General features: G+C 36.9%; 7 protein-coding genes across 16 annotated transcripts in view; 5 read left to right on the top strand and 2 right to left on the bottom strand.

Moving 5' to 3' along the window:
- The window catches only part of sptan1 (spectrin alpha, non-erythrocytic 1), a 27,973-nt gene extending 25,319 nt beyond the window's left edge, over positions 1 to 2,654 (bottom strand). For 5 of the 9 annotated variants that reach the window (XM_043221462.1, XM_043221468.1, XM_043221463.1 and 2 more), the window contains exon 1: positions 2,578 to 2,654. The gene's annotated coding sequence lies outside the window, so the exon portion shown is untranslated. The remainder of the gene's footprint in view (positions 1 to 2,577) is intronic. The other 4 variants (XM_043221466.1, XM_043221467.1, XM_043221470.1 and 1 more) reach the window with 1 other exon arrangement.
- Positions 2,655 to 3,765: 1,111 nt separating this feature from the next.
- si:dkey-228b2.6 lies at positions 3,766 to 4,648 on the top strand. Its single transcript, XM_043220974.1, has 3 exons — positions 3,766 to 3,928; positions 4,007 to 4,190; positions 4,331 to 4,648. Exons 1-3 carry the CDS (start codon positions 3,864 to 3,866, stop codon positions 4,646 to 4,648), a joined length of 567 nt encoding a protein of 188 aa, XP_043076909.1. The 5' UTR covers positions 3,766 to 3,863.
- A 65-nt stretch (positions 4,649 to 4,713) lies between these two features.
- odf2a (outer dense fiber of sperm tails 2a) lies at positions 4,714 to 13,534 on the bottom strand. Of its 2 annotated transcripts, XM_043220799.1 has the most exons (19): positions 13,097 to 13,534; positions 12,155 to 12,274; positions 11,872 to 11,976; positions 11,572 to 11,745; positions 10,808 to 10,995; positions 10,574 to 10,718; positions 10,334 to 10,465; positions 10,166 to 10,240; positions 9,895 to 9,966; positions 9,696 to 9,812; positions 9,335 to 9,520; positions 8,599 to 8,708; positions 8,356 to 8,491; positions 8,140 to 8,250; positions 7,712 to 7,975; positions 6,675 to 6,775; positions 6,151 to 6,313; positions 5,933 to 6,058; positions 4,714 to 5,847 (listed from the first exon to the last, which is right to left on the bottom strand). In XM_043220799.1, exons 1-19 carry the CDS (start codon positions 13,097 to 13,099, stop codon positions 5,674 to 5,676), a joined length of 2,502 nt encoding a protein of 833 aa, XP_043076734.1. In that variant the 5' UTR covers positions 13,100 to 13,534; the 3' UTR covers positions 4,714 to 5,673. The 2 variants fall into 2 exon arrangements, with proteins under 2 accessions (XP_043076734.1, XP_043076735.1); XM_043220800.1 differs by lacking the exons at positions 4,714 to 5,847; positions 5,933 to 6,058 and having other exon boundaries at positions 6,184 to 6,309.
- A 911-nt stretch (positions 13,535 to 14,445) lies between these two features.
- On the top strand, positions 14,446 to 27,482 carry fam219aa (family with sequence similarity 219 member Aa). The gene is made up of 6 exons (XM_043220711.1): positions 14,446 to 14,670; positions 20,231 to 20,330; positions 21,882 to 21,984; positions 22,714 to 22,794; positions 24,829 to 24,883; positions 25,288 to 27,482. The coding sequence occupies exons 1-6, from the start codon at positions 14,608 to 14,610 to the stop codon at positions 25,444 to 25,446; spliced, it is 561 nt and encodes a 186-aa protein (XP_043076646.1). The 5' UTR covers positions 14,446 to 14,607; the 3' UTR covers positions 25,447 to 27,482.
- Positions 27,483 to 29,363: 1,881 nt separating this feature from the next.
- Positions 29,364 to 37,882, top strand: zgc:109965 (Nicalin-1-like). Its single transcript, XM_043222175.1, is given in 17 exon segments — positions 29,364 to 29,400; positions 29,403 to 29,472; positions 30,411 to 30,574; positions 31,686 to 31,876; positions 32,061 to 32,205; positions 32,819 to 32,916; positions 33,029 to 33,106; positions 34,242 to 34,345; positions 34,490 to 34,578; positions 35,084 to 35,223; positions 35,322 to 35,500; positions 35,982 to 36,069; positions 36,187 to 36,225; positions 36,374 to 36,546; positions 36,812 to 36,865; positions 37,249 to 37,327; positions 37,500 to 37,882. Coding segments are annotated over 17 exon segments (1,785 nt in total). The 3' UTR covers positions 37,557 to 37,882.
- A 2,155-nt stretch (positions 37,883 to 40,037) lies between these two features.
- On the top strand, positions 40,038 to 43,264 carry LOC122326999. Its single transcript, XM_043222215.1, has 5 exons — positions 40,038 to 40,300; positions 41,460 to 41,577; positions 41,770 to 41,929; positions 42,113 to 42,244; positions 42,963 to 43,264. The coding sequence occupies exons 1-5, from the start codon at positions 40,178 to 40,180 to the stop codon at positions 43,054 to 43,056; spliced, it is 627 nt and encodes a 208-aa protein (XP_043078150.1). The 5' UTR covers positions 40,038 to 40,177; the 3' UTR covers positions 43,057 to 43,264.
- A 568-nt stretch (positions 43,265 to 43,832) lies between these two features.
- On the top strand, positions 43,833 to 50,938 carry myorg (myogenesis regulating glycosidase (putative)). The gene is made up of 3 exons (XM_043221351.1): positions 43,833 to 43,941; positions 45,732 to 46,196; positions 47,201 to 50,938. The coding sequence occupies exons 2-3, from the start codon at positions 45,934 to 45,936 to the stop codon at positions 48,993 to 48,995; spliced, it is 2,058 nt and encodes a 685-aa protein (XP_043077286.1). The 5' UTR covers positions 43,833 to 43,941; positions 45,732 to 45,933; the 3' UTR covers positions 48,996 to 50,938.
- The last annotated feature ends 20,291 nt before the right edge of the window (positions 50,939 to 71,229 follow it).

Below are 71,229 nucleotides of genomic sequence, written 5' to 3'. Positions count from 1 at the left end.
ATTAACTCAACCCTTATCGTGCAGCCCCAACATAAACCATTTAATACAGTCCAGGCCTGGTTAAATTCAGGCCTTCTGAGCCAAGGTACAGCATGCAGTATTATATAAGCTCATGCAATAACACAACACAGACACAGAGGAAAGATACCAACTTATACATGTCAAAGTGAAAGAATAGACATGAACGCAAAATAAGGTATCCCTTAGAGCCTGGTAAATAAAGTAGACCACTTCAGGTTTGTGTTACACCAGGATGCAATGTGAAACCAGAACAGACAATGGCACAAACACACAACCTTTGGCCTGTTTTTGAGCAGCCTTAAAAGGGACTTGTCTTTTAATAATATCTGCTTCTTTACGGAAACAGATGAATTCAATAATCAAGTGTTTGTTCATTTTTTTCAGTGGCACCATAATCAACAGCACCAACCAATTTCAACGTCAGGATCGGTGAAAAACTTGAACCAAAAGGATTTGTAAGCAACTATTAACCGTATTTATGTGCAAAAACTGACTGGAAAACAAAAAGTATTGGACTCTGACACTTGGGAGGGGTCAACTAAAATAGTTACACAGCTGCACAAAGGCAACATGTCCCGAGGGAAACCCCCACCCACCCCAACGAAGACCCTGCATGTTATGAGTTACGTTATGAGACAGAAGACCACACCCTTTGAAAGATTCTGAGCAATTTCAGAATGCATGCAGTCAGCCTTTGAGGAAACAGGACGAGGAGAACAATGAACATCGATGTATTTGTTTCCTAAATGCGCTAGACCGTCTACTCTGTTGTTCAGAGACCGACAAAAGTGTAACATTCCAGACGCTGATGTGACGAGCAGTGCAAGGTTATTTCATAATGCGCAATTGCACTGAAGAACCAGATCTGAAAATAGGCCTCGGCTGATTAAGGGCAACTAAAAATGTAACTGGAAAAGATTTATTATTATATATAACTTTTATGTCTTATAAAGTTAAGTTTCTGAGTGTGATTTTAATAACATAACATTTTATGTAATATTCAGAACATTGTAGCCACTGGTTTATTGCTTTTTAGCATTTAAAAATGTTTAAAAAAACCATTTAAAAATATATATATATATATATATATATATATATATATATATATATCTGAATGTGTCATATATGACTAGTGGTGTTATTTATGCCATTAAAGTTGTGCAAAAACATTTTAAGGTCTAAATGGATGAAAATTTATTTTAATCTCTGGTGCCAATTACCAATAATTATCCAAAACTCTTTGTTTATGTATTGTATTTTATACTGTATTTTCCTATTTTTACATGTATTTATTATTTTTGCAAGCATTGTTTTTCACTAATCAGCAGGTCTAGTTTTAATATCAAACCAATTGTCTGTCTATATTTGCAAATTCTAATAAAAAAGGGGCCCAGTATGAATATTGCAGTTTATCAGCAATGCATGCTAATGTCAGCACACAAAAACCCCCACATCTTTTTGACTTCAGTAGCTTTTTTATTTGCGCAGCAGGGCTGTTGGCATGTCAGCAGTTGGCGTGCATATTAAGTCCCTGATCCACTATAAAAGTCTCTGGCTTCAGAAAGCAACAGTGCAAAGCATATATATATATGGTGTGGATATAACATAATATAACACAATATGCATTATTCCACAAAAACTATTTAGTTAGGCTATTACTAAAATTATTTTGGAGTGCCTTTAAAAATGTATACAGCATAATTTATTTTTAAAATGTTAACATTATTACCAGAGGTTTTCCAATACTCACACATGGAATGCTTTATTCATTACAGGAATAAATCATTATTTAACTAAAACTCAAAGCTAAGGTAATGCATGTTTATAATAAACCCTTTACATTTAAGAAGACCATCAGCAAACAATAAAAGTCAAGCAAAACCCCAGGCCTCGTATCAAAGCATTAGTGCAATGGCAGACCGAGTGAGAAAAGGCGATGGGTGGATCCTCTGCTGTCTATACATTTACATTAAGCCCATGAAAATTCACAAATTGTATACTGAATCAATAGAACAACGTACAATGTTGAAACGAGTGTCTTTGTTTGGACGAAAATTTGCCATCCAATGTTGCAGGATTATCAGCAAGAACCGATATATTCCATATAACCCAATTAATGTAATAACGTTGGGTTCTTATTAAAGCGTTTAAAGTGTCCCTAGGCCGTCACAAAGATTGAAATGAATCCTACACACCGTCCTGTATCCGCGCATGTTTAATTTATAATCTAGCTGTTAATATAGGTTAGCTCTGCAGCTAACGACTCTATTGGGCAGGGCGATTCTAATCTTGTCTGAAAAACATATACAATGCATGAAATTGGCATAACAATGTAATAACAGTACTTTTACAGTAAAATGAGAACGGTGTGATGTTTTGTATATCACTAAACAGATGAAACGGTCGAAACAGATGAAACGCCCAGCACGGCCCTCAGCATAGCAAAGCCGACATACACCCAAGCGTTCCTTTAGTTTTGCACTAAAACGTCCAGGTATTGTGTTTTTGTGGAAAAAATACACAACCGCACGACTACAATGCTGTATAATATCCTACCTTGCCGAAGGTTTTGCTCTGTTTTTCTGGGGCTGGGTGGCAACGGGTGGCGACCTCAACGAATGAAATAGCAGCGTAGCGCGAGCGATAGAATGGAACGCGCTGCGCGAGACAGTGACATCATTCACTGCAGCAACGAGCCGAGCGCTGACGGAAAATGCCGAAGAGTGCGTCACTTCTGAGTTCTACCTTAAACAAAATGAACACATGTAACATATTTATTTATATTGCCGTGTATAACAGAAGTAAAGGCTCGTTTGGTGCTGCAATTTGCTGTTCAACGCCAATTCTGGATAGATAATGGATGGATTTAATTTGGCGAGTGTTTAATTTATTCAGCTTTTTTGTTAAATTCCTGGCAGTACTTCTTGTCTGAAAAATACTGCCATAATAAATCTGTCTGACATTCTAGGATCCCTTCTGTATCGCAGTGTCTTGGCACATCCAGGTGAAATCCGCAAGAATAAAACGGTGCAGTAATGAAAAAATATAAACTGAAACAAATGTCTCTCGGTTTCTGAGTCAAAACAGAGAGACGTGATGACAGAGATCATATAACTGACATGATTTCCTTTTCTGATTAAAGCTAAATGTTCTGGTAGTATCTCGTGGAAGAGAGTAATACGGGTATTAATGAAGACATTTAGTAACTATAGGCTAGCTAATACTCTTTAAAGTATGAAAATAAAAATATCATAAAGACAGAGTGCTTTTGTAAACAGAAATAAAAATGGCACACAATAAATATAATACATGTTTTAAATTAAACTCAGTCCTCGTTTTATGCAGCCTGAATCAAAGTCTTTGCCAACATGCATTAGCCTATTCAAAATATGCTAACAGCCTATTCTTTTGACTTGGGCGGCTAATGGCTTGCAAATCACCCGAGTCTATAGCGATGTTCAAAGTTTCTTTCACAGACCAGTTTTGTCTGTAGTTGAGAATGACTTTTTTTAATAGTTACCATTTTATAAGAATTTCAATGTCTTAAATGTGTGTGTGAGAAAAGGTAGAGGGTACAAAACATTTTATAGGGGTGAGCAATGTAGCACTGTCTTCGGGAAAATGGACAAATGAATGCTGCTGCGAATAAATGCCCATCCCACAACCATCACGTAAATAAAACACAAATGTTCAGATTCACAGGCGATGTGTAAATCGCCCATTACGACCTTTTACATGAACGAGGACCAGCAATCGTCGCACTATAAATGTATAAATCCTGCAGACAGGGACAGTCATTACTCTGGTCTCTGAACTTTGGTAAATGTCTGTGAGCTGAAGAGATGCAGTCGTGTGATTTCTGCGGACACGGCCCGGGTGAGAATAACCACGGTGTGTCCTTCTTCAAGTAAGTTTGCCATCTATTTAACGTTATCGTTTGGTTAAATCAAAACGGTTCAGTTACTGATGATCTTACTTCTCTCAGATACCCTTTAAAAGAGGAGCTTCGCCATTACTGGATAGTTAATATGGGGAAAGACTCGGATTGGACTCCATCTGAATCCTCTTTTCTGTGCTCCGCTCATTTCACTCCGGATTGCTTTGAATCTGGATCAGCGCGTTTACACCCAGACGCCATACCCACTGTATTTCATTTTACACAATCTAAGGTAAGTCTATCCATATAATTTCACACAATTTAAGATAAGCATCAGATAAAATTACTATTGGTTTATTAATAGCCAGGTCAACAGGTTTTAACAAACCATAAACAACTATATTTGAAAATGATAAACATTTTGTGTTTCAGAATCAGTTGCTAAGGGACACTGAAAATCTCCCTCCACACCAAGGGGCACCTCCCGAGTCCACCGACTCATCCAGGTCATCCTGCTGTGACTCTTATAAACGTCTGCAGGCCTCAGAAAGAAATTACCAGCTGAAACTAGCTGCTGCTCAGCTCCAGATAAAAGAATACAAAAAGAATTTAGCGGAAGAGTCACGAAAAGCAACACAATGGCAGAAGCGAGCAATAGTTTTGCAGAGTGCCATCAGAGCGATGAAACAAAGGGGGTCTATACCCGCCTCAAGAAAAACATCTACACCTAAAAATAATCATTTGGACTGAAAAAAAATAAATAAATTGAGGATTAAATGGGGAACATTTTCTTTCTTTGCAAACTGAAGCACGTAGCAGTTTTCAAAATATTTTAATACAGTTAAGTACATATTATACAATTTATATGTATACAAAATATTCTTAACAATTAAAAATACATGTGCTGTTGCCTTTCATATAAGCAACAGTGAAACATTACTGGTTGGGTATTTTACAAGACAGGTCATGAGAAATAGACAAAAAGTGCAAGTATAACTAAACATGATGAATGGTTACAGTAATGTAAATGTATAGCACCAATAGACATTTTATTACTGAAATTCAATGCTCTCGGTCTACTGACGACAACCATGTAACATTGACTAAAAATGCTTTATGCATCATTATGAAACAGATATGTTCACATAATGGACCTGCTGTAATTAAAAACAAATTTGGCTGAAAAATAAAGCGACAAATCCTGAGTTTGTTGTCATTTTGTCTCTTAAACCAATTCAAGTACTAAGCGACTACAAATTTAAACAGATTATTGTGATTATGTTTTAAAGGATATTGTATAATAGATTATGAATTACAAGCTTACTGTACTTTATGCAACCATCATCATACTGATATTATTTAATCTGACAGTCATATACTGCAACTGCAAAGCATACACAAAGTGTATGTTTTAAAACCAGATACAATCAAAAGCTCAAAAACGACAATATCCAAATTATTGTAAGTGCAATACAACCTTCATTTTTCATATGTAAATTTAAAAAATAAAGGTTTTGCATAACAGCCACCTTGAGCCAGGGTAAAATGACATAAGAATCTGTCTATAAGTCCAGAATTCTCATTCTAAGATTGATATGTAATACTAAAATGAGATTTCTAGGTACTCACCAGTAACACGTACATTGACCATGTTCAATAAATAATCCTTCAAGAGTAAAGCACGAAGCACAGTAAATTGTCACCAGTAATGACAATTAGATGAATACATGCCAGTCCATGTAACTAAAGTCTAAAAAAGACACCTGAAAGACTTTTCAGATTGGTGAAGGTGTGCGAAACGAGGATCCAGTGTGAGCAGGATCCCCAAACACATTGACGTAAGAAGATTTGAGGAACTGGACATAGTTCTGAAGGCTGCGGTTTGTGCTGTCGGACTGCTCCAGTCTGTCCTTGACATCTTGTAAACGGCTCTGGTACCTCCGCTCAGCCTGTAAGAAAGTTATGGGTGTTTCGGCAATTTTTTTTGTGTGCAAAAATCTAACAGAAAATTCCATATGGAGAAATTGCACTGACCTCCTCTTTGGCTCGTCGCAACTGGTTGAGCTCAGATGTTGTTCTGCTTAGTTGAGCTTCTAGGTCAACAATTTTGGACTGTGTGACACGCTCTTTAGAGGCCGCTCTCTCTCTGGTCTGGGTAACCTGTTAATCAACAGGGTATCCTCAATAAAAAAAAAACTGAGCAATGCAAATGATTAAATCCATGCGTTTTTAAAGATGTAGCGGTTACAGACCTGCCGACGAGCATCGTCCAGGGCCTCCTCCAGCTGTCGAGTCAGAATACTGCACTCTCGAGACTTTTCTTCAAGACGCACCTGGTTGCTATGAATAGTTTCTTCACGTTTTGAAATTACCTGGATGAGGTCTCGATTTTGGGAGTTAGCCTCCTCTAGCTTCCTGTTGACAACAGAAAATAAAATCAAACCCAGAAATAAAAACACTGTAATTTACTGACCGCCATGTCATTCCAAACATGTATGATTATTTTAAGCTATGCAAACAATATTTAAATGCTGTGACTATGAATTCTACTCTATTTAAGATGTTTTTAAGACCCGCAGAAACCTTGTTTGAAGAATGTTATAGACCAAACAACATTTGAGCCCATGAACAAGAAATTATTATTTTTTAAAATATGTTTCTATGTTCCACAGAAAGAACAAATTAAGAAAATGTTAACATTTTAAGTTAATGTCCTTATAAAACATGAATAACATTAGAATAAATTTGTAAGTTATAAAAAGGCAAAGTGACAGACCGTTCAAGGCCCTCTATTTTGTGCTGAAGCTGCTTGTTTTCTTCTTGCAGCAACATGTTCTTGTGTCTCAACATTTCAGCCAGACTTCCCTGTTGCTCCGCCTAAACAAACCATCAAAACAAATAAAATTCTATGAATGAAAACTGCTTCTGATCAGCAAAAATAAAACAATCTTTTACAGTTTGTGTTTGCTGTTCTTCTAAAATGTTATTTTACCACTTATGTTTAAAGTCAAAGTTTCTTTCAACAGAAACATCATCAATGTTCTTTAATACTAGCCCTCTTCCATTCTAATGTATCTTTAAAACTTCTGTATGTAGATTTTACAACCTTTGTTGTCTGACCTATTTGCATATGAAATAAGACACAACAGCCCTGCCAATTTGCTGAATACTGAATATCCATTGATATGGTAAATGTTGGCAGTCATGTGTTCACAGTAGTATTGTTAACACTATGAAGAGCTTTTGCAGCCTTTTTTGTTCAAATGGTTTTTCTTCATGAAACAACTGGCTGTGTTGTTTTTAACCATTAAATGCAAACCGATTTCAAGGACTTATATATAGACTTTATAGACTTATAGGTTACACTCCTAAATGAAAATGCTGTCACTAATCACTTACCTCAATGTTTTTCCAAACCCATAAATGCTTTGTTCATCTTTTAAAGACAATTTAAGATATTATGGATGAAAACCAGAAGGCTTGTGACTATGCCATATATATTCTACGGTGATTTGGACACTGAGAAGACAAACTATTGAATAAATGTTATTTTTATTTTCTTTGCGTACGAAAAGTATTCTTGTTGCTTCATAACATTCAGATTGAACCACTGATGGCAGATGGACTATCATGACTATGTCTTTCATACTTTTGTGGACCATGACAGTGTTCATTACTTGGCGGTCAATGGGACAGTCACAAGCCTTGGTTCAGAAGATGAACTCAACTTTTATGGGTTTGGAACAACATAGGGTCAACTAATTAACGACAAAATTAGATTTTTGTGATGGAGTAACCTTTTAACAAACACACCTTAATGCGTAGCTCTGCAATGGAGGTGCCAAGCTCTGTGTTTCTTCTCTCTTGCAAGCGCTCTTTCTCATGAGCCTCCTGCAACTGGAGTTCAGCGTGTCTCAGAGCTTCGGGAAGCGGCTCCAGCTCTGCCAAACGACCTTGAAGCTGCTTCCTGACCTTCTGGATCTCCTGGTCTAGCTCGTCTCTTACAGCCTGGGCTTCGCTTTCAGCCACCTGCATACGTGCAGAGTACTCATCTGCTTCGGCACGGGTCTTCTGAACCTACGTTTAAAGAGGAGAAACAAAAAGGTCCCAAAAACAACATTACTGTATTTTAAATTTAAATAAATGACTTGGTGAGCACAACAAACTTTGGCCCAAAAAGAGTAGCATATAGAATTTATAATCATAAGCAATTAGTTAGTTTGATGGTATTATGATCATACCTGGGCTTTATAGCTGTCCACCAAGCTCTCATACTGCTTCACTGAAACTTTGACCTGCTGGACCTCAGACTGGGACAATGATAACTTCTCTTCCAAGGCAGAAAAAGTGGCCTGCACAAGCACAACAATACAGTTTTAGTTTGTATTCATTTATCATATTCATCATAAAAGGAAGAAAAAAAAAAAGAACAATTTCAAATGAATCATCAAATGAACCTGAAGGCTCTGGTTCTCCAGGCGCATAGTAGTGCTCTCTGTATTGAGCTCATGAAGGCGATCTAGAAGACCATCTCTCTCTGTTCGGGCTTTCTCTTCCTGCCCATGCAACTGTTCTGTAAGGTCTGTAATACGGCTAAAACAACACAACAATGTTTGCATGGCTTTCCGGGAGGCTCTAGGTTTACATTAATTCAGAAATATGACTTGTATTAGCATCAAAGAACACAAATCACTGCTGACCTGTTCAACAACGTGATCTCCATGTCTAACTGTCCTTTTTCCTTCATCTCTTTTGCATGTCGATTGCTCCAATTCTCTGCGGCTGACACAGCATCTGCCAACTGTGCTTCCTGTAAAGATCATTTTATCTTTTTATATCATATACTTGCCTAGCAAAAAAATGACATAAAATCTACACTAACGTTCAACTATCAAAGATAGTTTTGGTAGTAAATAAAAATGACATTATTGTAAAATAATTCAAATGTAAAATAAGTTTGTTTGTTTTTTTTTCTATTGAGAAAGATTTTGAGAAATATATATTTATTGTTATCTTTATACCAGTGCTGTCAATAGATAAATCACATACAAAAATGTTTGTTTACTGTGTTTGTATATAATATGCACACACACACACACACGCATTTAAGAAAAATATGTTATGTTTATATATATTAAATATACTTATATATGATCACATTTAAATGATTATTTCCAAATATATTATGTGTGACGTGTGTGTGTGTGTATACACATACATACACACACGATAAATATACACAGTAGACACAAATATAAAATATATTATGTAAACAAAAACTTAAGCCTTACATTTCTAAAGCCACAACTTAATTTATATGAAATGTAAATTTCTGTTTTTTTCCCCCTAACACCATACTACTGCTTGAAATATTCATCGTAGCAAGCTATTTTAAAAACTTGTGTAAGCAGCACACATTAACCTCATTCAACTCACTATCTCAATGAGCTGGGCACTGAGCTGTCCCACAGTGTCTTCACTGCGCTGTGCCCGCTGTTTCTGTGCCCGCGTGGCTTTTTTCAGGGCCTCCTTATCAGCCTCCGCCTGCTGTCTGAGGTCATGGAACTGATTCTGCAGGTGTTCTACTTCCCCCTGCTGCTGACTGATGGATCGCTCTAGATTCTGAACCAAACAAATACACTTTCATACATTTTATACATCACGTACGCTTGATTATATCACATTATCCAGCTATCAACTAGACATGTCTTGTAGAATAAACACACAAAAAAAAAAATGACAGTGGCGCACGCTGCTTGAACACCATTAAGTTGTTAGCTAATGCTGTATGTATTACCCTGATCTGAACATTGAGACGGTTATTTTCTGCCTCTTTATTGCGGAGTTGACCCTGCAGATGTGCTCGAGTGGACTCCAAGACTTTGGACAGTTCAGTGGTGGTCTTTGCACTGTCCTGTTAAAATGGGAATTGATAAATGTTCAGAAATAATTGTCAATGTTGAGTTTAAACAAACATGCTTAAAAATACAGTTTACCTTTTCACTTTCTAACAAGGACGTGAGCTGGTTAATCTCTCTGTCTTTGTCCTGAAGCTTTACAAGAATACGCTGGAATACAGACAGGAGTTTATTATTATACAAAAAATAAATAATTAAATTAAAAAAAAAAAAAAAAAAAAAAAAAAAAAAAAAAAAATATATATATATATATATATATATATATATATATATATATATATATATATATATATAAAATCAAAACCACCTATTTACAGTGGAACATGCTTTAGGCAAACATAACACAAACCGAATTTTCTGCCTCCACATCAGAAAGTTTTTTCAGAAGCACGTCTTTCTGCTCTAAGAGTCTTAGTGATTCCATCTGTTATAAAAAAAAATAAAGAAAAAGTAATAAAGAAAAACAGTTTAAAATGCAATATAATTTAGTTATTTTTGAATTTGTGCAAAGCAGTACCTCTCGACTATGCTGTTCTCTCAGAAGATGTCTGAGGGCTCTGTTAGTGCTCTCAAAAGTCTCCAGCTTCTGCAGCAAGAGCTCTTTCTGTCGGGTCAAGAGCGTTGAATCTGACCCCGACATCTTTTTCTCCTTGACAAAAGGTATGATTTTTATATTATTCGTATCTGTTTCTGGCTCGGTTTTAAGACATTCCAAGTTCAGATTTTTTACAAAAACCAATCAGAATTTTTTGCTTACACTGACACTCGGACTCCTGGACATATGGCTGACAGTTTCACGGAGGGCAGACACCTGCTTGGCGGCTGCACTGCTGTCCATCTCTGCTTCCAGCAGTTTCCTGAGTAGAACATCCTTGTCTGGCTGCAAACTGTCTCTCTCCAATCTAGACAATAAGAAAATGGTTCAAGCTGAATTTGAAATTTGTTATACGTAATAGCAAAAAGTTAGTATGTCAAGAATTTTAAATCACACCTCCCAAAATCATTCCCCTCCATCATTTTTTCCATGGACTCCCGTAGGCGGGAGTTCTCCTGCTCTGTGGCCTCCAGCTCCCGGGCGACCTCTGCTAGCTCCTCCTCCTGCTCAGCGATGACACGCTGTGATGCGCTTAACCTCTCTGACTGACGCTCCAGCAGCTGCTCCTTCTTACGAAGCTCTACCTGCAAACACAAACATCACGCACTTTTATTTTAACTGGATCACTGTATTCACTATATTTGTGTGCGTGCTTAATAATTATACATTATAATTTAAAACATTTTTAAAATACATTTTAAACTAGATGAAGATTTTTATTTAAGAAATTAGTTATTCAGTAAGATGCATTAAATTGACTAAACGTTACAGTAATGGTTTAAAAAAATATTAAGCAGCACAATGATGATAATAAATAGAATCAAATCAGAATGATTTTTTAAAGGATAATGTTTCGACATAACAGGAATAAATTACTTTATACTATATTAAAATATAAAATGGTTATTGTAATAATATTTCACAATATTACTGTTGTTACTGCTCTTTAAATAAATGCAGCCTTGGCTGTTATTAGAGACTTCTCTCAAATTCATAATCACGAATATATCCTAAATACCCAAAGCTATAGCATATATATGCATTTAGTTAAAAACTGTGTTTTCTAATTGGTAAATATATGTTTTTTTGGGATATAAGTGTACTGAAAGAAAAGAATGACAATAATATTGCCTCAATTTCTCCAATCTCTTATTTCTCACCTCATTTTTCAGAGAGCTGACCTCTGTCATAAGGCTGTCAATCTTTCTCTCATACTGATTGATGCGTCCATGCAGTGCCTCTTCTTCATCCGTCGAGAGATCTTCTATTCGGAGAGGAGAATGGGAACGTTCTGGTTCATGCGGAGGTGTTATCTCCAAACGATGAGATGGCCCCTAAAGCACAAGTAAATATCATAATTTCCACAACAACAAAAATAGTTTCCTTCTCGGAATAGTGTGCAATATTTTACACGAATTGTGCAAAAGCAAATAAAAATGTATCCGTAATATGTGACTGACCTCCCACTTATACGATGTCTCTCGTGTTGAGACCTTGCCAGGTGGGATCCACGGGACCCTCGTCTTCACCTTAGCAGTAGGATGCATGCTACTTTTTGTTTTAACCTGGAACATAAAAGACATACATGATGAGTGACGGGATGAGTATTTTTTAGCAGCATTAAAAGAACTGGATCTCCACATTTCAACAGACATTTATTCATTCTTATGTAATAATCAATGTATTATTATTATATATTTTGAGGATGGGTGTCTATGTACAGACTACAATCTTATGTTATACCTGGGCTGTCTTGGTAGGGCTGCATTTTGTGCTCTTCTTCACATGCACGTGCACAGGCGTGGTCTCGTTCACATGCACGTGCAGCGGTGGGGAAGAAGAGCTTGTTCTCGTTGACTTTCTCTGGAAATAGGTAAAATATCAATAAATAGGCCTATGTGAAATCATAAACAAAAAGTTTAGATTGTATGACTGATAGAACAGCATACATAAAATCCTGCACATCATGTAATGCATTGTCACATTAAATTTGCATGATTTACATCACTGATATCAATTAGTAGGTTGCATGTAATATTTCTGCTCTTAAAAATCGCATGTTTGATAATAAAATATACGTTTCTTACATCACCTTTTTTTTTGTTATTTTAAATAATAACTCAAATTCATCCGGTCATAACTGCACACTAGCTACTCAAATAAATTACCAGTCTTCGTTTACGGATCAGGGAACATATGTCTGAAGGATAATTTTACTGGTTACACATCTTCAGGTCATATTTCAGAGGACAGTGCTCAAGACTATCGGAGGTAAACCGATACAACAACAACAGACCCTCATGGCCCTCATTACTGACATCTGGCTTAATGTAAAGGTGACATCAAATTGACTGCATGCTCTTTATGCATACAGAATCTGTATGTACGTAACCATATACCACCATTACATCACAAATGGATTCAGAAGTGAATGAATGCCAAATAGGACACTGAGCTGCAAGCTAATAGGCAATTAACCTCATAAGGAAGCAGAAACTAGCTTTTTCGGCACATAAACACAAATACAGCGAAACAGAAATTAAACAGAAATCACGAGTAAGACAGAAAAGCTGCAAAAAGAGCAGAAGAGTTTTCCAGAAAACATTAATAGTATAGTATAAGATGCCTACAATACAAATTCGTTAAAACATAAAGCGAAACGTGTTTAATTGCAAACCATCTTACCATGCGAAACTACAAACATTCAAGCGTCGATAAGGGTAAAATGTACATTGAAATAGTAGCGAACTACTTCAGCTTTCTTGTCATCCCAGAATCTCGAAACCTCTTTCTTCCGGTGGGTAATCGGTCTTTCATTTGATTGGCTGATTCAAAAGGTTTCGTTGGAAGTGCGTGATCGTGATTGGAGGAAATTGCCTGACCTTGGTCAGCGTTATGTAGTACTCGGTCTATAGCAACGGTATCCCTAGAAACCAAGCCTAACAAAGGCCCAAGCTGCAGTTGTCAAGAATACAAACAAAGATTAGAATATCTGTTTAACGACGTCCCAGCAATAATTGTTCGACCAGAAACTAAACACGTTGTGGACATACTATCTATTATTTTGTTTCAGCATATGTTAACAAACCGAAGCTGGTGAACCCAGCTACAGCAACACGTGAAGCCATGAAGATGCCTAAAAACGTTAAGCGATAACGCTAGCTTTCAAAATAAAAGCACCGAGATCCATCATTTAAAAAAAACTTTACTTACTGTAAAAAAAAAATATATATATATATATATATATTTATTTAAAAACCGTAATCTAGTTTTGTTTAAACAAAATCTAAACTTTACATTTTTAAAGTTAAAAGTGTAAGTAAATACCACAACAAAATATTTATGAAATATCATCAATATCATGTTTGTCGTTATAATGTTATTTTTTTATAACATATTCTTTTTTTGTGTTGTTTTCTACAACATAAACAATGCCCACTTTACATCTTTGCCACACACTTATTCTTTGCTGCTGACGGTAAAGGAGACTTGTCGGGATTCTTTTGGGTGTTGTTTTAAAATAAAAGTCATGCAAATGAGTAATTTGAGCAAATTGTAAATCCTGCCTAAACGCCACAAGATGGCGACACGTATTTGGGTTTGGTTTTCATTGACACTTGTCTTTCAAAGTTTTCTAAAAGCTGACACGTGCAAAAAAAGTGTTTTTGTTAAGACAAACAAGAACAGAAACAATGTTGGCACTTGCCATTTTTATTTGATTTACTAAAACGCAGTATTTAAAACAAACAATAAACAAATCGTTCATATAAAAATACTAAACTATAAAAGTAATATTTTAGCGCTTGTCGAAGTATTAAATTATTATGATAACAGGATATGCACGACTGTCGTATTTCATTTCCCAATAATCTTGATGAGCTGCTTTTAAACGGCAAATCTACCTAATCCTTCAGCGGCTGTGGATTCTGTTGTTTTGCCTGCACGATCTAATCGAACTTTCAGCTCATTAATTATTCATCTACACGTCATTATGGGAGGGTTCCGGACCCGGAAGTCAGATGTTGCTGTTGAGTCACCCCTGACTGGTAATAGCCAGATAGCGGAAAACAACTAGAGATGATGCTGGAGAGCTCGGCATCTTTGAACCGTCCCAGGGAGTGAATAAATGCGTTTTTCAATTAGGACATCACCTTGAGCGTTTATACATTCCTTTACAAGCCTAACGTTGTATCAAAATGATGGAAGAAATTGACAGATTTCAAGTGCCACCCGTAAATCCACCAGAGATGAAGCTGCTGGTAAGTGTCACTCACTCTCGCTACACAGAGAATAACGCTTTTGTGCCTTTACAGGTCGTGGGAAATGACCTCGTGTGAGAATACAGTAATTCTGTATTACCTAATTTAACCTGACCCACAAACGCGGGCACATTACTGGATGCCATCTAAAGGATCGGTGCGGTTATTTAGACAAATCCGACATATCCATGTTGATGCTGTGCCAGTTGTCATGGTACTGACATTTGCTCAGTCGCGTTTATATGTTCATAAACCTTCCTTAATGAGTCAAATTACAAGCTCTCACGACACAAGTTGTATACATGATAGTATAAAGATGGAAATGGCTGTTTAGTGCATTCGCGGAGCATTTCAGTGAATCGGTCTGCGTTGCTCATTGAGATCGAATCGGTCTCTATGAATCGAACCGAAAAAGACGGTTATGGCTGGTGTTCAGATGAATCGCCGAGAACTGAATCAGTGTTCTTATCAATTAAGCCATTATGTGAAACTGTTACTTTTCAAAACCAAATATCAAAAATGGTACAACTCAAAAACCAGTCCCCAAATGTTTGGTTGTTTTAAGCTTAAATTAAATAGAATTTGTATATTAAATACAATTAAAAACATAAAATAACGAGACAACTGTAGAATTTAAAGCACAAGGACTGTAATTACTACCAATGCAAGCTGGAAAGTACTTGACTTGAGTAGATTTGTAATCGTCAGCCCGGTCAGACAGTAGTAGCAGACACATGCATCTTGAATTTCCTGAATGTCTTATTTGTTTTAGAGTTTGTGTAAACACATTGATTTCCAGTGAAGTAAGTATGTTTTCATTCAGTTAGTAGGCCTGTGTTATCCGGCTGGACTAAAGTGTGCACTTTAGAATATGCTGGACTGGTGAGATATGGCCCGGAGTGGTAATGTCATTCCTTTTTCATTGGCGCCCCACTATTCCCAAAGTGCCAAAGACCCAGCTGTTACCCTATACAACAAACTGTGCTTTCTCATGCTAATCCATTCTTCTGTGGTCAGAAAAGGACATACACCCACTGCAATATGTCTCCTGATTTTGAGAGAAGAACGCTCCTTCCTTTTATGGATTTACTAGTTTTCGGCTTTCTGATTTGTTTTACCATACATAGACGAATATCTATTAGTTCAAGTAAAAAAACAATGAGTAGGTTTAATTTCAGAATGCCATGTGGTTAAAAGGAGGACAACAGTAACAGTTAGCTGCCACGGCGCTCGTTGGTTTTGTGGTGACTGTAATTTTGCCAAGTAGGCCACTTTCCAGGATCAGCATCTTTTGTTGGTTCTAGAACATCATTCCTGTCGAACAAACATTGTCCTGACACAAACCCTAACCATTAAATGCCTCTTAAATCCGTCATAAATTTAAAAAGTAGATGAAAAAATCCCATTCTTTTTATTCTGCGTAAGAATACATAGAATATATTTGTTGATGATCAGCTGGTTACTTTTGGTGTTCTGATTAACCACTATCATCTAGTCACCTCATGGATCATGCTTTGCTGTGATTGGTCCAGCGTGCATCTTGTCATATAATCCCAACAATCCTTTTCATTGCTTCAGCTGTGTTAGCATTTGCTCGTCTTCATCTCCTTCATCAGCCAACATCAATGAATGTCATATTGACATGGCAGAAGGGGCATAAAGATTTTGGAGTTCAGATCATAAGGTCCTTAATAAATATTTAATCTGTAATCTTTCCTGTTGTTAAAAGTTGACCTTCTCATTGACATTCTTGAGAACAAACATTAGTCCATTTGTTAGATTTTACACATACAGGTGTACAACGTGTCAATGGATTTATCACGACAATCTTGTTTTTGATGTGTTTCTGTAGACGTGTGAGACTTGCACCGATCCAGATTAATGCAAACGTGCTTATGTTTCAGTGCCTATAGATTTCTGATCACTTTAATCTTGCAGATCAGCTTTAAACAATGAGACCAGAGATTAGGGTCGCATCAGATTGGGTTCTTCATGCTCGGTTTTCTCCAGGAGATCTTGCATAAATTTCACGGGCAGTTGTACATGTAGCTGGTGGAATATGCATGACTTTGATGTTGTTCTTTGTGGTGTTGCTCTGAGATTTGTGTAGCCTGTGTAGTTCAACAAAAGCTGTCTGCAAAGCTCAATAACATCGGCTTACTCAACAGAGTCCTTTGTAGAAGTACAAAGACAGATAGCATTTTTAAATTTATGTTGATGCGAAGCATTACCTCGCTTTGAAGATGGGTCTTGATGCTCGAAATTTTTTAAAAATTATATTGTGGACGAGCAACAGCTGGAGATAAAGATGAATCACAATGCACTTTATGCCCAGCATATGATTAGATGCTTCAGGAGCTTGATGGTATCCTGCTGGGCTATTACCCACAATCCCCCGCTGGTCTCTTTAGCTGGTGCTGAGCTTAAAGGGTTTGTGAGAGCCCTGCCAGGCCTACAGCTGGCACTATGCCATGACTGAATCAGTGGGCAAAGAGGTTTCTTCAACAACAAGTCTACTTCATGTTTGTTCCACAAGTATGTGTCTTTATGATACGGGATGTTTTTGTACGTAATGATATATTATGGTTTTATAATAGGGGTGTAACAATTTGTGTATCATATGATTCATGGCCATTTTCCAAATCATCAAAGTGATCATCCTTATCCCCTTGTTAGTGGGGACTTTGGAGTGAACAGAGCACATGCGTGTCATTATTTAGTCGTTTGGAATGCACTTGTCAAAGGGATAATAATTTCCTTATTATCTTCAGCTGGGATGTTCCCATGACAACAAATGCAGCACAGTGTGTGTCAGCAGATTCGTTAAGGGATGGATGCATTGCGTAAAATTACATATCTGTGTGTGTGTGTGTATGTATATGTATATGTGTGTGTATATATATATATATATATATATATATATATATATATATTAGCATGATATGATATAAAAAGACATTTGTAACGTTAAAACAGCGACATCTGCTAAAGCACATTGTGGTATGTTCGTTGTCATGGGAACATCCCAGCTGAAGATACTGAGGAAATGACTCGCTCTCTTTGACAAGTACTTTTAAATGACTAAATAATGACACGCATGTGCTCTGTTCACAGTCTTCACTAACAAGGGGATAGGGATGATCACTATGATTTGGAAAATGAGCATGAATCGTACAATACATGGTACGTATATAGTTTTGTGTATATAGCTTTTTTAATATTCAGTGTTCATAGTAGTCTATACACACACACACACACACACACACACACACATATATATATATATATATATATATATATATATATATATATATATATATATATATATATATATATTCAGATTAAGAAAATCGTTTGTCTGCATCAAAAAATTTCACAATTTGCACTATTCTATCTACTGACCAGATTGTTTGTTGTCTGTGATGTGATGTTTCAGTTAGTCATCTGTTGTGTCATGAACCAAAAGCACAGCATTGCTATAATCACATGGGGTTAGGGGCTCATGATGTCGACCCAAAGACTCTCAGATGGCCACATGGGCCGCATCCAATAAAGGCAGGCTTTTTAGGTCATAATAGGCGCTCTGTTGGCAGAGGCGGCTTGGGTGTGCTGTCAACATTCCTCCAACAAGCTCCCTCTGTTCTGCCTCTCTCCGCCCCGAGTGATGTCACAGAGCACTCCGACCCTACGTATTGAAGGCTGGAGAAACAAAACATGCCTGGTGTCATGCGAGCCAACTATGCAGGAAGTACCGGCCGGTTACTATGACAGCTAGAATCTCCCTCCTTCAACCCATGTCTCCACCAAGCAGCTGCGCAGAATAGAGGCTGTGGAGAAAGGAGGGTGTGTATTGGCTCGGATTTTGATACTAATAAAGGCTTGTTGTAAATTTTATATTGTACAAAAAGACAGATTTCTAAAATAAATTATTTAGAAATAAGTTAATTGGAAGAGTCAAGACTTGCATATTGCAAGAGACTGTTAAACATATCTTACTGGACACCGTTATGTTTACAAATTTTGTTTTGATAACACTTTAATTGGGACATTTAAGTAGCTTTTATTAACGTACCTTAGATAATAATACTACTGGTGTGCATCTTGATACATAAAAATGAAACTGACATATTTTAATTCAGTTTAAACAGCCCAGACGTACATTTTAGTCTGGGACTAGACTTAAGCCTTGTCTATGGGGGTATAACACTTATCAATTCATTGTTACTCTGTGCATTTTAAATCCTTATAATTATTTACAAAAAGATTTTATGAACATTTATAATGCATTGTACCCTTTTCAATAACCCTTTATTTTGCATAATACATAAAGAGTTTAAAAGGATTTTTCACCAAAGAATGAGAATTCTGTCATTAATTACTCAACCTCATGTCGTTACAAACCCGTAAGGCTTTCAAACATCTTTATAACATAAATTTAAGATATTTTTGATGAAGACTGAGAGCCCTCTGACCCTCCATAGTAAGGATATTACTACAATCAACACACAGAAACATAGCAAAAACATAAGTAAAATAGTTCAATGTGATACTGGTTTAACCGTAATTTTATGTAATTTTTGTAAACAATAGAAAACAATAGTAACATAACTTGTTTAAAATTTCTTACTGTCGTCCACCCTTTTGAGAATACCCCCGAAACATACCCAACATAATCAGAACATAAACAACAATGATTACATTTGTTCCTATTTTTGATGTAGCAACCAAATCAAACGCTATTATGAAGCCATAAGCAATTATTTTATGGTGTTTCTTTCCGCAAGTGTTTCTTTTAAGAGCTACTCGTGGGTTGGTAAGAAAGTAGTTTTAAAAAAGAAGTTATTACTTTACTCTCCAAAAGTAGTGGAAGATGGTAACTCGGGAAGAAGAATTGTTAAATAAATTGTTGTTATTGTTTTCTTTTCGCACAAAAGGTATTCTTGTAACTTTGTAAAATTGTGGTTAAACCCCCAATGTAAAAAAAAAGAAAAGAAAAGAAAAAGAAATAGCATAAATCAGAAAATTTTCACAGTGTTTCTATATATTCAGGCAAAATCTGGATTAATCTGATAACTAGCACAGTCTCTACATCTGTCTCTGCTCCCAGAATCGATAAGTTGCTGGAGCACAGCTGTGAAAGCAAAACTGAGACATTTTGAGAGAGATGTATTAAAACGAGCCGTTCCGGTGACAGCATGGTGACATTGTGCTGACTCCTGTTATTTCACCCAACCCCAGGAAAATCAACACCCTTGACACACGGCTTGTCTCACCAGATGCCATTATTTACAACCAGCCCGATTTTTGCTGTCTGTTTGTCATCAGCACGCCGAGCATGCTTGGAGTTTTGCACCAGAGGGATCCTTCCTACATTACAACGTTTCACAGTAGAAAGGGTTTTCTAGATTTACACGTTGAATTCATATTGAATCGACGGCTTCCTCAAGATCCATTTGTCAGATATTTGATTTGGTGTTGTGTAGTTTTTACTTTACTGTCTGCGCGTAGGAATGCAGCGATGCATCTACTTGATAAGCGTGCTTGTGTTTTTTGTCTCCAGGATCCTGCAGCAACGTCTACTTTGGAGGCTGAAGCGGGAACAAGAGAATCAGAGTCAGTCGCCATCAACTACAAGCCCTCTCCTCTACAAGTAAAGATAGGTGAGGCACTTTGATCTGATGCCGTATCGTCACCAGTGTAATTTGTTCATTTGAGTGTAAAAGCGACTGTATTGATTTTCCCACTTGATATCGCGATTGCGAAGCATACGGTTTGGAGCGAGAGCTCAGAAGCGATTAGCAGTAGGCCGTGTGAAATGGATGACCGTGGTTTTTCGATAAGCAGGAGCGTAATGAGTTTTCAAGTCTGAATGTTTCTCTCAGATAACGCGTCTACAGCTTTTTCAAATGCAATCGTGGAGCCTTTGCGGGCTTTTCTTTTCTACGAAAAAGTTTAAAACATGAGCATAATTAATTTCTGTGTAAAAAAAAAAAAACATCCTAATTTAATCATCTAGATCGTCATCCATATTTTTGACCATCTTTTTGAATATTAAAAAAGTTTTAATTCTCAGTTTCATTTGAAGCAATCTACATAACTGTGCGTCACTGGTAATAATATAATAATTAATGGAATATTAAAAAAAAAAAAAAAAAAGTAAATGTAATATAATGTAAAATAATTATTGGTAGTCTGCTGCTGTGTTATTTTACATATTATTATAGAATTTATTGATATTAACTCTTATTTTATATTGTTAGTTTTAATCTTTGTTTTATTAATGTTATGTGCTTTTATTTTAATGGTAATTTTTATTTAGCTTTTTTAATTTCAGTAATTTTAGCACTAATTAAGTTGGTACTATTTTAGATATTTTAATGTAAGTTATTTAAATCCTTTAGTATAATCTAATAGTTATATTTTATTTGGTTGCAGTGCCACTTCAATTGCTTTAAAATGTTCATTTTAGGCTTAGTTAAATATGACAACACTGCAAACATAACATCAAAATGATTGGCCATCTAAAAAAAACCCCACACGAATACACACACACACACACACACACACACACACACACATATATACATATACATATAAAAATTTGTCAACTTCCTCACAAATAACAGGAAAATTCATAACAGAAAAAAGGAACATTCCTTATTGCTCAGTCCTCTTTTCCACTGTCTCTGGATGCGTCTGCATCTGTATCTCACATCCCTCTCTGTTTAGTGTTGCTTGGTTAGGGCATCCTGAAATACAGCAGTTGCCGTTGTTAATTAAACTTCACTTTACAGTCCTCCCTCTGACAGCCTTATTACTTATAGCACCGCTGAGAAATCTCCCACACACACAGTTCAGTGTGTGTAAGTCACGCAGAAGTCAAGCTCAGACTTCACGCCTGAAGAAACTGTTCTTCAGCCAGAGGACCGCGCAGAATGGAAAATATTAATAAGACTGTAGTCTCAACGCATAATAAAACTGTGTGTGTTGCCATGGTATTTATCTGGATTCAAAAGAAATGCGGTTTATTGAATTTATGGAAAGGAAGGCTCGGTCCTCAGTATGCAAATGAATGTGAGAATGAAGACCAATAAGAATTCCGTATGCAAATATTACAATCGCGCCATCGCCGTTGGTTGCATTTTGAATAGTGAAAGTTCTATCAACAGGAGCTTTACAATGTCATTTTCTTAAACTCGTTCTTTCGCTAGAGAAACAGCGAGAGCTTGCGAGGAAGGGCTCGGTGAAGAACGGAACTGTGGGTAGTCCGGTCAATCAGCAGCCCAAGAAAAATAACGTTATGGCCAGAACAAGGTGAAGTAATAACTTTTTTTAAAACTACTTTCTTACCCACCCACGAGTAGCTCTTAAAAGAAACACTTGCACATGAGAAACACCATAAAATAATTGCTTATGGCTTCATAATAGCGGTTGATTTGGTTGCTACATCAAAAATAGGAACAGCGGCATCATAAATCCTAGAAACAGCAGCTTTATATGAAGGCTTTCCAGTCTGTGAATGTTAATTAGTGTTAGTGCAGTCCGTATGAAGACTTCTGCCATCCCATCAGTCCCTATTGCCCTGTCGGGATTAGCACAAATGCGAGGAAATGTCCGCAGGCCTGGTTTAGAGCACAGCTTTAGGCCTGAAGATTAGCTGCACATAGGCCTGCTTACTTTAAAAGCCTGAGGGCCAGAGATTAACTTCAGCTTTTGTCCCAGAGTGGAGGAACAAAAGATGTCTAGCTCCGGCTCTGGCTAATGTAACAGGGCTTGATAACATTAAATTCAGCCATGCTTCCTATTTATTTGATTTCCCTTGCCGGGGGTTTTGTCCTAGTGCTAGTACGATTTGGGAAAAGTGGATGTTAAAATTAAAGGTTAATATTTAAAAATAAAAGCCAAAAAAAGCTGCCTTTGTTTTTGAGGGTTCGTAATAATGAAAGATATCTATCTGTCCGTCCGTCTGTCACATTCAAGCACAGACGTACATGTTTGATTGAACTGGTCTAACAGTCTTTTCCATTTTCGTGCTCATTACAGGTTGGTTGTACCTAATAAAGGCTATTCATCCTTAGACCAGAGTCCAGATGAGAAGCCGCTTGTAGCACTGGACACTGACAGGTATTCACACTAAAAATGTCATTCTATTATTCCACATAATTCTTTTGTGAATATTTCCGAATGCTTTATTTCAAGGGAAGGATTAGAACGTATCAAATGCAAGAGCAACAGAAATAAATTCTCTAATTAAAGCTTTGTGCCATTTTCCTAGCAGACGCAACGCCAGCCGTCTCCGTCTAAAAAAGACCCGACATTTAATCAAAATACCAGCTAATTTTGAAGCGAGTAAAGCCGGTGCCCTTCAGACCGGCGTGAGAAACTGGCAAAGCATTAAGGATTCAAAATGAATGAGCTTTCCTGAAGGCAAACCGAGACACTTTAGCTTTGGCAAAATGAATGAACGTTTGCGAGTAGAATGTCGCTGGAGAGATTTTTTTCATCCATGACTGCAGAGACCCGCATTAAATATGAACAAAATTGTTTTGCAGTATCTTTCATAATGTTATCTCTGTGTTATACTTTAGGGAGCAATTTTTACTGCAATTAATGTGGACACATTCTCATTTTTTTGGGATATTTTTGCCTTTTAAGTAAACAAATAATGCAAACATTTCAGAAAACAAAATTGTAAAACATTAATAAAACATTATTAAAATATTTTTTTAAAATTCATTTTAACATAACCATTGACTATCCTCTTTCTGATCTTTTTTACCTTTGATATTTACACAACCATTTAAACGTTTTTAGTTTTTTGTCACACGATATGTCCGAAATCATTCTAATATGTGGATTTGCTGCTAAAGCATTTTTTGTTAATTATTGTTATCAATGTTGAAAACAGCTAAATAAATTAAAATTTCTAAAAATTATATAACTTTTGAATACTAGTGTATGCAAAGATATTCTTGTGCTCTGCAGTGAAATTTTAAATTAGAAACTATTTTATTTAAAAATGGGGCAACAGTTTAAAACATAACATTTTTTAAAGGTTTTTTGACATGTTCCCTTTAATACAGATTAAAAGGATAGTTTACCCCAATATTAAAGATTTGCTTTTTTACTTACCTTTCACTTGTTCCAAACCTGTATATGTTTTTTTTTTTTGTTTTTTTTTAAACCAAAAGAAGATATTTTGAAGAATGTTGGCCCTTTTAAGTCTATCTGACTGTGACATGCTTAGTGCAGAATCACCATTCCCAGTATAATTCTAGCCAGGATTTGCCTGGTCTCTTAAGTTTCCTGCCCAGAGAGTGTGAAAAAAAGCAAGAAAACATGTTTGTTGACAGAAGTCCAAAGCACTCGAAATCATCGGTATCATTTGTGTAGCCTACACCCTTCTGTAATGAGATGTGTCACAGTATGTGTTCGGCCGTAATAGCGTGGTTGCTGTTCGGTTCAGATGATCAGGCACAGCGTGCAGTGTCTCGCACAGATGGGTCTCTTAACTTAATGCTTTCTGTGCTGCCAGCTGTCTGCTGGATCTCTGTGACCTCAGCTGCCTGCAGTTGTGATTAAGTCACGTTTTAGGTCACCCCGTCATTCATTGTCTCTCTGGTTCTGTTTTTCCATTTCAGCCTCGCTGTATGTAACACTCACTCCCTGACATTTAGTACGTACTCCCACTGTCTGGCAAAAGCACGGGTGTTCTCCTGTCCATCACAAGCTTGTGCTGGTTCCTGTCATGCTCGTTCTTGGAGAGCTCGGCTTCATTAAAACAACTTGTAATTACCGCTGCAATCAGCAGAAGGCTCCAGATTGTCGCTGTTGGTTTTTCCCTGATAAATTAATTCGGCTGAAATGTCATCTTCGCATTTCTCTCTCTCGCTCTACTGCGACTAAACAAAGTCTCTTTTGTCATTACAAAAATGCGTCTGATATTACTAGAAACATTATAGGCGGAAACCACATGTTGAAAAATAAATGAGGGAATTAAACATTCAACACGGCAGCTGTATTTGAAATACCTTAATAGATCTGTGTGCAGACTTTGTCTTTCAGCGAGTCATTTCTTCTCAGAACTGCCGCAGAAGAGCTGATGTCACTGGTCTGTAGGTGCTTGCTTGTGACTGCGTGCTTTCTGTTCTCTTTTAGTGACGATGACTTTGATATGTCAAGATATTCATCGTCTGGATATTCCTCAGCTGAGGTGAGATGACTAAAGGGCCAGGTACTTTTGCACTGAAATGAAGCCAGTAAACTATTCGAACCCTTTGCCATCTCATTAGACTTAAACTACTCTCTACAATACACAATTAAAATAAATTAACGGCAAATTCAGTAGGAACTTTACCTTAGCCTAAATATTTTATTTTATTTTCAGAATTGTTTTATGTATTCGAGTTTTGTTTTATTTCTATTTTATTTATTTTGCATGTTTTATTTTAGATTTAATTTTATTTTGTAGTTCAGTTTATATATTTAACTCATCACATCCCTTCTAAAGTGGCTTCTAAGTTGCTTTGTGTAATATATATATAATAATAATAAAAATTAAGATATAAATTCTCTGATATCTAACCATTTTGTTATTTCTTTTTTCCTTTTCTATAGCAAATAAACCAAGACTTGAACATCCAGCTGCTCAAGGATGGCTACCGGTTGGATGAAATCCCAGACGATGAAGACCTTGATCTCATCCCCCCAAAATCAGTCAACCCCACCTGCATGTGCTGCCAAGCCACTTCCTCCACAGCCTGTCAAATTCAGTAACCCTAGCCTCCCTCGTCCCCCCCAGCCCCATCCTTGTGGGTTAAGCTCACGGTTAGCACCCTCAGCATAGCTTAACTACTAAAGAACTTAAAAACAATAGAATGGATGTACTGAAATTAACATTACAATAGGGAAGCATACTGAATGAAAATGCACAAGTATGTAACAGTCATCGGTTCCTCCTATGGTAGGACGCGAGTCTTTGTATCACTAGAGGGCGCTAGACTTGGGCGTGTATAGCTGTAAGATGTGTTGAGGTGTATATAAATGCATGGTGCAACAGTAGAAGAATTCAGCTGCTCAAGAATCTTTTAAAAAGGAACAAAACCGAACATTTCATCCTTCTATAGAACAGTTTTCCCAAACGTTTTTTTTCTTGCGTATCCTCACAGTCCATCAGAAAGGGCCACCAAATGAAAAACACGTTGCTTATATAATAGGCCCACTTACTTGGGAAAAATAGCTTAAAGTGTAATAACTTTGGATATTGATTTTATTTTTATTTCTCAAGATAGCTCAGCTTCTGTTTTTTATAGGTTTATCAAAGCAAAAGCAACATTTTGCTTTTTTCCTTTTTTTTTTTTTTTTTTTTTAGATTATCTGCTTTCTGATGTTATTAGCACAAGGGTGCTTGTTTTCTAATGAAAGGGAGTGTATTTGTTTCTCATATCATTTTCATTGAGAACTTACATATTAATATATTGTGAGTAGCTTTGTAGCAAACACTAACGAAGGGAATATATCGTACAGAAGACACTGATCTGCTATGAAACTGACGGCAGATGTAATTAAGTCAGGGAAATCTCATTGAATAGTTAAGATGTTTTTACTCGGAGATGTTTTTGAACATATTTTTTGTGTTTATGAGTAGTTTTCGGTCAGAGTTGCTGCACGTAAACCCAACAGATTAAATTGTGATCACTTAAAAGTTTTCAAAGATAAACTATAAATGTACCTTTACGTAAGACAAACGAGATAATTCGGTGCAGATTTCTGATTCAAGAGCTTTTTGGAGAATTGTTGCGATTTATTAGGAAGGGACGAAAGCTTGCGTTAATAGCAGCTGCCAGGTACATATCCAGTAATCTCCATCATTAACAAGTCAAAAATACTATAAATTTAGTTCATCTAGTTTGTGCCAAAATGCATAAAATGCATTGTTTCTTTATTTTATAGATGAAACAGGCATGAAATGCCTATGGCCTGGATTCAAAATCAATTTTACACTTTAGTGCTCTCGTCTTTATAGTAATTTTAAAGTGCAATACCATTTTGTGAGACATTAAGTGTAGTACTCTGGAACACGATGCTCTGCTTTTGCTTTTGATGCCTTTCCTTATAAACGTCTTTATAAATTCATCTCAACTGTTTCAGTCAGTGGCCAAATCACTATCACTTCCGATAAGCAACATTGAGCGCTCAGTGTATGAAGGTGCTTGCATTGATTCAAAGATTGTACTGTTCTCTACAGTATTTGTCTTTTTTTTTTTTTTTTTTTTCCTTTTCTTGGTCATGCAACTGTTTTGTTGACCAGCACCTTATTGTCATGCATGTATATCGTCACCCATTTCCTATTGCCAGCTGTAATTAGATGCCATTGCACCAAGCACGTAACCTAGTGACACTCCAGTTTACATCTGAGTCGGCAAATTTACAGAACATATAATGCTATCTCACGACCAACTTGTATGTATTTTACGAGGGGGCTAATTCGTACGATAGCGGGACGGGGTTAGGTGTGGGTCATTCATACCAATTCATACAAATTTTGTACAAGTGAGGTCGTATAAATTCATATAAATTAGCCACCTTGTAAAATATGTACAAAATGCCATGAGATCAGGCTGGAATATATGAAGAGAGATTATAATATAATGGTACCGTAATCTAGTATTTAGTTCTATAATGCTACTGTTAAAAAGTTTGAGGTCAGTGGGATTTTTTTTGTTAAATACTTAATTTATTTTCAGCAAGAATGCATTAAATTGACAGTAAAGACATTTATAATGTTAAAAGATTTCTTTTTCAAATAATTTTCTTTTAACCTCTCCTGATAAATATATATTAAAAAAATAACTAAATGGTTTTCACAGAAATATTAAACAGCACAACTTTTTTTTTTTTTTTTTGGCCAGTGAAATAAAAAAAAATCTGACATTTTTATTGTTTATTCTCACACAATTAAGTTTATTTTTCCTTCTACATTTTGTGATTTAAAAAGTCGCAGTTACGTCTATTAACTCATTTTTTTTATCCTGTTTCCATTTTCAACATTTGCTGCACGTTACAAAATTACATTTTAAATAGAAAATGGTTATTTTAAATTCACAGCATTCACATTTTTACTGTATTTTACTTTATAAGTTTATAAGTAGTCCCGGTGATCATTAGAGACTTCTTTCAACAGCATTAAAAAATCTTACCAACCCCAAATTTTTGGAAAAATAGTGTCTAGATCTTATCTATTAACACGCTTTTTGTTTTGAATATTATGGAACGGTATCATTTTAAAACGGTGTGATGCCGTTAGCCAGTTACATATTTTTTACTGCTTTTCATATATATCCAAAACTCAACAACCGCCCAAGCCCATACCAGAAGTGCGTACATATTCATCATATTACCATGCAGACAAATCTTTCATACTACACTGCCATGTAAAGGTGCATTCACTATTTTTGTGCATGTTGTGGTGTCGTTGACACCAGCACGAGCATTACACAAATGTTTTCATTTGCCAATCTAATTGTTAATTTATTCCACTTGGGAAAATGTCCATATGGCCATGTTTCAGTGGTATAGCCTTTAGCGTAGCAATAGTTAACCTACAGAATGGCTGTTCAGTAGACTTAACCATAGATATGTACAGTAGATGGAGAATTTGGTGGCTCTCATGCTGCTTTACAGACGAATGATGAATGAAGACGTCTGTCGTCCCCTGTGTCTGTGCTTCGGTTATTTGGTTCGAGATAAACACTCCGTTGTGTGTTACGCTTAATTCACTTTCTGTTACTACACTGAAGTAGAGTATGCCTTAAGTCAAGCTATACAATGGGTCATGCTATTTATTGTCGGTGGTATGTTTTTAATTTATTGATATACAAGATATACACAGATATACAGGATTTTTTGTTTTGGTTTGGTTTATACCCCTCCCTCCCTGTCGATAAATATGATTGTAAAGACATGAACAGTTTCCATAGCAGTATTTAATAATGTTTGTTGTTCTGTGTAGTGAATCATATCAGTAAATACATCTGAAATTACAATTGCAACAACCTTGTCCTGCGTATTATTATGCGTATGCATGCTATCAGAAGAAAAGAAACGTAATTATGAAAAATAATGTTTATGAAATAAAATGGTGTTTATTTGAAGCATTTAATTTTTTTTATACTGTTATTATTTTACAAATAACCAGAAAAAATTATAAATAAATTGTATTAAGAATTATTTATTTTATTTTATCATTTTACACATTTCTTTAAAAATGTTTATGAAATAAAATTTTATTTTATAATTTTATAAATTTCTTTAAAAAATGTTTATGAAATAAAATGGTATTTTATTTTATTTTATCATTTTACAAATTTCTTTAAAATAGGTGAATTAAAGTAGATGGTGAAGAAAAAGCAGCCAGCTACTCTGAAGGCAAAATATCTAATAGTTTGGATATTTTGGTCACACATTTATTTCCCAATTGATGGTGACGTGAGTAATATATTATAGGAAGAATGAGTAAAATTTTATTTTATTTAACCATTATTCAACCATATTTTTTCTCATTTTAAGGAATAGACTTCAACAAATTAAAGCGGGAAATAGTAACAATTGGAAAGCGGGGTGTGGAAGTGTTGTAGGTTGTATGGGATTGGAGGAGAGGACTGATTAGCCTGGCTTTATCCCGTCTGGGCCAGATGGTGCACTAGGCTTACCTGCAGGCCTCTCTAAGTCTGCCCCGGCCACGCTTCGGACATCACATCCTGCTCAGAGCACAAGACGGATCGCTTTAGAAAAAAATCTAACGTGGACTTCGGGTGAGTCTCAAACTAGGGCCTAGTACTGCTATTATATCTCATTACATCTATTCTACGTTTAATTGCATTTGAAATATGGCAGCAAATCTGAATATAATTAGCGTATTGATGTGAAGTGCTACGATTTCAGCCGATACTCAGCAATTACTGTTATTGCTCATTGCATTGTGTCCATATTCCCATGATTAAAAAAAACTTAGACTTACTTAAAAATGCTTCTAACCCTTAACTTGTTGTAACACAAAGCCAGCCATATGGGCGAATTATTTGAATATATCGGAATTTATACGTTATATTGAATAAATGCTTTTTATTGATGTATTTGTTTGGATATGCCAAATGGATTAAATAGATACAACTATTTTAAAATCTGGAATCTGAGGGTGCCAAAAAAAAAAGGTATTGAGGAAAATCATTTTTCCAAAAAAGTTCTTAGCAATGCATATTACTAATCTAAACTAAAAATTAGATTTTGATATATTTACAGTATAAAATGAACAAAATATTCTTACAGAACATGATCTTTACGTAATATCCTAGTGATTTTTGGAATAAAAGAAATAGATGCATTTAAATGCAACAATACAAATTGCTTAAGGCTGATTTTGTGGTCCAAGGTCACATTTGTGTTGAAGCTATTTATGGCATTAATGTAAGATAATAGTTCATTTGAATGAAAATGTTAATATTTCATTATGTCTGATTATTATGTAGGTCAGAAACTGCCAATTAAAAACAAGTTGTGATATTCTAAAACATTGTGTCGCAGTTAAGTTCATGTTTTACCGTACATGCTAAAGTTCAGTCAAGCGGTCTATATATAAAATGATATATGTGCGTATGGACACTCAGAAGCGTCCGTTGGTTCACACCCTTATAGTTGTTTTTAATAATCCATCTTGTATTTTACATAACCGTCTTTTTAAGGACTCCAATGTGGGGTGTCAGCATGAGTCTTCGAACCTCAAAAGTGGCGGCACTTCTGCTGGTGTCAGTGCACCTCCTGCATGCGTCTGCCCTGCCAGCTGCATCCTCCTATGAGTTCAACGCATACAGGATGCAGCAGTACAATTTACATCAGGACAAACATGGTAAAACACCACAGTCCACACATAAATATTCTCATATTCAGACCTCAAAAGGAGGACTGAACAAACAAAACATGTTGGTGCCTATTGAGTATAGACAAAATGCACTGGAATATTTTTCAAAAATTCTGTTTATCTTGCACAGAAGAGAAAAGTCATACAGCTTTAGAATGACATGAAAGGTAAATTATGAATTATGACATTTTTAGGTTATTTTTAGGCCAATTCTAAAAATGTTGAAATAATTATAAATATATCTTGTTGTATTTACAACAACACATTATTTGCTATTTTATTTGTATACCTTTTCAATAATACTTATGAGAAGAATAAAAAGTGAATGGAAAAATCTTTTGTTTTTAATCCCATTTTGTGAAAAAATTAACTAACAGTCAAAAGTTTTGAATAATTCATTATTTATTTTCTGAATAAAAAATCCCTGATCCTTATTTAATCAATGCCCTCAAAAATACAGTAAAACATATATTTTTTGTACATTTTTTGTTATTGCTTTTGTTCAGCAAGGATAGCAATAATGTTTGTAATGGTACAAAAGATTTCAATTTTTTTTTTACTTTCTAGAAAATGTTTTTAACATTAATAATAGAAAAAATAAAAGTACTAATATGTGAGAATCAGGTCAGTACATTAGACTGGAGTAATATCTGCTAAATAAAAAAAGTATATTAAAATGATAAAAGCAATTGTTTATTTATATTGTAATAATATATCATAACATTGCTTTTTTACTGTATTTTGGATAAAATCAATGCAGAACTGGTGACTAAAAATAGAAGAACAAGTCAAACACAATGCATTGTGGGAAAGAGGCAATAAGTACGCTATTTCAAACATTATGTTTTAATAATATTCCTCTCTTAGAAACATAAAGTAAAATAAAAATAGTAAGAGTAGTATGTGGTTCTGAATTCAGCAGGGGCTTAGATTTTTAAAAAGATGACACACCTCTGATTTAGCAAGACATGAAAACCACCCAATTGGAAATCAAATTTACAGATTGAATCAAGAACGCAACTGAAAAGGACACACACTAATTTCATTGTATCTGTGCAAAGGTGACCATGATATTTAGACTCTGACCTTTGACCCTCAGGTTGCCGTGGAGCTATTGTGGTGGCAGAAGCACGGGCGGCTGTGGATACAAGTCTGACTCGCCGGTGTGTGATCATGAAGCTGTCTGATTTCTCCACGGAGCGCTACCTAGAGGCCAAAAATCAGAATGCAGCTGCGGTTTTATTACTGCTACCCCAAAACATCTCTTCAGTACCAGAGGATATTGTGCAGGTCATTCAGGAACATCTCTGGCAGTTATGCACAATTACGTTTGATGTATAGCTGCTGATTCATTGTTTCTTCCTGTAGGTAACTGTGGGTTATTTGTGATCAACGAAAGGCAGTAGCGCACATTAGATGCCTCTCAATTCCCCTTGGTAAGCTAAAGGTCAGAGAATGAATTTTTGGTCTCTAGGGCTTTATGGCGGCTGAATCTCAGGTCCTGCAGAAGGAGACCCTTATGCCTGTATATGTGGTCCCAGAGGACGACCAGCTTCTCTTTATGTATGAAGAAGTCACTCAGGCTGCAGCAACTAAGTCTGCTTCTGTTCTAGTGAGAGGTGAGGGGGACACTGCAGGGTACCAGCAGTCATTAAATATACATATATATATATATATATATATATATATATATATACTACTGTATATACTGTTTGTATATATAAATGGACATTTTTTAGATAAAATACAACATAAAATTAAACAAAATAATAAGAAAAAATGCCATTGTTGGTGCATGAGAGTAAATGACTTACCTAATACAATAAAACCATTATTAATTAAACACCAATGCTAACTAAATATTTATGCCTAAATTAAGATTCATGCATTTAAATTTAAATTGCACTATTGTAACAAATTTTCAGGCATACATACAAGGAAAGAGATTTACCTTTGCAATAATAAACTTTATTTTATGATTTTATTTAAATATGTTAATGTTGATAAATATATAAATATGGTTATTGTGTATTTGACCAATGTATATGGTTATTGTGTTTTGTTTTAGTTTATTGGTTAGATTTAAAAAATCCAAATGAAAATGGTGTATGCATAAATTATATATGTACATAAATATTAGGCCATTATCTTTTAGGAGTGTATCAAGTTCTATAATAATCTTAACATATTTACTGTAAATTTGAAGTCATGTGAATCAACTTTTTTTCTCAGTTCTCCGTAGTATCATCACCACCACTGCCTTCCAAATATTAGTAAGCAACAACTCCCCCGTCAAGCCTATTACTGATACCACCATCATTACTTTAGAGGTGAGAATGACAGCTACCCACACACAGCAACTCTATTCTTTTCGGTACAACGTAATAGTGTTGGGCTGTAATTAAACCTGTCAATCAAGTCGATTTATTGGTCTATTTAAAGGGAGTACTTCCTGGAGCTGGAGAAGACCCACCCACCATTGTAATTACGGCCCATTATGACTCGTTTGGTCTTGCTCCTGTAAGTCACCCTCATTAATGTCCACACACACACACACACACACACACACAGAGGGAGATCAACTAGATGGTCACATATAATACATTACACTCCACCCAAACATTGTTCGGAATGATTAATGCATGTTGTCAATTGGCATGGTTCACTTAATGCCGGAACTGACCTTTTCAAACACCTTGGTCAGGAATTAACATATTCACATTGACGGCCTCTCAAAGCGCCAGCAGTGAAAATTGTATTGAATTTAGTGGGAACTGACAGTTGTAATTCAGTACCGCCAAAGCTTCATTCAGTGTGAAATGTACAGTATTGTATACCTGATTGAAAGACTTTCATGACATTTCTGTAAATCAACAACATGCAAACCAACCCGTCCGATTCCCTAAAGAATGAGTCAGCTCTTTTTAATGAATCAAAAAACATTACTGAACAAATTCAGTTGTATGAGCTGGTTCAATTATCATTATCAATATGCATTATCAGTGTAATGTAGTATCATTTGCAACTAAAGTTTGTTCTAATGACTCTTACGAGCCGCTTTTTTTTTGGATAGCATAGTATTACATAGAGCTCAGCCGATACAGTCCGTATCCAAAGCAAATGAATCTGTTCTTTTTAGTGAATCTCAACCAAATGAATGAGACTCATTTTTTTTTATTGAATCATATCCATGCAGCACGACTAGTCTAGTCCAATTACTCTTTAATTGGAATCTGGATAATTGAATTCCATATGATTCCCATGTGTAATGTAATTTTCAGTATGCTTAAATCCAGTACTTCTGATTTAAGTACCAGTAATGATACTGCGGTAATCTTGTAATCACAGCAGAGCAATTTATTACCACTGTGTTTTACGGGTTCAGATGGTAAAATCAAGGTAATAATGACTTTTACAGTCACCACCTGGCAGATCACATCCATTCATAAAGTCAAACAATGCACTTGACTGTATGCTTAGTGTATTGCTAAAACTTGAGCTATCTCTTCCAAAGAATACTCGAGAATAGGGTTACTTAATATTTTCATTCTTAAAATGCATGAGAGGGTTTAGCTTTTTTCCATTTTGGCATGTATTACGAGATTGTATGTGTTTAGTATTGTGTGGTTTTTGAGTGATCTGTGTGTGTGTTTAGTGGCTGGCATATGGTGCAGACTCTAATGGCAGTGGTATCACCTCTCTTCTCGAGCTGGTTCGACTTTTTCATCACCTCTACAGCGACCCACGAAGCCAGGCTCCGTTAGTTCTTTCTGTAGTTTATCAGCTAAAATGTTTGTGTTGGGAAAATGATTTTAAAATGGGCAACATAACACAATAGCTTGTATTACCTGATTCATATTTATCATAAGAATTCACTTTTGTTTTTTTATCAACATTTTTTAGGTACCATCTTTTATTCTCCCTGACTGGTGGTGGTAAATATAATTTCCTGGGCACGAAGCGTTGGCTGGAGGAAAATATGGACCATGCAGGTGCATGAGTTAATGTATTCTTGACATATATTTCACTTCCAAAGTTAAAACATTGTCTAAAGGTCATTGCACACTGATATTTAAAAAATAAATGGTAAAAAATACATATGACCTCATGTTGTATCAATCACGTTGTCAAACACACACTGCCTCCAAAACGTTTTATCCGGCATTAAAATAATTGGGATCAGGTTAGATTTTTTTCCCTGCATCTGTAACAAGCATTCTGATGGAAAAGGATGACGAATATGGAAAAAAAAACCCTTCTGACTCAGTGTGCAATAACCTTTAAAAGGAATAGCTCAACCAAAAATTTTAATTCTGTCATTATTCACTCACTTCAAGTAGTTCCAAACCTGTATGAATTTCTTTGTTCTGCCAAACACAAAGGAAGATATTTTGAAGAAAGTTTGTAACCAGGCTGTTTTGGGTCACCATTGACTTCCAATAACTTCCAATGCCTTCAAATACAATAAAACCAGCAAAGTTGGATCTCTCTTTGCAGAATCTAGCCTTTTGCATGACAACGTGGCGTTTGTTCTATGTCTGGACTCTCTTGGTACTGGAGACGAGCTTTTCTTACATGTTTCACGGCCACCCAAGCCTGGAACACCTCAGTACAGTTTCATTCAACAGCTGGAGCAGGTTAGGATCGATATTTGGTCGATATTCAATGAAAATACTGTTCTGCACTTAAATGTTGATTGTCAGTTGAAACATTTGTATATTTTCTGTGTTTTCAGATCATCTCTGCCAGGTTCCCCTGGGTGAGATTTGGAATTGTCCATAAGAAGATCAACCTGCAGGAGGCCACCTTGGCTTGGGAGCATGAGCGCTACGGAATGAAACGTATCCCAGGATTCACTCTGTCGCACATTGAGAATCCTAAATCAGAGCTAAGAGGATCAATACTGGACACCATGTGAGAAGAATCTAACCAATTGTTTTTTTAAGTTCTTCTGTCAAATGTAGTCAATGAATTAGCCACTCCATCCTGCTCAGATATAAAAATAATATTCTTACATGATAAATTAACAACTGAAACCTGCTTGAAGCTGAATATGGCGTAAAATTAAATAATCTGCTTTAACTTTAAAATGAATGGATGCCTTTTGAATGTGTAAAAGAACTGACTGGTGGATAGAGCCTCAAAATCTTCTGATTGGCTGAACAGATTCAAAATGTGGTCTACAGTCACATTTTATAACAAATGTAGTGATATCTGTCAGCTTATATGTATACTTTTCAGTGCCATTTAATAACAAATCCCCTTCTAGACCTTTAAAATGTCTTTAACCTTTGAAAACAAGTGTCCAATGCATCTCTGTCATAGCTGACATTTCAGAATGCCTTTTAAATGATAGACGCACAGCTTCTCATTGGACTTATTTCTGCATATTAAGGGCACAGGTGGATATCAGAAAAATCAAGCGGAACACTGTTATTGTTGCTGAGTCCTTGGCAAGATTCATGTACAATCTTTCAGACAAGGTGAGGCAAACATTTGGAGTGTCTCGGCCAATTGTAAGCGTTCACGTTAACCTTGAAGCACACACAGACCACTTTCGTCTTTGTTAGCACTTTTCATGAATACATTTTTTTCTGTAGGGGTCTGCTAAGGACATGCAGGTTTTCAAGGGCAGCTTGGTAATATTTTTTTCTGCTTGTTGTATTTTATCCGGCTTAAAAAAAGTGCTACTTTTGATCAATTTAATGTATCCTTGTTAAATAAAAGTGCTTATTTCTTTAAAAAAATAAAAGACTGACCTTAAACGTTTGATTATTTGCTATGCAGGATATTCAAGACAGCCGTTTGTCTGCATTGATGTCCATGATAACGTCTGTTCCACGAGCCGTTCAGCTGATGGACCGAGAGCCAGAACACACGCTCTTGATCAGCAGCCTGGAGCAAGAGTTCAAACACTATCTACAGCAGGTCCACAGACACACGTTCCACCCGGACCGAAGGTACGCGGCCAAAATATTTCACCTCATCAATAGCCTGAAGCCAGTCTTCAAAAGACTTCTGTAGCAGGTTTACAGATGCAGATTTCAAATACGCATAAATTCACAGGGCCAGGATTCATTTCTGCCTCTCCTCTAGCGAAAGTTCAAACAATGTTTACCAACAAACGTTCTGAAAACAGCAGAACTACAAACCCACACCCACTCGAACAAACTCACACGCACAGAGATCCAGACATATTAAACCTGTTTTGTCTGACTTTTCTAGGGATCCTGAAATCACATTTTTTGATCAAATGAAGCAACCAATGATGATGTACAGGTGAGTCTTCTCAGCTGCTGTTTTGAGACTTGAGAAGACTTTGAGAAGATGGTTTGAAGGTCATCTTGAAACAGCATTAAAAACCCTTTTTACACTTGCAATATGCTGCATTTCCAAATGAAATTGGGCATTCAAAAAGATATAATTGTTCCGTTGTTATTGTTCTATTATTTTTTTATTTTTTCCATTGTATCTTCCTTTGTTTGCTTTCGTTTTTGTATTTTCTACATTCATTTTATACATTCAGTGTATTAACTTTGTATATAAGTTTTATATTAGAAGTTTTTTTCTCTGTTATAGTGTTTTTTCTCTTTTTTAATTAGTGTTATTGAGCTTAATATTTTTCTTTTATCAATTTTTATTTGACTACTTTGTTTTTTTAGGGTGAAACCTGCCGCCTTTGACCTGTTTTTGGGTGGCTGTATAGCTGGATACCTTGGAATAGTTTATTATGCAATCCAGGTGAGCTGTGGGTAATGTATACCAAACTAATTAGAGAGCTAGGGGTCAGCATGCTCATTATACCTGCTTAGGTTGGAATTGAAAGTCTATCAGTATCAGAATCTGTAATCCCATATTTCTTTAATGTGGATAGCTTGGTTAATTTATATTAATCATTTATTTTTGCTTGCAGAACTTTGGAAATGTCTACGTGAAACTGAAAGCAACCTTGAAATCCAAGCACCAATAAACTGGAGTAAAGCAGACACATCAAATATCCAGTGCACAGAAACGTCTACAGCGCAGTCAATGTAATGCCTGTGAAAACCTTTGGAATTCAAATCTAAAATTTAAAGTGGCTACCTTGTGTTTTATAATTCCTTTGCAGTATCTTCTGTTTACGTTTGATTTCCTTTTTTACATTAATGATTGCTTCTCTCTTTTTTTTGGCTACTTTGCTCATTCATCAATCGGAAATCCTTTTTGAACTTTACTGTATGTTTACACTTTGGTCAATGAAGGCAAAGAGACTAAATTAGACGCAAATATGATATGTTGGGAGTAGGACGGAACTCATGGATAAGTTATGAGTCACTTAAAAAAGGAACCTGACCCCAAGTAAGAGTGAGCAGGACTGGGTCAACTATATGTAGTGGAATTAATGTTACTGAACACCTATAAGAAAAAAAGAGTAGTATAGTATATAGTATATAGTATATAGTGACTGTTTTGTTAAAGGAATGGTTCACAAAAAATGGAAAATTCATCAAGTTGCCAATATGTACATTTGTTTGTTTTTTTAATCAGAACAGATTTGGAGAAATGTAACATTCCGTCACTTGCTCATTAGATCCTTTGCAGTGAATGGGTGCCGTCAGAATGTGAGTCCAAACAGCTGATAGAAATGTCACAACAATCCACAAGTAATCCATATGACTCCAGCCCATCAATTAATGCCTCGTGAAGTACAAATCTGAGTTTGTAATAAACGATCATTTATTATTCATAATATTGTGTTCTCCAGATCAGGCACTGTGTGGAAGCAAAATCAGTCCAAAACAAATATGTAGGTGGATTCTATTATGATTTATGGCTCAGCACATTTTGATGGATTGCAGTGGTATTGATTACTCGTGGATTATTGTGATGCTTTTGTCAGTTGTTTGTACTCTCATTCTGACAGCACCCATAGGTTATTTCTCAATGTGAGCGATTATTAAAAAAGTAGAACTTGACAGAAACCGCCCTTCAGACCCATTTTGTGTCATTAATTATGTATGGAGCATTTTTCCCTGTGGGACTATGTGAGTAACCTGAAAGCTGTCCTGTGCATAATAGGCCGCTGATGGGATATTTGATTTACTTGTGCTGGCACGGCCACGGAGGATATTTTGTGGTGCTGACAGTTCCTGTGGATAAGTGCCAAATGCTCAGTTAAATGATGACTCTCTTGATTATCTCTTATGAATGAAGAACTCCTTTCATTCATACAGGATTAGTCATTCATTACTGTCCTCCAGAATATTGTAGGTACGATTACAAGAGCAAAGTCCCTTAATGTATCATATATTTATATTCTGCTGTGGAGTTTAATGTCTGAACATTAGCATTCGGAAGTTATGGCTGTAGATTTATTTACAAAAAAGGGACATTTACTTGTATTCTTGAATGCAGACAACTCAAAGATCAACAAAGTAATTTTAACAATGTGTGTGTTTTTCTTTTTAAACAAAATTAATATTCGTATTCAGCAAATACACATTTAATTCGCAGTACGGATAAAAGTAAGGTTGCGAAAGATTTTTATTTTGCACAAATGTCATTCTTTTGAACGATCAAGGATTCCTGAATTTTTGTGTTACTAATTAATGAATGAATGAATTAACTTTCATCACATTTTACATTAAAATATTTAGCAGCACAATGTTTTGATTGTTTTTCTTGAAAACCAAATCAGCATATTTAAATAATCTTTTCAGAAAGATAATACACTGAATCGCTGCAAAAGAAAATTCTGCTTATTAAAACATGAATAAATTTGAAATTAAATTAAAATTAGTTAATTTTTAGTTAGTTAAAATTTTAATTACATTTTAAATTAAGTTAAATTAGAAAACAGCTTTTTTAAATTGTCACATTTTAGGATTACTATTGTGTTTTATGATGAAATTTTGCCTTGATGATTTAATTTAAATATGAGATATTTATATATGTATGTGTATATATATATGTATATGTATGTGTATACATATTCCAGGTAATTTCTAGTAAACAAACAGATCTCACCTCAGCTGTTTAACTCTCAGTCAGGCCCCGCTGAACAGGGGCCACAAAAGACACACAGGATCTAATGCTTGAATTATTGATCACTGGCTAAGGGGGGAATGAAACCTGGGGCGACTCAATCCTGGTGACAGACGGATGTCTATGCTGATTATCCAGTTGCCAGCTCCCTTTTTCTCTCCTCGCTGGAGCGTGTAATACAAAACAGGACCAGAACACCAGAATGACATCACATACGATTGCTTTGTGTGTACTGCAGTTTCAAATGTGATTTGAACCTTTTGTTTGATCTCAAAGTCAGCGACAGCCAAAAAGTGCAGAGTGATAAATGGGATGAGAGCTGAGAGAAACACGCTGTCGTGTATTGCTACAAAACCTAAGGATGAGTAAACAATTGCGGAATTTTCATTTCTGAGTCAATAAATCCGAATGCTCCATGGAAAGATGAAAGGACTGAGGGATTAAGATATAGAAGGGAGGAAGAGGAGCATGACGGCGCTCGAGCAGAAGCGCTGATGAGAGGGAGGGAGCGAGGTAGGTTTGATCAGTCTATGAGCTGCAGACACATTCTCACTGTACACAGGGGAAATGGGTCCTCAACTACACTTCAGCAGCACCTACTCAGAGGAGTTCAGTTACCCAGCTCGGGTCAAGCCCACCCGGCCCAGACCGTCCTCCGCATATCGCAGGAACAATCCTCATCCACGGCCGGTAAGAACTTTTGCTCCATTTGTGTGAGCATTTGTTCCATTTATATGGGTCTCTTTTTACCATTAGGAGTTTTATATTACTTTATTTTATAAAGAGAGAGCTATATATTCACTTTATTTGAGGTTGGTAAGTTTCCGTAAAAGTCTCTTTGGGTTACCAATGTTGCATTTGTTTGCAATAAAAATGCAGGATTAACAGCAAACTATTATTCTAAATTAAAATAAATGCTCTCTATTTCAACATATGAAGAGCTTTTTTTTTTTGCAAAAACAGATAACTTTTCCATTTTCAAAATGTCATCATATTTTTTTTATTTAATTTTATTTTTTAACCTAATCAAAATAACCCAAATGCAGTCTGATTGAGATTAATCGCACAACGAAAGAAGCTTTTTGAAAATTGTTAAAAACAGATATGTTTTTAACAATTAAGATGACTGCAGTCTTCAGTGTCACATGATCCTTCAGAAATCATTCTAATATGCTGATTTGTTATAACATTTAAAATTTTGAACATACATATTTTGATGTCTATCTACACTTTTGATGAAAGTCGTTGAATTTGAATCTGATTTTTGCAGATTTATATTTTATATTTGCAGAACTGCAGATTAATCTTTTAGAAGTTAAAGATGAATAATAAGCATTTGTGCCTTATTATTTTGCTCTAGGCCTCCAACCACATGTAGAGGTTAATGTAGCGTATAGGATGTATAGTGAAATGTATAGCTCCTAAGGTGAGTTGCATTCATTATTTACATTTTTTGAGGTGTTTGTTTGTTTCCATTCCCTCAATTAGCATTATACCGTTGCTAATGTGTGAATGACTCGCATCTGAAAGAGCAAATACAGAGGAAAGGAAAAACCCTGTAAACAACCAACATTTTTCAATTAACTTGAATTTAACTGCCCTGACTAAACATTAATAATTCAGCAGCCCGGAGAGCATTGTAGCCGCTTGATTCTGCAAAACAACCTACATGGGGGGGCCTTGTACAGCAGGCTCCGGTTACACTGTTTCCAAACCACTGAACAGGGATCGGAGGTTGGGATCGACTCTCACTATGTTAGCAAAACAATCTAACCTCTGCTGGGTCAGTGTTACAGGCTATTAAGTGTGCCACTTAGGGTTGGTTTTCTGAATCTCTTTTGCCACCCAGGACTTCCTGATGCCAAGAACGCTGCAGACAGGATACGGCTCACGGAAATACTTCCAGACAACGACTCCTTCTAGCTCTTTTCTACCTCCAGTCAGACACATATCAGTCCAGCATCCAGGTATCTATCTGATACTCACTACAGCTGAGGTTGAGTCCCAAAAACAATCACTGTCGTTGATGAGATAAGAACAGTGTGGTTGCAAATATTTGAGCGTTTGAAACATGCTCCAAACTAATATATTTGCTTATTGGAAAGTACTATGACATAACTACAGTATATCATACGTTTTGGCTCTGTATTCACTTTAAGATGTACAGACGGCTCATGGACAGTCGATGCAGGGCTCACCACAAAAAGACTCCAAAGCAGCTGCGGTCTCGTCTGCAGTTTGTACACTGCCACCTGCTGCCTGGCTCCTCAAACCACAACCAAACAACTTTGCTCATGCAACAATCCCCGTCACACAAGGGTAATGCTTTCGCAATTCTATATTTGAAATGCATGGGCATTGCATAATAAGGTTTAATTTAACCTACATTTAAGGATTTTTTTCATGTTATTTTATAATTTACCAGTTTACCAGCTATAATTTTGTCCTCAAGTCCATTTCTTTTAAGATTTTATCTTTTTTTTTTTTTTTTTTGGTTCTCAGGAAATATTCAGACACAGATCGCATTAGATCAGCTTGGAACCAACAGATGGACATCATGCCAGCTTTAAAAAACTTCAAACACCAGGTTACCCATCATCACAGATCCCGCTCAAAATCCACTACTGATTGCAGGTATTTTATTCCAAAATCTTGGGAGAAAAAAGCAAGCAAACAAAGTAAATCAGGACAATAATATAACTAACTAACTGACTAACTAACTAAAACAAAGGTTGCCTTTATTTGAACATGCAGTAAATAGTTTTTATTTTACTATATTTGAAAAATATTGATTTATTCCAGTAATGATAATTCAGATTTGCAGCTATTAGTCCCCAGTGCCATGATCGGATCTGATTTGGTGCTAAAGAAGCATTTCTTACTAAAAAAAAGTCCTTAAAATATATAATAAATAAAACAAAACAATATAATGAAATAACAATACAACTAACAAAATAAACTCATGCTAAATAAATTGAACCCTGTCCAAAACACAATAGAAAATGTAATGGATTGAAAAAGTGCCCAAAGGAATTTTGTAATGTTTAACTGGAAAAATGTTATGGTTCATAATGGTATTTTAATGGAAACCGTTAATTTTCTGTGTATTGTTGTTGTTGTAGTTGTTTTTTTTTTGTAGGAAATACATAAACACACAAATAAATTAATAAATAATTAGGCTGTCAACTTCAATTTTACTAACAAGAGGCAGGTTGATCAGATTTCAAACATTACAAACGTATTACAACTCAATGTTTTGATTCAGTGCTTTTAATGTAACACATGGCTCTGTTGTTGATGCATCTGAATGTCTGAGATTATCCCTTTTAAATCCAGATGTTTTGGTTTGCAGTGAAGGACACAGCTGTTTCCATGTGGTGAAGCCATATAAAGTTGGACACTACATCATCCACCCAGAGTTCGTGTCAGAAGCAAGGCACTTCTAAAAGCCACACTGTTTGCGCATTTTATATCTATTTTTTTTCTCATTTATTGTTAGTTTAATAATGTCATTTTACAATGTATTTTTGAGGTACGTTACTTGTTTGGAGCTCCTGCCTTGTTAAATATGCTTGGGTGCAGCTTCATTTTATTGACTGTGGAACGTATTTTTGGATCTAAATGTGCATTACATGACAAATAAACAATTTATGATGTGCCTGTTAAATGTTTGTTATTTAGTCTTACAAACATTACCATGGGAACCATAGTAACTACACCACATTCAAGCTTGAGCCTCAAGGTTTTTCATAAAATAGGTAAAATTCGTAAAAAGGTCAAATGCTTTAAAATGGTTAACTCACACAACTTAAATAACTTTAAATACTATTTTAACAAAGAGTTAAAATAGTTAGCTACTGAATTCAAAACCATTAGCCAACAGGCTACCTCATGAAAGTTTTAAAACATTTTAATGCTATTTCAAAATAACAATATGGAAAAAAAAATATGTCATTATATTTATACCACACACTTCAACGATCCACGTGTTAAAATAAAGTAGTTTTTAGTTCGAAAGTAAAGTTAAGGCGTGTAGTTCGCGGAAGTGTTTTGGCGGGACCGTGTTATATTTTTAAGATCAACAGAAAACAAACTTGTTAAGTGCTGTTTTCTTTGTTAGACTGCTTGCTGACAGCCAAACGAACTCAATCCTCGTTATTCGCCCAATATTCCCTTTCGCTGAGTAGCCCATAAAACTCAATTTCCCAGAGTTGCAGAGCGAAGAGCGAGTCGCCACACAAACTCCTCCCATAACAAGACACGGAGTTCAACGTCTTGAATTGTTCGAGGGAACATGTCAACAAGACACGAAACCAACAGTCCTCAAGCTGGTGAGTGTGTTATTTCACCTAACTATTAATGTTTAGGCATTCAAATAGCGAACTCCTCCTGTCAGCCTCGGTAATAATACACTGCGTGTGTTTTACAGTCGACTCCCCTTTGCCTGATATCGACCACAGGCTCTGTCTTATCTTGTTCCGTATGCCTGCTGTGATAAAATACTGAACTGTTTTGTAAAGAGGGTCATCCCGTAATAATGTTGCCGTTTAAGCAGGTTTAAACCAGTCACAATGTTATTGTAGAGACTACCGCATGTCTCGGTGCTATGTTTCACTTTGACCGACGTTATATCTGTGTGCTGGGTCTCGTCTGTCCTGAGGTATTAAAATAAGAAACGTGCAAGCCTCTTTAAGAGGTCAGCCAATATTAATCGTGTGTCCAGTGCTTGGCTATTTTAGTAAATGTTCACTCATCACACAACGTGGTGATACAGTTCTCTGACCTATTTACATGCCCATGTGTGCTGCTGTCAGCGTCTTGAATAAGCCAAGTTAGCAAAGACTAAAGAACCAGTTTTATTTTTTGTAGTCACATGTACCGAATCAGCAAAATTGAGTTTACTTGAGCGCTGAGAGATAATACGTGATTGCCTCATCCTTTCAAAAACATCTCTTGTTAGTATAGGCTTAGGCAAGACAGACATTTAACTGTTAGATTTATTTTTTTTACTTCAAAAAGTATCCTTGTTAAACATACCAGTTTCTTCTTCGGCCTATGTCTCTGCATGACAATTACTCAGCCTAGTTTGCGAAATCTTCTTTCATTTAGGGAAGAACTAAAGTGTCTTTTGGCTGAGGATCACATGCCTTTTGTTACTAGTGAAAATGTCCATTACCAGAAGTACTGAATGCAGCAGAACAGTAGAATAATGAATTTTTTCAGTTTTGATGGTATTATGTTTGTTTTTTTTTGGAGTAGTTTTGTTCTTTCACTTTTTCCAGTTTCTTTAAAATTGCTGTAGCAACACTGTTGAAGTGTGCTATTAAGAATATTATTATAACTAGTTAAAAAACATGTGTTAAACAGACCATGCCCTACTTTTTTTTTTTTTGTGTGTGTATCTCCAATCATTCACACTCAGATATACGTCACGATACAAAAGAAAAACTGAACGCTCGCTTCCATACAGCATTGCGCATGACATTGAGTTAATTCATACCTCAATTTAATATTTGGCCTTTTTTTTTGACTGTGCCATTTACTTTTGTGGGATAAACTATAGATGCGTGATTATAATAAAAACATTTTTTACTTCTCATATAATATTCTGATTCAAAATGTTTTTTTATTCAGATTTTTTTTATGACAGCTGACAAAATTTTGTTTCGCTAAGGCTACTAAAAAGGTAGGCAATCACTGATGCACCTTATTAGTGTGCTGTACATCTCCCTCAAAAACACGGGCAGTTCAGCTGTTCTAGATCCTTCTTCAGGAGAAAAAACGTTGTCCATTAACTGTGCTTTTCATTTGAACCAAGTGTGTCTGGTGGCACTTAGCCAGTCTCAAAGTTTTGCAGGTGGCGTTGCATACTGCAGACCCAGAGGCCCTTGTGTTGTCCTCTGGTGCAGTCAATTCACACACTGCCACAGTGAGAAGTCTTGGCAGCATGAATAAACTGCTTTTGTTTATATCTTTACCTCCCAGCAGACCAATTCAGGTCGATATCAAAGCTCAAATGATAGTTTTTTTTTTAATTCCTATATTTGCATGACAAGTAGATTTTTCTTTGGACTTCGTTTCAACGTTTTACATTGACGCTTTTGCCACTCTTTTTCCGCAGGCTCATAAGGGATAATGAACAAGAGGAATATGCTACACTGAGAGAAGAAAAAATGGAGGCATAACTCCATTTTGCACAAATTTAGCGAGTTATTTACTTTTGTTCTCTGTCTGCCAAATGTCTTCTATAGACTGTATAAAATTTTAGCCTTCAGTTTTTATTACCTTCTTTTCAACTGTGAATTCAAAAACAAAGACTCAGAATGTACCAAGTAGTCCCAGGAGGCGCAGGAGGAACAATTACTGATGGCATGCCCATCAAGAAGATAGACAAGGACAGTCGCCCTCTGGTGGGGGCTGGAGTTATTGGTGCGATTCTGGTGATTGCAGCAGTGACTGCATGGTGCTACTATATTGCCTCCCTTCGTAAAGCTGACCTGCTAAAGACGGAATTGCTTGATCTGAACAAGGATGGCTTTCTCATCCGCAACCAGGCTGGGAGGATTGTTCTGAAGATGGGTTTCAGGTCAGTATGCATTGTGCTGATATTAAAATAATTGGTACCAGTAAAATGAGTAATTTAAAAAGAAAAAAATGTACTTTAAAGAGTTACTGTACCCCAAAATATTTAGTTTTTATTAATCATTTACCTCCATGTCATTCCATACCTGTTTAAAAGCTTTGTTTGTCCTTGGAACACAATTAAATATTTTGGATGATACCCAGGAGGATTTTGACTGTCCCATCGACTGCCAAGTAATGAACACTTTCAAGGTCCAGAAAAGTATGAAAGACATAGTCCATAGTCAGAATAGTCCATCTGCCATTAGTGGTTTAATCTGTATTTATTTATTTTTTTTCAGTGATGAGAATACTTTTGAAATGCAGAAAAAGTAAAAAATAACAATATTTATTCAACAGTTTGTTTCCCCTATGTCTCTCCACGTCACCGTAGCTCCATCTGGAGAATATCTATTGGATGCAATTAGTGTATGCATGTCAACACGGATACGTTTTCTACGTGTATTTACACTTTGATTGGAATGAACAGTGCATCCTTGTAACGGCTGGCACCTAACCATGTACACTGTTTGCTTCCAGTGAATTTTCTTGGCATATCCAAAATGGTGCTATGGTGGCACGGAGAGAAACAGAAGAGAGAATAACTGATAAATAAATGTAGTTATTTTTATTTTCTTTGCATACAAAAAGTATTCTTGTCACTTTATAACATTGCGGTTGAATCGTAACTGCTGGTGGCAGATGGACTATTCTGACAATGTCTTTCATATTTATTGGACCTTGACGATGTCCACTGGTTGGCAGTCAATGGGACAGTCAAAAGCCTCCTGGTTTTCATCCAAAATATCTTTAATTGTGTTCCGAGGAACGACGGGTTGGAGTAACCCTTTAAAACACATGCTGGGTTCAAGTCATTCTTCAGATATATTGACTTATTAATATATGCCATTGTTTTTGGGGAGTTGTAATTAATTATAAAGGAAACTTATTTATGCTTTCTGATTTCAGATCTGGCACCCTTGATCTCGACTCTTGCTCCAAGGAGGGAGTGATCCTTCGCTGCTCGCGTTCGTTTGCTGGCAAGGTGAACTTCTTTATTATGACAGTGAAACCAAAGGAGACGGTTGTGTGTTACCGTGTGCGTTGGGAAGAGTTGGAGTCAGACCGACCTGTGGAACACGCCATGTCCTACAATGAATCGCAGTGGTATGGTGGTGCTGAGACTGCTGTTCAACATTGGCCTATCGCCATATCAGGCCAGCAGGCACCCAAACCTTTTGTCACTAGCGACGTGTACTCCAATCGACATGACTTTGGAGGCATCCTGGAGCGCTACTGGCTTTCATCCAATGCAACTGCCATTAAGATCAATGACTCTGTGCCCTTCCACCTGGGCTGGAATGATACAGAGAAAACTATGTACTTCCAGGCACGATATCAGGACAGTCCATACAAACCTGCACCTGGAAGACCTCCCTATGCTGAACTTAGTTACAGAGTCTGCGTTGGCCAAGATGTGACCTCAATCCACAAAGTCATGGTTCGTCGATACTTCCCCAAACCCAACAAAGTGCCTGCCAAGGAAATGTTCCGGCATCCAATATGGTCAACCTGGGCTTTACATAAGAAGGACATCAACCAGGAAAAGCTTTTAACTTATGCTGAGAATATACGCAAACATGGTTTTAACTGTAGCCACTTAGAGCTTGATGATCGTTATACTAGTCAATACGGGGAGTTTGAATTCGACACACTGAAGTTCCCAAATGCTTCTGCCATGTTTCAAAAGCTCAAGGCAGGGGGCTTCCTGGTATCCCTGTGGACTCATCCCTTTGTGAATTATGATTCTGCTAATTTTGGGCCATGTGTACAGAAAGGCCTGTTTGTGATGGAGCCAACAGGCCAACTTCCTGCATTGGTTAAATGGTGGAATGGTATTGGTGGAATCCTTGATTTTACCAATCCAGAAGCTCGCAACTGGTTCACATCCCAGCTTCGTTCTTTACGTCACAAATACGGCGTTTCTTCCTTCAAATTGGATGCAGGCGAGACAAACTACTTGCCCTGGCAGTTCAGAACTCGAGTTCATCTCCCCGACCCAAGCACCTTCACTCGCCGCTACACAGAAATGGCCATTCCTTTTAACGAACGTGCTGAACTTCGGTCCGGCTACAGCTCTCAGAATATCTCTTGTTTTTTCCGTCTAATTGACCGGGACTCTGTGTGGGGCTATGAACTTGGCCTCAAGTCCCTGATCCCAACCGTCCTCACCATTAGCATCCTGGGCTACCAGTTCATCTTGCCAGACATGATTGGAGGCAATGCCTATCCCAATCGTACTGATGGAAATGGCAGGCTACCAGACCGTGAGCTCTATATTCGGTGGCTGGAGCTGTCTGCTTTCATGCCCTCCATGCAGTTCTCCATTCCTCCTTGGGAGTATGATGACGAAGTGGTGGCTATTGCTCAACGGTTCACTGAGCTACATGAGACATTGGTGGCTCCCAGGGTCATAGAATTGGCTGGAGAAGTTCTGGACACTGGGGACCCCATAATTCGCCCACTATGGTGGATCGCCACCAGTGATGAAACGGCTTATAGAGTTGACTCACAGTTTTTAATAGGAGATGACTTGATGGTGGCACCAGTGCTGGAACCTGGCAAGCAAGAAAGGGATATCTATTTACCAGCTGGACGCTGGAAAAGCTATAAAGGAGAACGATATGACAACAAAGAGCCAATACACCTAACAGATTATCCAGTTGATCTTGATGAAATTGCTTACTTTGAATGGGTTCAGTGAGACTCATGGGAAGCATCTGGAGTTTTGAGCATGTCTTCCATTTAAAGCGTTTGTGATGGTGTTGATTTTTTTTTTCAGGGAAATTAGCTATAGTTATTCATCCAGGGTTTAAATCTTACAATGTAAACAGGGCTGTTTAAGAAGTAAACTTCCATTTGCACATTCTGACATTCTTCATCAGCTTGGTTGTGACGTTCAGTGCCATTACAACAGTTAAACATGCAATAGATAATCTAAAGCTAATGTCTTAATCTGTGCCTTGCATTTAAACAGTGAATGTCTTTGATATTCCGGCCCAAAACCTTGACACAATTAAGCTTTCACATATGCGTCTTGCCAAATAAACTAACTTTAAGGATGTACTAATGGGCTGTGACAGGTGATTTTTGCACAATGTATGCTTCGTCTTCTGTAATCAGCATTTTTAACAAGGGAAATTTTACCAGTACTGTACATAAATCTTCCTCTTGCAAGGAAAACTATTACTTACTCTTCAGATCATCTTCTCATAGGACATCAGCTTGATTTCTCTGAAATACAATTTTGTGAATGCGTTTAAAACAGTATATGGCTTTTAACTGCAAGCACTAGTGCTGCACTTCTGTAAAGTTAGGCCATGCATGCAGCAAATCTTCCCTACTTTTGTCTCATAAGCACCAATATTTGATATAATCATATTAAAAATTGGGTGCTTGTGGCTGCATTTGAAATGACCAGCAGTCATTGACCAATGACCAACAGTTTTTTCACTATTCGCTAAACTGTCATTACGTAGTGCCAAATATATCACCAACAGACCTTTTACAAGCATTACTCCATTACTGCCACAATTACGAAACTCTTTCCTGCCACATGAAATAGTTGTTTGTCTTTTCGTATTAAATCAATGTGTGCTGCTCATCTTGTTTTAAATATTATGCTGTGCTGCCTAATTTTACTGTTTTGCAATAAGGGCACAACACTAAATGCTTAGTCAGTTAATCTTTATCAGATTATTTTTTTTTTTGCTGTGCAAGGGTCACCTTTGTGTTTGTTGTGTTTGTTTAATGGTCTTCCAGCAGGCTGACAATCGACTCACACTGCAAGCTTTCTCTAATCTACGACCTTCAAGCTTATTTTTAGCTCTTCTCACACAACTGTGAAAGCGCACTCATCTACTCTGGTGAAACAATGAATCTGTCAAGCAAAGTGTCTGCTCTAAAAGTAGCTATGGAGCATGTAGACATATGGCAGCTGCCTTTCCAGTACTTGTGTACCTCAAATAACCATTTAGTGTTGCTTCATGGTATTTTAATAACTTATTTGGGGGATTTTCTTCACTGGGACTATATGCTTGTGGATTTTACGCTGTTGGAGATCTTGTTAATAGGCCCCTGACAGTGCGGGCCCCTGGTTGACCCAAACAGACTGTAGACTGCTGATGTTCCAGAAACTCACCAGAGCATAGCTACCGTCAGCTTTCCTCAGACTGGAATTTCATGTTGTTGTTTTTTTTTTTTTTTTATCATTATTGTTAACACAAATTCTCAGAAAAAAATTTACATCTCATGTGTGTTCCTTCATCATGTGTTTAACTTTTAAAAATGTCTGAAAATATGCAAAATGTCTCCGATTAATACATTTCTGTTTGTATGTCAAAACAAATGGCAGTGAATGAAAGTATTTATTCATTTTGTGCATACAACTGCGCATTTTGCTTTGGATTTCACATGTCCTGCTAGGGCAAATGCTACGTTTGACCAGCTGTACTGAAACAGTATCGTTCTCCAGAGCGTCACAGGAGGGCAGTGTTCACCTGCTTTTCTAGTCCTTCACTTGAAGCTTGTTGAAGTGCATTGGCATGGCACAAGAATCCTGTACTTTGTAATTTCAGTATTTTTCTCTCCCTGAATATAATTAGCCTGATATTGAAGTAAAATGGTACCATTAAACTTTTGACCTCTCTCAAGAGTTATGAGTTATTAATTGTACTTTCTCCTCTGCATTAATTGTACTGCTCTACATTAATGATACACTGTGTCTTCAGTGGTCGAATGATGCCACCCACTCACTATTCGGTTCACTATTTTCCCGTTTGATAGTGTTACTGGACTTGAACAGCACATGGATTTTGGCACTGGTATGCGATGCAATTTTGGCTCGTCTTTCCAGTGGTTATTAGTTTAGTTTCTTTGGCATTGTGCAGTTGGTTCTGCCAGCTTCAGCCCTGTGTGTAGTTCACTATGGATTTTCATCGTGTTACTAATTTGTGGGCAGAAAATGTAGAAGTTAATGAATGATTTTTTTTTGGAACAACATTGACTTTTTTTGTTGTGAGGTTGGCGCAGGGTGTAGGATTTCTGAAGGGCTAAAGAATGACAGAAGTACGGGAAGCTTGAATTGCAAATTCAGTGGAAATACCCAATCGTGTTTGTGCGTAGTTCGTAATTTTAAAAAGAATTACTAACGCCAACAACTCTATGGTAACGAAATAGACACCTGGGTGTTTTCAGTTCCGAAAAGCTCTTTTGCAATTGCAAATAGTTTAGATCTAGTTAGTGTGATATTTCATGCCAGACGACCACCGTACATAGGTTTTACAGAGAAGTCTTGAATGTCGGTTTGCTCCGTTTCTACCTCATTTTCCTTACTGGCGGATTGGGCTGCATCTCTTCGCTAAGTTCAAACGAGGCTTTCAGGCAGGGCGGTCATGGGTCCATGGATTCATTGAACCTCCAACCTACTCTAGCCCCTCACAGGAATAGTAATTATTGCAAAGCAGGTTAAGCCTGATCAAAGTTTGAATCAGACTTTGGTCCAGCATTGAATGAAGTCTCCTCAGAGAGGCATCTTCTTGGTTTTTTGGGCCCTGCTCATCATTGGTAGATAATGACACAGTGTTGAGGTAATTTACAGGTTATATGGAGGTTGCCCTGGATCAATAAATCATTTAGTTGAGTTTGGGACAGAGGTGGAGCAGTGATTTGATGAGCAGGAAAGGGCAAAGACCAAGGGTGGCCTGACAGTAATATGTTTGGGCCATTCATTGGACAAGACTTACAACACAGTACCACATTAAGAGAATTTAGTTTTCTCTGTTATAGAACTTCTTTTTTAAAATTCTAAGATTCAATGCGCTGAATACACAAGTCAACATGTAATTAAATAGGCATTTTTAATTTCATGTGTTGTATTGTGCATGCATTACTGTTGCAAGAGAAAAAATAGTTTGTCTTAATAATAGTCAATATGTAATTATTTACTTCTCCAAAGCAACTTTTATTTACATTTGTATGAAACCTACATGGCTATGGGAGAAAAAATGTCTCTCCCAAAAATTCCGCATTCCACAGAGAAACTATTATTTTTATTTGTTTGAGAAACCGTTATTACCTCAGGGGAATGCGAGACATTTCAGAGAGAATGCAAAAGCAATGAAATATAATTGAATATAATCCTCCTATCTCATACTTTTTGCGTCAACATGTCCCTTTGGGGCTCTGTAAATTTGAGACTCCTTTTCATGATTCAATCAATTCCTAATGGATAAATTGAGGGGGGGAATCCTTACCAATCCAATGTTAAGCATACTGATTTTAAATGCAGCTTCCAAAAATAATCTTTTAGACTGTTGCACGATTATAATTGCCTTATTAAATTTGCTCAGTACAATACCAGTCCTGCCATAGACTAATATGGAGAACCACCGAATTATTAAAGTATTTTTTTCCTCTGGTCACGTCTTATCTTGCCTAGGGCACCAGGAGAGCCAGTGCTGCCCCCTTAAAAAAATAGGTGCAAGATGCCTCAGGATAAAATTAAGTCCAGTCTTGCATTGAATATCCTATTTCCATCTCTAACGCACATTACAGAAATAAAATGTTCAACAGCATTTCATATTTACTTGAAGGGTTAGTTCACCCATAAATGTAAGCTGCAACGTATTTGCCTTCGTATCATTCCGAACGTCTTTGTGCAACGCAAAAGTTATTTTGCAGAAAGAAGAGTAAGTCATACAGGTTTGAAACGACATGAAGCTCGGTAGATGATGTGGGGATTTTCTTTTTTAGCCGCGCTATTCCGGTAAATACTGATCCAATCTCTCAGCAAGTCTTTTGCCTAAAACGATCAATTTTTGTTGTGAATGGAGCGCTCATGTTTTCACCTGAATTCCAGGGTGATTTGGACAACATGTGGCTCTTCTAAAGTGTTGGCGCTAACCAGGTCACTAACTGTGCTTTAGAGCAGGTTTACTTTGCCTGTCAATGACGCCTTCACGACATTGATTTGCACTCACGGCCTGCGCGGAAGACACACACTCGTATCGATTAGCTGTCTGTATTCCATTCCTCAGAAATCAATGCTGTTTGTGGCTTTGCCGGTCTACAGTGATATATTTTGTGTGTGTGTGTGTGTGTGTGTGTGTCAAGCGATTGGATTAAACACGGCGTTTTAATATTGTTTGAGGTTAAGCTTATCGCTTCGTGGGAGGGTCGGTTTAACGAGGTGGGCGGGGTCTGCGTTAAGCCGCGGCTTTCGATAACGTGCCGTCGCGTTCGTCGCTGATAAATCGTTTTGCAGCCGTGCGGCTGTTGTTTATACCAACAGAAGCTCAATGACTCATGATGACACATTGTGAGTAAGCGCGCTTGTGCCCAAAAACAACAAACAACGCGGCTGTTCTCATTTAGACCCAACCGAAGCGCTCGTTCCACCGCTTGGTGATGGAATGACCTGTTAGACGAAATCTGTTCAACATTTACTCCAACTGTGCATCCGTATCTTTTTCATCCGCTATAAATGGATTTGTTTGACGCGGAACCGCATAAATTCGCCTCGAAGTTCAAGGTAGCTTCATCTGGAGGCGTGCGTTTGCGTGGAGAAATATATGTGCGCTGTAATGCAGCGTTCGCCGGTTGGCGGTTCCAGGAAGTTGCGCGAAGCTCCTTAAGGGGGCAGTACAGCTTCACATTGATTCCCCTGTTTGATAGTGAGGCATTGTGGACCTCAGCCCAGATGTGATCAACTGGAAAAAAGAAGTGCACCTACTCTGAGCTACAAGGACGACACAAACCTGGCAGAGGCCCCCTGCGCTCCCTCCTGCCCTGCCTTATGCCCACCTGCGTGCCCATCTGCAGAAGAGCCCCGCCAGTTGTTCTGTTTGTGTGCCAGGGTGAATCAAGCCCATCGGCTCCATTCCCAGGTGTGTATCTGGCTGTGTCTCCTTCCTCATCCCCCTCTGAGAGCACACTACTAGAAGAAGAACCAGTCATCAGATGTCCAAAAGTCCACTTGCTGTATTATGGTTTATGAAAAGGAATGGAACCAGATTGTGTGCTGGCTCGTCCAAATGCAGTTTTGGCTTCAGAGCTTTGAAAAATGAATAATTTCTTAACTTATATGCCATCAGAGAAGCAAAGGCCACGTTTTTTGTTCGTTAATATATGCAGTGTTTATGTCATATGTGTATATGAAAGATATGTCACATATACTTGTTTTCCCTTCAAAACAAAATGCCTTTCATACCACGTGCCTAAATGTCTAAAATGACCTTTAAGTCAACATGAAATCAAAATTTACCCAATTTACTTTAACACTTTCCTGCTCTTGTTCTGCACAGTGCAATGTTAATTAATATTCAAAAGGCTACTGATGCATTGATTCTTTTTTTATTATTTAGTTGAAATATATTTAGTTTTTAAGGAATACATCATCTACGTAAAAATATGTCAAGGTGTTTTGGTATATATATTTGTGCCATGCTTTGTGCCAAGTTATGGAAGTACGAGACCAGCTGACCCATCTTGGGCTTTTTTCCCCCCACAAGAATAGTGGAGACTTTTAATTTAGGCAATTCTTCCATTATATATATATATATATATATATATATATATATATATATATATATATATATATATATATATATATATATATATATATATAATTTTAAAATCAATGAACAATCGGATATGCATAGCAAATAAAATAATGATCGGTCCTGAATGATATACTCAAGCTAATGAAAATCGAGTAGCGCTATCAAAAAAAAAAAAAAAAAACTCATCTGGAGACATAGTACATTAAATGATATCTCCTGTGTGTGGAGGCATTTTAGAGCACCTGTGGCCCTGCTAAACCATATCTGTACATGGACTCTTTTCTGAAGTAGATACTAATGAGTGGTTAAAAGCATGCTTTTAATAGATTTCTTTTCTTGCCTCATAGTTAGAGATGAAGATCCCCCCCGTGGGGGCATGTCACATTTAGCAACTTTACACATCCATGAGTTCCCTGAGCGATGACGCATGCCAGGCCTTGTGTGAAAGGTAAACTTAAGTTCTGGTAGTTCAGTCATAAAGGGTTGATGATTTAATGAGAGGTGAATTGATCTAGCTTCATTTCGTTTTGAATTTTTAATCAATAGTCATGGCTGGAGGGAGATAATAAAGATGAGGCTAATTAATGAGACTGGTAATGGGCAGGATCTCCACAGTGGATCATTCCTGTTTGAGGACCCAGCTGTTCTGATGGACGAGCACGCTATGCTTTGATACCGAGGAATGGAAGGAAGGGATTACTGCTGCAAACAGGACCTTGGCTGCTCCGAGTGCTACTTGACCTTGAGTAATGTCATACTTTATGAACTGTGCCGAAGTGAAACTCTGGTTCACCAACTGCGATGCCTCTCAAAATCAGTGTCTGAAGAAATGAGGAGATTGAGAAAAATTAGCCGTAATATCTGAAGCTGAAACTTTGGAAATGTCATAAATGGGTGCTTATTGAATGTGACATTGATTAGCCGAGGGAGCAATGGAGAAAGATGACGGACTGTTTCATTAATTATACAATTTTATGACATTCAGAATTACACTGATGTAATGGTGGAATTTATTTGATTGAATGGATAATGTTTTCTTTTTATTTTTGATGGTGGATTATAAATCTTCTAACTAAATGTACCATTTTAATTATTCATTTTTAGGTAGATGCAGATGGTGGGGTGGGGAGCTTTTAATTTCTCGTAACATACCAGAGGCACAGTTCTACTGGTGCAATTTAATTTTAAGTCAGGCCATGTACTATAATTAAGGCATAGCTCACCCAGAACTTAAAATTTTGTCATCATTTAGAATTTGTGAAAAAAATATACACAAATTTAAATGAGATTTGAGAGCTGAGGCAGAGAATGTTATCAGTGAATAAATTTCATCTTAAAAGGTTAGTTCTTTCAAAAATTACAATTCTGTTAATAATTTATTCACCCTCATGTCATTGCAAAAAAATGTAATTCTACATATGAAGTGATTTTGTCTCTTAAGAAGACTTTGAGTAAACAGCTTAATTCATAAGGGTTAGGTTCCTAAAATTTGTATACACATTTTGTTGAAACTGACTTTCAGTGTAGGGAGTGAAATTTCTCAGATTTCATCAAAATATTTTAATTTGTTTCGAAGATGAATGAAAGTCTAATGGGTTTTTTAGCAACAAGTGGGTTAGTAAATGGTAACATTTAAATTTTTTATAACACTTTAATTTTCCTTTTGTGCTCCACAGAAGAAAAGCAACTCTTTGGGTTTGAAAACAAAATGAGGGTAAGTAAATAATGACTGAATTTGATTTTTCTTTTTTTTTTGGGGTGGGGGTGAACTGTCCCTTTAATGACAGAAACTATTTTGAATAAGCTGTCAATTCCAAAGTGATTGTTTCCGATGATGTTTCAGATTTCTTTGTTTGATACTAACAGTCAGACTTGTAACATCACAGGGCTGCTTAAACTGTTCCGAGTCGAAGGTTTCCCGCCATCGCAAGAGTGACCTCCCATCTGCCGAGTCGTGTCTGAGGGGAACTTGTCTGTCCTTGCTGGGTAACAAATGACCCTGACACACCAGAGACTCTGTGCTTGCACCTGCTTAACTTTTCTCACCCGTCTGTCTCCCATCGCGCCAGACTGACAAAGCTCAGGGCCCTGTGGGCTCCAGACGATTCTTTTCGGTCCGAGCGGCGCGCTAGCAGGTGAGAGCGGCTTACTCTGGCTTTGGCAGCATCTGTCAGCTCTGGGGTTGGTACGGCCCTTGGGGGGATGATAGACTTGCTTATAAATAACCCTGAAATGAATTAAAAGAGATAAAGAGGTGCCTGTTGCCGAGGAGACGGAGAGCTCTCCGTTTGGCCGGAGGGCACAGTGGGGGTGTCGGGACAGGGCGATACGGTCGAGAGGGAGCGGGAGGTATAATTGAAACATTGCGCCATGGCAGAGTGGCCTTTGGTGTGATTGATACCGTTTTAGAGTACTCCTGTTCGCCCGGGCTCTGGGGGATTTACCTGAGGCAGAGAAGGGAAGGGGGGATGCTTAGGTGGTTCATCCGGGTTTGGCAGAAAATTGGTGCCATCCATCAAGCACCAGATTTAACGAACGCTGAAACCAGGCTGCCCGGCAAAGGATTCTTATTTAAGGCAGTGAACCAAGAAACGTGCGAGGGGCATGGACTGGTGCGGGTCTATCAATCAGCCAGTCAGCTCCTTTATTCAACAAGCGAACGACAGCCCCTGAGGCCAGCGCATGGGGTTCCGGCTTGTTGGCCTTGCAACACTCTCCCTAAAGGGAAGTGAATGTGAAAGAGAGGTGGAGAGAGTTTTGGGGAGGGGGACAAGAAGAGGAGAGGCATCAGGGCTTGGTCGTGTCCCCTGATGAGCTAGCATGCTTCATCTTTCTTGCGCGTGGACCTGGAACTGCGGCTTGATGGGATTTTCAGCACTGTGGCCTCCATGCCTCACCGGCGAGTGGTTGGGGGGCCTTAGGCCAGGCTCCCGCGCTCTGCGGCAAAGCGCTGATGCCCTCGCTGAGTCTCGGACTCCCTTAACACTGCGCCACCTTTGCCTGAACTTGCTGAGGAAAATCTAGAGCGCAGGATTTAATAGCTCTGCAAGAGTGAGAAATGAAATGCAACTTTACATTTTCAGCTGTCGTGGAATGCTGAAGCACAGCTGAAACCCAGGGGCTCAAACTCAAATTACCTGGTGGGCCTCGCAAGACTCCAACAGGGTCCAGCTGAATAGATAAAAGTGTTTTTGTAACCATGAATCAAAACTTTATAAAGTTTTTGGTGCAGTTGTTAAAGTTCCCCTATTATGGTTTATGTAAGGTTAATATTTTGGTTTTAGGAGTCCCAAAAAACGTACATGTTTGACGTACATGCAAGGTCAAAAAACTTTAATTTAATATAATATGCTTTTATTTTGACCTTATTTGTTCAACGACTCATCAAACCCCTCCGGTGATTGGTCAATTTCATTTAAAGCAGCAATGCAACTATAAAACCACTGCATGTTTGGCAATAAACATTTGGTTGAACTACTGTTTTGATTAATGCCTATTTTAGGATGATGTCAAAGGAACTCGTACATTCTGGAGGATGAATTGCAGAACGATGCTAAAAAGGACACGTGCACGCCTTGTGGCATGAAGCAGAAAATGGACCTGTTCTATTTTCTTCCCTCCCTTTGTCCCTGGTTCCCTCTCCTTTCTTCATTCCCTGAGAAGGTTACATTTTTTCTTCTATTTATCTATTGTATAGATTTTTCCACCATCTTCTGTTCAGACAAAATGCCGCCCACTAAGAAACCGTGGAGTAAACATCGTTTCATAGCTTAGCCTGAAAGACGGGAAGGTGGCGAGCGAGGAGAGACGGAGAGGGCGGTGCACTCGCAGACACACAAAATCAATGCTGATCAATGTTTTATATCACCAAGATGCTGCTCCTCTCGACCTGCTCCAGCTGGGAAAAAAAAACCCACCTTCCAATCACCTCTTCTACAAGAGGGCGTCAAGTCCCTCTGGTGTTTTACCCAGAGTTCAATAACCCACTCCACCCTCAATCAAGAGTGAGAAAGGAGGACAACAATGAGGAGAAGCTGAGGACACTCAACAGGCATGTAGAAGGTTGGTCCAAGTTTGTCCATTGATAATAGCTCCTAATATTGAACACATAGCATGTCAGTGAGTCACATACATCAACATTTGTGAGTATTTATGCATTGTTTGTTGTTTTTCTGTATTTATTCATATAAGTTTGTCCAAAGGGTCCATTTAGCTATATCTGTCCAATGTAGACATAAAGGCCACTTTACAATAATATGAAAACTTAAATAAAGTTTAGAGTCGCAATTCTGAAAGACTCTCTAAAGTTATATTTAATCAAAAATATGGTAAAAATAGTAATATTGTAAATTTGAATATTTTAATATGTATTTGAATTTTAAAGTCTTCAGTGACATGATCCTTCAGAAACTAATACAAATTCAATTATCCTTTTTAATGTTTAAAATGGCAGTGTAAATAATTTGAGCATGAAAACATTGCAAAACATCAACGCAATACAAAAAATTACTCTAAATTACTATATTTTTAAACATTTTTTTATACTTAATGCACAGATAAAGCTAGAAAGCCATTAAGTCAAAAATAGAGGTGAACAGCAGTTTAACTACATATTTTGTAATAAATATTTAATTGATTTGTTTGGATTTTCCAGAACTCTCACAAGATGTTGTCAGAGCACCTCGCACTTTTTTTAATAACAAAAAAAGCTCATGATATTATAAAAAAAAAAAAAACATTCAAATGTAGAAAGATATCTTTGGTCATTGCATCGTCTTGTTTTGCAGCATCTATTGCCATGGAAACATTTTTGTTGTCAAGTTCAAAAACTTATTCATCTACCTACTAACAATATAAACTTAAGTTTTACGGTGTCTGCATTATTAGACAATGCTGTTATTTCTTTATGATTGTCCTTTGGTAAAGGAGTTTGGCCTTATCTGTTAACAAGTGCACACGCGCGAGGTGAGGAAGGAGGGAACGTGATTGGTTTTGGCGATACAGGGAAAACATGTATTGCATTCACAGATAGAGTTGGAGTATCCAGTAAGGAATATTACAGACCAAAAAGATAAGGTGTAGCACAATTTGTGTAGCGCCGCGAGCTTCTCCGTTAACACCCATAAATAAATAAATAAACAAAAGATCCAAGATATCCCGTGTAATTTTCTGGCCGCCCGTGTTAAAGAGATGGAGCGTGCGCGTTGTGTAAATGGCCCAATATACTACCAAGACACTAAAATTCAATACCGTCTCCCCTCACACAGTAAACAGTATTTTTTAAAAGCATGACCAGCAAACCCAGAGACAAGCAAATTTAATCCAGAGTTTTTTAACAGGTCTGAGTGGATCGATACCGCAATCCCTTAGACGCGCAGAGCATTTCTAAAGCGACAACAACAGCAGGAAATAATGATACTTGGGGAAAAAAGGAGCAACTGTCAGAATAGAGCCTGGCACATCGGCGATGGTGTCTGTTCTCTCTAATTAATTTTCTCAGAAATGGAGACAAAGTGTGCCAGAGTTTTATTTCCATGCCCAGCACAAGAAGCTAATGAGTTTCCTACTGAGCAAAGCTGAAGATAACCAGGAAGGGGGTTGCAGGGGGGGGAGGAACACATGCATACCATTCTAACTTAATGTGCTTCTCAAATGAATTTCCTATCAGCTCAACTTGTGCCATAATGGTGATTTTATAGCTCATGGAGCTTCAGCAGTGGTGAATTGCGTTGCGGATGGCGCACAGGAGATAAAAACCTTAGGTTGCTTGTGAAACAAAGCAAATTGGGAAATGTGCGAACTCTGCGAGTACTGGAAGTGCTGTTGTTGTTTGTAGTCATGCTGGCCAAAGTTTTAGAACGGGAAATGAAGAAATTCACATGCTTTAAAGGGATAGTACACCAAAATAATTAAAATTCTGTAAATTTTTTTTTTAATCAGTTAATGACAATTTAAATTTAATTTGTTCCTCCTTGAAAGCAATCAGATGGCTATTTGAATTGATGTATAGCACCAAATCATGTCAAGACAAGACAAAACAATGCAGTGTTAGTAAGCAATTTTTACACAAAGTAGATGTAAAACATTATAAATGTAAGTATTTTTCACAAGTTACTAAATTCTACTAATACTTTACTAATTAAGTAGGCTACTTAAATACTAACCCACTCTTTAGCTTTCATTAGATGTTGTCAGGGCACCTAGCATTTTTTTTTTTGCTGTTCATTCTAAAAAGCTGATGGTATTACTCCAAAAAAAAAACAGGCTTGTGGTTGCTTTGTTTCCATGCTAGCTGCAGCCCCATGCAGTTCCCTCCCTCTTCCACTTCCTGTGGAGAAACTTTCTGTAGCCAGACCTTGATTTATGTCTCGGGCTTTGCAGGCCAAACAAAGGTTCAGCAGCGCAGGGGATCGATGGGCAAGCCACGAAATAAAAGGCAACAGACTTAGCAATGACTTCGGCGCTGCATACTGAGTGAGCATCTCTGAGCTGAGACGGCGCCCTCCGCGGGCATACGCTGATTTGATGAGGCTTTAATAAGCACTCTGGAAACACTCTGAGTTTAATGAATGATTCAGTCGTTCTGATGGCTAAGATGATGTGTTTTTATATTATTATTATATCTAATAAGACCATAAGACAGTGCTAGATCACATTGTGACTGTAGTCTTTTTTTTTCCTGCTTTGCCAGTGTGTGAAGCTGATTAAGGCAGAACAAGGATGTCCTGTCTGCAAACTGATTATTGCAAGTTGGACAGCGGTGCCCACCCCATAATGTATGACGTGCCATCATCCATCCATCTGTCTGATATTCTCCTTCTTTCTCCACCTTGTTTATTTTTAGGTAAACGCCAATGGGTGGGATTCGCATGCTGATGGAATAACGGTTGTCAGGCGGATTAAAACTAAAGATGAACCATGTGGGAGTTTCCTCCAAAGAGCCTGTGGATAAATCTCATTAGCATAGCTGCTCTGTGGACGGCTGTAAATTTAACGAATGACATGCTGGAGAGGATGAGGTTGGTTGAAAGCAGAGGGTGAATAAACAGGCAGACAGAACGCCATAGTGCCACTAAGACCCCACCTGCCCACAATTAATCATTAGAATAGCACTCTGCTTGTTTTCAGGCCATTTCCAAGGACTCAGAAACCATTAAACATCTGGTCTTGATATGATGTTTGTACATGCTGTATTTTTATATACATCGCCATGACCGAGGGGTCAGGGTTGGGCTTATTAGCATGACCTTGTTAGCTCATGCTGGTAGATCCTGTAATACAAGCATCTTTCTTCATTGATGATCATTAGGCGGTTTTATTATAGTAACACGCATGCACAAATAATTGTGACCCTGGACCACGAAACCATCTCTTAAGCAGCATGGGTATATTTGTAGCCATTGCCAACAATACATTGTTTGTATTGGTCAAAATGATAGTTTTGCCAGAATCATTAGGATATTAAGTTAAAGATCATGTTCTATGAATATATTCTCGTCAGTATATCAAAACTGAATTTTTAATAGTAATATACATTGCTAAGAACTTTATTGGGACAAAAAATTGACTTTTATGACTAGTCCAGGGTGACATGTATATTAAAGAAAATCTATTATAAATTGTATTATATGACATGTCAAAATACATTACAACACTTAAAATGATATGTAAAAATCTGAATTATTTATTTGTTCATATATTAATTATGTTTATAGAATATTAATATGTATTTATCAATTGTATTAAATAAAATCTATAATAAATAACATAATAAAGAACAATTTTAAAAGCATAATAAAAGTATTAGATAATATGCAAAATATACAAAATAATAAAAATAGAATTCAATATTTTAATCCACAGATTTTAATCTATCTATCTATCTATCTATCTATCTATCTATCTATCTATCTATCTATCTATCTATCTATCTATCTATCTATCTAAAGTTCAGATGTTTTTAATCTTTAATTTTTTTACGTCAACTGTTCTTTTCATTATGTAGGTATTATAATATAGTATTCTGCTAGAATAAAATTAGCTTCCAGTTTTCTTTATCATATGTCAGCAGCCAGTGCTTGATAAAAAGCATACCAAAATTCTAATTCTAACAACAAGACTAAACTTCTTTTCTTTATTGAAAAAAGCATAATTTAATTAAATTAATTGAATTAAGCTCATTAAAAACGTATTTTTTAGTACATTTCTTGTAATTTGCGTTGGTTTTCATGAGATTTTCTCCCCTTTCAATTTCCTTCTCTCATTCAGACCCCCTGCTGCACAACACAAACATCTGTTGTAGTTTTCTTTTGTTCACTCAACATAATTAAAGCCACTTATTGAGTGAGGGAGAGTACAGGATACACAAGCGGTCAATCTGTGCAGCTGATAACGGAGGTTGAAGTTGGAGCCAAGTAGGATTGCATTTACGAGGAATTTGTTGTATAAAGGGAAAGCTGGAGAAAAAAAAGCACCATTCTGTCTGGCCGTACATCTCCTTAGAGATGAACGGCCTGCCAGGCTGCCCGTGATGGCCTGGGCCAAGGTGCCATATTGTAGCAATTGGTCCTGCACGCTGGTGGCTGTCACTTAGCTCTGCGTGTGTGACAGCCTGAGCTCTCTGTCTGTCTGCCAGGCCTCCAAACACCCCCCCCAACCCCCATCCATCTGCTTTCGGACCCTCAGAGATGGCACCTTGCGTCCAGAGACTTAGCTCTCTATGCTTCCCATGGCTGCGTTACATATTGAACGAGCCGCTCCAAGCTCAGTTCCTCTCCTGTTGTGACACATTGCCCCAGTTGCCCCAGTCGCTCTTCTTTCCTGAAAGTTGCCCACCTGTGGTCCCTGTGAAGACAGGTCCAAGGAGCCTAGGTTTAGTTGACGAGTTGGCTCTTGCTGGTTGATGCTGTAACTACACCATCTGGGGGCCAAGCTGCATTATTCCCCATTAACAGACTTTTTTTGTTATTATTTTACAAACAACATACATATTGCCAGTATTTTGTGTTATATGATAGTAGATGACGAACAAAACAAAACTGCCATTTATCACCATTATTTTATTTTGTGGAAGATTCTTGAAAAAAAAGAAAAGAATATATGAACAGTTAATATATATATATATATATATATTTATATATTATATATATATATATATATATATATATATATATATATATATATATATATATATACTTTTAGTTAACGTTTTTATCATTGTTATGTACTTTGTATTTTTGTACATTTGCTAACGTTTACTATATTTCAAGTAAGTAATTTTTGTGTGACTTTTAACTTTAGTTACAGTTTTAGTTAACTATTATAACCCTGACCCAGCAACATGTGGGTGGGGAAATTATGACAATCTTATCCAGTTTGCATTTTTTGAAATGTATACTATTGAGAAGTTTGGGTTAAAACATGAGATTTATTTTGTGTTTATTATGAGATTTTAATGTTTAAAATATATATTTTTTTATAATGTTGTTTTTATTAATTTGATCAAAAATACAGAAAAGCGGTAATACTGTTAAATAGTATTGCTAAAAATATAAATGTTTTCTATATATTCTACAAAAAAAAAACAAAAGTCACTCCAAAGAAAGCCTTATGTATGTCTTTTGTCTTTCATAACACAGATCATCTGAAGAGTTTGTGGTGCTGTCCGCAAATCAGCGTTGCTAGTTCGAGCTCAGCTTGGAATGATCCGGCGGGATTGTCCTTGTCTGTTAAATGACTGCTTACTTTCATCAAAAGCTGATGAGGTACTTTGCAATGGCTTTGGTCCACATTAACTGGCCATGTTTGATTATGTCGTATCAGGGCGAGCAGAAAGCTGGAATGCTTTGTAAATGAATTGAAACCTCAATAAGAGCGATGCTTTATTCCCGCCATGGTGGATCCAGCCACGTTATTTGTGTCAGAGCAAAGCGTATCATCTCCAGAGTTAAAGAGAGTGACTCAGACAGTAAGTATTGCCAGAATTCAACACTCGCTCAGTTTCTGAGCAGCTATTTTCCAGGCTGTCTGCTGGTCGCCCGTGCCAATGAAAGACTCCGGTCTGCAGCACGCAAGCCATTTAATGAGAGTTCTGTGCTGATCTGAGCACAAATGAGCCAGGGGAAGTTTGATGTGCCACTCAAAACCGGTTTTCCATCATTATCTAAATCTAGCATAAAACCCCCCATAACTTTGAGGCTCAAATTAGTTTTAGAGAATTTTTTGCTCATTAATGTCATGTCAGTCTGCAAGATGTATCCGAAAGATAAATGAGGAAATGGAAATTGTACAGCACAAAGGACCGCTCTGTTGAGAGATGCCGGGTGTTGCCGTCGACTTTTTCGCACTCGTGTTTTAGTAAGCCTTCCAAATAACCTTTTTGTAAAACTTACTTTCTTCCTCAATTAATTCCAGGATGTTGAATATTTAGAAGATACCTGTCCGTGGCACTGTGACCTAACACTTTGTGTTCAAAAAGGTCATAAATATCTTTAGAAATGCTTGAGAATCTGTCTTGGGGATTATGCCGGCTCGGAAAAGTAATTAGTTGCACCATAGATGTATTGCGGAACGACTCTGCGAGGGAACTAAGAAGCTTTTGGGGCTCCAATTAAAACTTCATAGGAAACTAAGATCTGTACGTTACATTTAGAGAGTGAGAGAAAAGACACCAGGTAGGAGAAGATAAGGTTGATTTGCATACGTTCTAAATATACTGCATGTACAGTCTGTGCTGAGGTTGTCGGGTTTGCGCTTGCGCCGTGCGTTTTCGCTGCATGATTTTGAGGGCTTTGAGTACATTCCGATGCGTAAAAAGGAGGCAGATGTTATTTCAGACGTGGTTTGCTTTTCATTATGTTTTCTAGGAAGAAAGATAGTAGACTATTGACATTAATGAGCTAGGTCATCTGCAACCACTTGTTAAGCTGTGAATATTGCAGTGTATAACTATACGGTGTAAAGGTCAGTGAGTGGTGCTCAGAAATGAGGTAAGTTTCTTGAAATGAGCGGTAAGACTATATTGTGGAATCCAGAATCCAGTCTGAAACCGCATTGAAAATCTGGACATTTTTTTGGGGAACAATTAAAATATTATTAATAGTATTCTTTTCATATCAAAAAATCTACTTATGTTGACATTGATCTGAAGTGACAGTAAAGGCATTTACAGTGTAGTGTTATGAAATATTTGTATTTGAGGTAAAAGGAAAATAATTTAAGTATGTTTGTCCACAAAAATGTTAAGCAGTGTTTTCAACATTACTAATAATTACCGAACATTAGCACCGAATCAGCACCTTGTGACACTGAAGAAGAATGATGTTGAAAATTCAGCATTGCATAACAGGACTTGTATGTGCTTATGTGTGTCTGTTTGTTTTGTTTACTGAATGGAATTTCACTTATTCATATAATTCTTTACAGTTGAAAGAATATGATATCTGAATGTATTCTGCTTGAAAATGCATGACTTTGATAAAACTGCTTTTTTTTGGTCCAAAAAGTTACATTTTTTGATGAAACCTACCTGCATTCAAGTGATGATAATACATGAATACAAAAATGTTTAAAAGCAGAGGCTTGATTCTTTATTTATTTATATATATATATATATATATATATATATATATATATATATATATATATATATATATATATATATATATATATAAAATGTAACTGGATTTGAATTTCAGAATGCAACCCCTTAGCCATTCACTGTTTATCCCGAACACCTCCACTTCTCCATTTAGTGTTTAGCAGCAGTTCTCATATACTGTATCCTAATGGAAATGCAGTAATTAATTCAGGCAGACAAGGAACTTGTAAGGATGTTTAGTTTCTTGTTCGTCAAGAAACAAAATCACTACTTTATCAGCTCACTCTCTTTAACAAGTTGAGCCAGAACCAATTTATTCAAGACTAACTTTGACAAGGAAAAACTTAGATCGGTATGTGTGAAAAAGAAGCTAAAAATGCACGTGCAGATGCATGCAACAGCTCAAGAGGTTTTCTGGAGGTAGTGAGTTAAAGTTCTACAGATGTCGCGCAAAACCAAGACGTTTCAAAGGAGCTACGGCAGGCGAGATACAATAATATCCAATAATCGGACAGAAGAACCAAAAGGTGGTGCAATTTAGGATCAAAGGAGCGGCAAAAAATTGGAGATAATCATTCCATCTTAGGTGAGATACAAAGGGATCATGCCAGGAGTGTGGAAGTGTTTACGCTCACACTAATCAGTATCCATCAAGAGCTGGCCCTGAGCTACAGAGCTGGCCTCTTTGCTTCGTGAGAAGATTTCAGTCACTGGAATCACTGGTAGAGGGTCTTTGATCATTGCTACACTAAGCACACAACCTCCTGCCCTCGAATAACCTTTTTCAGTTTTCCGATACTGTTACTTCCTTCATTTCAACATTTCCACATCCTTAAGGCTTTGAAATGACCGCTGTAAACTTTTCTATTAATACTGCAGCTCCTTTGTTTCGGTTTAAGGGCACAGAGCTGCTACTGTTGCACAAGATGTTCTCGCCCAACTTTTGTCCCAGAAGATCGTACACTGGTGTAGGATTTACTTTTAAACAATTTTCCCTTGGAAATCGCTAGTAAATTTCACAGGTAATTACAAGGAAATGCAAGCAACGCATTGAATTAAAGTTCAGACTAAAATGGTATTCCTTTAAAAGTTTAATACATAACCTTAAACCTTAAAATATTAAGAATACCGTGTATGGTAAACTGGATCTATATACCGAAGAGGAGATGTCAGACTTTGTGTATGGAAAAAAATCTTTTTGAAAAAAGCTGCCTTTAAAGATATGTAATATAATTGAAATCGATAGATCTGGAGGCTTTCTTTCGGCTAGTCTAAAGAACACACTCAAAAAAATTATTCTCTATCACTGTTCAGTTTATTTAAAAAAAATATTTTTTACCATTATGTTAGGTTTCCCATTTAAACAATTGCATTGTTTTAAACTGACTTGAAACAGTCGTGTGTTGGTTCAACTTAATATTTTTATCTTGAAAAAGCATTCAATTAAGTAGGCCAAAGCTAATATTTGGTGCTTGCTCAATTTATATTAATATTATATATAATTTTTACAACCTCTTTACTTAATTTATTTAAATTGCGAGTACATAAATGATTTTACTTGTGCAATAGGAAGTGGATTTCCTCTTCCCACCATGATTTGCACAGGCCTGGATTTTTTATTTCGATTAAAGGTGACAATATACATTTTTAAATAACTGAACTTTATAGATTAATATTTATTAAATTAATAGATTAAAGTCAAGAATGTTACGTTGATTCAACTAAACAACACTGAATTAACTTTACGTAATTAACTTGAATTTACTAAAATCAATAATGTTGCTTAACCCTAACCTAACCCTAACTGTTACTTAATACCAACGGAAAATTAAAAGTTGCGATTTTCTGTGGTATGGGTGCAGCAGACGCAATCATATTACACACTGCGGAATATCATTGTGCCTGCTGTACCCATAATGTAACTACAGAAGAGTCAGGTTTTAACTAGGAAAATTGTCAAAACTTTTCTGAAATTAACGATATTGAATAAAGTCATTATTTTAGTTTTCTTTGGCAACAAAAAATATTGTCACTCCATAATGTTACTGTTGAACCACTGATGGTAGAAGCACTACTCTGACGATATCTTTCATACTCTGTGAACCTTGACAGCGTTATGTATTTGGCAGTCAATGGAACAGTCACAAGCCTCTTCGAAGATTAATAAAGCTTTTATGGGTTTGAGACTATATGGGAGTGATTAACATTAACAACATATTTTTATATTGGGGCGGATTAACCCTTTAAAATTGAAAAGTGTCTTACCTTAAAGAAATCAATGACAAATTAGCATTTGCCAAAGCATTTACACACCCTCAGGCCATCTGAGATGTAGATGATATTGTTTCTTCATCAGATCAGATTTCGAGAAACTTATCATGACATCACTTCCTCACCAAATGATCCTCTGCAGCGAATGGGTGCCAAACAGATGATAAAAATACAACTCTTATAATGTCAAAAAAATGCATGTTTGTTAGGGGTGGGAGAAAATGTAATTCTCCAAAGAATTGCGATGCTCTCTTCAACGATTTTGAATAGATCATGTGCATGTTGCTTGACAGCGTGTTCTTACACTGTTCGGTTGGCCGGAAACGGCTGATGGCAGCTGCAATGCAGTTGCGTTTTCAAATACTTTGATACGAAGTTGATACACAGAGTCAATTATGTTTTCAGGACATCTGATATATTGAAATCTGAATATATTGAGATCTGTGCATTAGCCTGAATGAAGCCTGTTAGCCATGTAGCTGTAAATTACTTGAACTGAATTGCGCAACCATTATTCACACCTCTACTCTTAAGATGGCAGTACTGACACACAGATATTTCAACTATAAACGATGTAATGTTGTAAAGATGCGTTTGCACGGCAGAAGAAATAAATGGGGAAAATGTAGATCAAGAATCCTTTCGGAATCGGATTGCATTGTGAAGTGCCTGAAGATTCCCACCCCTAATGTTTGTAATAAACAAATACATCATTAAGGCATTTTTACTTTAAACAGCCACTTCTGGATGCTGCTTGATTTGTGCATTTTTTTCTCTTCTGATTCAGACAAGATGATTTGTCAGTATTATGAGAAAGCAGTATTATGGATAGAGGAATCATGCTTTAGCTAGAAGCAACAAGTTAAAAAAAAATTACAAACATGCAGCTTTTCCACTTCATGAGATGGATTGCAGTTATGCGGATTACTTGTGGATTATTGCAATGTTTTCATCAGCTGTTTGCAGTGAATGGGTGCTGTCACAATGTCCAGAGGATGCATTATTGGTGCTGTAGTGAAAGTGATGTAATTCTAAATTCCAAATCTGTTCAGCTGAAGAAACACATCTACATTTTGGGTGGCCTTATGGGGTGACTACATTTCTGTTAAATACTTATTTTTTTGAGCAAGCTATTACTTTAAAACATCCCTTTTGCGACATACTAACATAACCACACGTTATTTATGATTAATTGGTACAAAAAACATTCAGTGCCTCAAAATGTACAGTCGCTGCCTCAGAATCTGTGGGAGGTTTATGTTGCTGTCTGAGCAGTAAGAATACGGCTAATATATTCCAGAAAGGGTTTGCGCTAAATGACAAGCAGTGCCCCCCTTTTCCTGTAGCTCTCTGGCAGTCAGGAGATCGGTGGTCCATGCCTGGCTTTATTATGCCACAGTGTGTGCGGCTGCCTCCCACCGCACTTCATTAGTTTCCTGTGATACTTAAGCGCAAACACACAGACTCGGCAGTAGTGCTAAATAAAACAGCTCTGGGAGGGTGGGGGGCGTCTGAACAGTCTGTAGAAGCCCAGGATCAATTGGCCCATGCTGGCTTCATACATTTGACGTCTTTCCTTGTTTTCAGGCTCTTTCAAAAGAATTGTCCACCAGCGACTCTGAAATTGAGATGATTTTAGGCACACAAAAGCTCTTTCACCTGCTGAGAAACATAAGAGATGCATAAGAGTCAGCTGAAGGAATGCAAATCAGTTCCTTGAAAGGGTTTGCATTCGGTTAAATGGTTTCGTATTGAAAATATTCATTTTCTATGCTGTTATAATGCAAATGTAACCCTGAAAGGGAAAAGGCAGATAAAAATCCACACGGGTTTGGTAACAATGGGCAAAGGTCGGTGTCCGGTTTGAAGGGAAGGTAAATAATTCTAATTGCTTCAAGGTTAAATGGTGACAAGCAATAAAATGGATTTGGTGTCAAAGATACATGAGGTGATTTGTCACAGAAATATAAGGCCCTGGATGTAAAATACTGTTTTACAATACTTAGCATTAATTTAGCATATGTCTTATTCATTCAGTGACTCCCAAATTACTTCACCCTTTTTGGCGATTGGTCAATTTCATTAAAAGCAGCATTTGTGAGCTTTTAAGGCTCCAAAAGCGGCACAGAAAAACTAAGACCAACAAGTGGGTGGGAAATATGCTAATGCTTCATGTTGACATCGACATGAAACTGCTTGGGGCCAATGAGCTATAATAGAGAATTATATATAGATCAGTGCTTGGGACTAGTGTCAATGATTCAGAGTCAAATCATTCTTTTGAGAGACAATTACTTTATACAAGGTGCTCTTTCAGATTGAAAACTTTGCAAGATGTTAGAGCTGTGTTACACACTGTAATATATATATATATATATATATATATATATATATATATATATATATATATATATATATATATATATATATATATATATATATATATATATATTTAATAAAAAACCATAATAGGGGCACTGACAAATGACAAAAAAACACTCAAAAGA

Source organism: Puntigrus tetrazona, chromosome 21 (genome assembly GCF_018831695.1).
Source record: "Puntigrus tetrazona isolate hp1 chromosome 21, ASM1883169v1, whole genome shotgun sequence".
In the NCBI taxonomy this organism is placed as follows: Eukaryota; Metazoa; Chordata; class Actinopteri; order Cypriniformes; family Cyprinidae; genus Puntigrus; species Puntigrus tetrazona.
The sequence above is the reverse complement of the archived record's forward strand: the minus strand, read 5'-3'. Positions and strand labels throughout refer to the sequence as shown.

Coding starts and splice junctions, on each gene's coding strand:
- si:dkey-228b2.6 (XM_043220974.1), top strand. CDS start 3,864: ATGCAGTCGTGTGATTTCTGCGGACACGGCCCGGGTGAGAATAACCAC. Junction 3,929..4,006: donor CACGGTGTGTCCTTCTTCAA/GTAAGTTTGCCA, acceptor TACTTCTCTCAG/ATACCCTTTAAAAGAGGAGC. Junction 4,191..4,330: donor TTCATTTTACACAATCTAAG/GTAAGTCTATCC, acceptor TTTGTGTTTCAG/AATCAGTTGCTAAGGGACAC.
- odf2a (XM_043220799.1), bottom strand. Junction 11,977..12,154: donor GCCCTACCAAGACAGCCCAG/GTATAACATAAG, acceptor TTTATGTTCCAG/GTTAAAACAAAAAGTAGCAT. Junction 8,492..8,598: donor GAGATCACGTTGTTGAACAG/GTCAGCAGTGAT, acceptor GTGTTGTTTTAG/CCGTATTACAGACCTTACAG.
- fam219aa (XM_043220711.1), top strand. CDS start 14,608: ATGATGGAAGAAATTGACAGATTTCAAGTGCCACCCGTAAATCCACCA. Junction 14,671..20,230: donor CACCAGAGATGAAGCTGCTG/GTAAGTGTCACT, acceptor TTTTGTCTCCAG/GATCCTGCAGCAACGTCTAC. Junction 20,331..21,881: donor TCCTCTACAAGTAAAGATAG/GTGAGGCACTTT, acceptor TTCTTTCGCTAG/AGAAACAGCGAGAGCTTGCG.
- LOC122326999 (XM_043222215.1), top strand. CDS start 40,178: ATGGGTCCTCAACTACACTTCAGCAGCACCTACTCAGAGGAGTTCAGT. Junction 40,301..41,459: donor ACAATCCTCATCCACGGCCG/GTAAGAACTTTT, acceptor TTTGCCACCCAG/GACTTCCTGATGCCAAGAAC. Junction 41,930..42,112: donor ACAATCCCCGTCACACAAGG/GTAATGCTTTCG, acceptor TTTGGTTCTCAG/GAAATATTCAGACACAGATC.
- myorg (XM_043221351.1), top strand. CDS start 45,934: ATGTACCAAGTAGTCCCAGGAGGCGCAGGAGGAACAATTACTGATGGC. Junction 46,197..47,200: donor GTTCTGAAGATGGGTTTCAG/GTCAGTATGCAT, acceptor TTCTGATTTCAG/ATCTGGCACCCTTGATCTCG.